Raw genomic sequence first — 71402 nt, 5'->3', positions numbered from 1 at the left:
TCCATATCATGCAGGCGAATCCGGGCCGGGCCCGCGAACCCACACGTCCATGGCCTAGTCGGCCAAGCTAGTAATTTAGAAAGAGTCCTAGTGTAGTAAGATTCATAATGAATCCAGGTTTAGGAAGTTACCTTATGTTTGTATTTCTTTTACTTAGGAAGTTTCTATGTTTGAGTATCTTTAATATTTGGGAATCCAAGTTTGAGTCTATCTAGGAAAGTCTAATACCTTATAAAAAGAAGTCCAGTCTTGTTTATTATTCATATTGAAGAGAAAAATCAATCAAGTTTATAGTTATTTCGAGCTATTTAATCTTTCTTTTATTGTTCTTCGTTTATTTTATTGTTTTCTTTTAATTCCGCTGCGTCTACATCAAGTAGTATTCAGAGCCATCAAAATTCTGGAATTTTTTTTCAAAAAAAAAATAAAAATAAAAATATATATATATATATATATATATATATGGATACATCTCCTCTTGAATGTTGGAAAATTTTTCCACGTTTATGTTGAGATCCCATTAGAGATACAACTCAATTTTATATTGATCGGAAAGATGAAAGAAAAATTCTCCAGTTTCTAAAATTCCACTCTTCGAAGGTCAATTCCATATAAATTTTTGGATTCAACACATGGAAGATTGGTTCCGCAATCAAGAAGTTCATGACAATGATAAGGTTTTTTTGGTGGAGCAACATATGTCCAAAAGAATCTATGAAGATTTCAATACAATGCAATGGAGACTCGTTAGCGAAGGAAAATCGATCGTAGATGATTGGAATAAAGTGAAAAGTATTTTTCGTTACGCTTTTCTTCCTTTACATGAATACTTATCTTATACGGCATCTCAAACCCAATCGACCAAATTATTATCTGAAACCCATTCGACTGCCATGGTCAATATTATTGAAGGAGAGGTTCTTGATAAAAAAAAATCATAGTTTTTCAATAATGGAGGAAGAAAATTTCGATGAGACAAATAAGGAAGAAGAGATCCAATTGGATAACACAATCTCCGACAATTTATTTGTTCCGTATATAATTCCGGGAGAAGAATTAGTTGTTTCGAATCATAAAAATTTTCCGAATCAATTATGTCCCACATCGCCGCTTTCTTTATCAAATCTCTTCCTACAAAATTTTCTTCAAACAATTAAAAAAAAAGAGGATTAATTTCCCAATTCTTACAATGAACTTATACTCAATGGTCAAAAACACATACCAATTGAACAACTTCCATCTAGGTTTCACATATCAATTGAAGAAAACAAACAGTGGGCTCCAGGTCTCAACAAAAAAAGAAAATGTTACAACACAGATGGAGGGAAAAAGTATAGAGTCGCAAAGCGAGTCGAGGTTGAAAAAAAAGAACAAATTGACGGAAAAATTGTTTTATCCATTAAACTGTTGTGGGAAATTCAATATGAGCTTGAACAACTAGATGAGAAAGCAAGTGGAGAGGTGTTTGAGGTGGAAAAACAGTATAACGTGATCTGGCAGCTTGTAAGGAGCTGGATCATCAACTTCGTTCATGACTTTTGGTTTAATGCTTTTTTGAGCCATCTAGCAGTTGGCGATCTCTTGAACAAAGATGAACAAAAGGTTTTCCATCACCTAAGTTCTTTAGATGTCGAAGATTTTAAAGATGTGAAATCTGCATATTGCAACTTCCATCAGGTTCTTTACTTTGAAGACAAAAGCCTCACAAAGACACTCTTCTTCTCTGATGAAGAACATACTAAGAAAAGTGGGGCCGAAATCAAGTGGAAGGAGGATATTGACATAGCTAATGGAGTTTATTTTGAGAAAACAGGAAACAAGCTACCCTTTGTCGAAGAGAGGTTCTTTACATGGTTCAGTGATACTCAATATAACGGATTTGTGCATTGCTTCATGATGAGGTTGCTGACATAATGACAGAGGAGTTATGGCATTGCTTCGTGATGAGGTTGCTGACACAATGAAGCTGATGAAGATTTCAAGGATGATGAAGATATAAGTATTATGAACAGTTTGGTTTCACAATATCAAGCTATAACAACTAATCGTTTTATTCATGCCACCAGAATGACTAAGTCAGGTCTTGGAAATAAACGTGTACCAATTCCAAGCTCTTGGTTTTTTTCATGGAACCATTTGGAAGTCGCCCATCACCTGCTCGATACACTATTCCTTCGAGGGGTTTATCCGACTATAGAAGAGGTAAATAAGACAATGATTCTGGCTACTTTATCTTTTGAAAATCGGGGCTCGACTTTACAATACAGGAGGCCACACATGTGCCTGTTCATTGACCCCTATATCATGTTCGATATTATGCTTCTTAGAGAAATCAAGGAGATAGAAATTTTGGCTTCATCGCATATGGCACAACGACAAACTTCGACCAAAACAATTAATTTGGACGATATATTGGTTGGAAACTAACTCAATTTCCAAGTTTTGATCACGTTAGAGTATATAAACTACATGAAGATGAACTTGGAAAAGTAAATTATGCGTGACATATCTACACTACATGGTTCCATATCGACATCTTAGTTAGCGTTGGTTATGCTTATACTTTGGCTACTGATGAAGTATTTTGGAAATTTGTTATAATAACTCTTACTTCACACTTGCTCATAGTACGTCACACTTTCTTGAAGATTAATTGGTTGAGCCTACCGTGGGAAGACGGCGAGATGAACATTATTTATTCATTAAGGTTAATTTTGCGAGAATCATTGACATATGAGTTTGAGTACGAGGTTGACGATTACTTGCACATTAGTATCCTTCCATTCCAGTGCAAACTTCGTTCGAAGTGGGAATTACGGATCGCCATGACAAAGTTCATCGTATGCGGGTGCATCAACTTGTTTTCTTCATCGACATCGGTTCGGGACGAACCTTCTGGGGAAAGGGGAGCTGATGCAGGCGCATCCAGGCCGGGCCCGCGAACCCACACGTCCATGGCCTAGTCGGCCAAGCTAGTAATTTAGAAAGAGTCCTAGTATAGTAAGATTCATAATGAATCCAGGTTTAGGAAGTTACCTTATGTTAGTATTTCTTTTACTTAGGAAGTTTCTATGTTTGAGTATCTTTAATATTTGGGAATCCAAGTTTGAGTCTATCTAGGAAAGTCTAATACCCTATAAAAAGAGGTCCAGTCTTGTTTATTATTCATATTGAAGAGAAAAACCTATCAAGTTTATAGTTATTTCGAGTTATTTAATCTTTCTTTTATTGTTCTTCGTTTATTTTATTGCTTTCTTTTAATTCCGCTGCGTCTACATCAGAATCCATATCAATTGAATACCCCCAAGTTCTGATTTCTGCAAGTCCACCAAATTCCTTACTAAACCCTTTGTAACGTAACTTCAATTGTTTTTTTTTCTTCCCAATACCCAATTTCACACAATCAATTGCGGACCATAACTGTAATTGATGGATCTTCAAAGCTTAAGAGGCTAATGATTTTGGGAATTTCACCATTCTCTGTCAATCCATGCTTGGTTCTTTGTTTCAATTGATGCTGTTACTCGGGAAATTTCATGTTCTGGACCTCTACGAGTAAGAAATGATCGAAACTATGATGACCTTGTAAGTTTTGAAGATTCTTGACTAGGTTTTTAAGTTCAGAGATATGATTAGAGAGTATAAAGATGTGGGTCATTAGGAAGTATATTTTACGCTTCAGTTTCGAGCTCTAACAGAGCTTTGATGGCGGATGAGTTTCTTGCATCTTCTGGTCTGTAATCAGACTTGGTTTGGAGATCTTGGAAGCTTTCTTCAGAGCGTTTAAAATTTATTTGTTGGTTCTCTTATCTTTGAGCTTCTAATAGATAGATTTGGGTCGTTGATCTTCTTAGATATTTGAGGATCCTCAAATTTAGAGTGGTAGTTTCGTCTGAGAAGAAGCATGTGAGTCGCACGCCTTTCGTGTAACGAGTATTTGACTGAAAATAGGTAATTGGGGGTCAACGCCTGAACGATTATCGTTTTAGGGGTGTAGTCTTAATATCGCTAAATAAATGAGGGTCAATAATTAAACCTCATGTTAATGAACAATCCCTATTTACAAAAAAGGGTAGGGCTTTTGTTGCTCTAAGATGGCAAGTGACAAATCAACGAATGAAATCTCTAATATTTTGGTTTTTTCAAATAGGTGCACAATTATTATATTGTGTCATATTTGGATCGGAGTTTTTTAAAATGTGGACAAAAAACTGTTCAGTAATCGAAATTTCAACTTCTCAGTGTTTGCTTCAAATTTTCTTTTTATTTGCTTTGAATTTCTTCAAGATTTCTTGTTGATTTCACTATTGAAACTTAGAGGGAGATAGATTTCTTGGAGATCAAATTGAAACTCAGAGAGAGTAAGATAGTGGGCAAGAAGGTCTACCAAGAGAAACCTTAATATCTTTTGGTCATTTGATTGGATTGATTGGTTGTATCATGATATAAAGGAGTTTGATGTTAATTTCCTGTGTTTTGATAGTGGGCAATTTTTATTGTTCAATTTACCCCTTGAGGTAACAGTTTAATTACATGTACCCCCTCTAACTAACAAATTCTGTTAAGATTTCGTAATTTTTTTTCATGTTTACCCCTAGTATTATTGTGTGGTTACAAATGAAACCTCAAACTGAATAATTGGCCTTAATATTTATCCTTACAGTTACAAATTAGCCCTAATATTTATCCATACAAACATAAATTAGCCCTAATCAGATTTGGAAAATTTCTACAATGACTGAAATATTTTCACTTTTAGACCGTCTGAAATTTCCACCTAAACTGAAATTCCATTCCTTGTGACAAACTATAGTATAAAATTATTTCCAATCTGATTGTGAATAGATATCATAGATACATATATTGAAAAGGTTGCATTCACCAAACTCCAGTTGTGTCGCTTCACTGTCTTAATTTTGTCTTACCATTACTAAAATTGAACCAAAGTAGGTACGAGTGGAGGGGGAAAGCAAAGCTTCTATGACAACATCGCGTTCTTGTCTCTTCAACGACTAGCTTCTGCAGTAGGTGACTCAGTCAACAAGCTACTTTCTCTATCGGTCAAAGCTCTATTCTGTTGTGCCCTAGAAACCTCATTTTGAAGAAAAAAAACAATAAAATCCATCTTTTACTCTTCAACTTTTCTGTTTAATCTTCGTTTTCCTCCATCAACTTCTTATGATCGGATTTTTCTTGGGCCCAGGTATGTTATTTGACACAGGCCCAGGTATGTTATTTGACACAGGCCCTGGGTGTTTTAGTTGACTAACTAAAGAATATTGAATTGTGCGGTGGTGTATATATAATATCTGATATCTAAACTAAATGGGCTTGAGTACTATCTTCGTTTGGTTCATTTTATTTTCGGGAAATGTTAAAGGTGGTTATTGAAGTGTTAAAATGCGCCTCCCACAAACAAAAATGTTTCCGGATGATGCTACTCGAACTCCCAAAGTACATACAAAGTCAATAAAATAGGCACTAGAAGAGTTTGGGTTTTATGTCATTTCACCTAAAGTAAAAGTGATTTACAAATTTTTTAACTTCTAGTGTCTATTTTCTTGACTTTGTCTGTACTTTGGGAGTTTGAGTAGTATTGGAGGAGCCTTTACCACTCGTATTATTTTTTGATGTTGTATTGTTCCGTTCATGCATGGGAACTTTTATTCGTTTTTTAGTCACAGTATTATTCACACACACTAACACAACCCCTTTTACTGTTTTACAAATAACTTACATATACGTTAATCACACACACCACTTGGCTGGCCTCTCTCTCTCCCTGTAACTCCTCTCTCAATCCTCCTACTTGAATCTATCTCACCCGAAACTCTAAGATCTCTTCTCTCTAATACCTCACCTCAAGAGAGCAACTGCACATGAGAAGAGACTCGCTTTCTCCGAAAAAAAAAAACGCCCTGAACAAGCTAACACCCAAACAAGTCCATTGGTGGCCTAGCTCATGGCATTAAGATTAGTTATCATTGTCTCCAAATTTTAGTTTCAAATCTGTTTATTATTGTTTCTTAAGTGGTTTTTATGAGAATTTATTAGCTTCTTTCATCAATACAAAATATCTACCATATGTTCGTTAGTTTGTAATGTATTTTTAATCCATAAGATATAGTGATCCTTGCACACTTGCAAATGGTTTGACAATGTGAAAGTGAGCTAAAATAATAAAGAAGAATAATCCATTTAAATATCTCATGTGCAATAAGACTGGGAAAGATTGGGTGTCTAAGTTACCGACCAACTATTACAACCAAAAACTCTACCATTTCCTATCACGTAATAACACCAAAAGGCTAAACATCAACAACATAATAATTTCAAAGAAAATGATCCACCACCTAAATCTCAAATAAATTGAGAAGGAATCCCATATGAACTATAGAGATTGATTTTGTCAACTTTTCTCAATTTACGTTCTAAACTGGGAGAAAATTAGGGTTGTTGATTTGGGTTTTCTTCCCAATTTTACCTCCCATTAGGTTGCTCTATTCAATTCCACAAGTCAAGCCAAATAAGGCAATTCAACATGGAACCAAAGGTGGGGATCGTGGGTCCCACTGACCTACCTAAAAAACAAGAGGACCCACCGAGTACGTACAGTAACTGTGCCTCCCTCCGCCAATCATAGGACACCATGCAGTCGTGGGAGTATACTATTGGAAGGAAATCCATCCCAGATTTCTTTGGATTTGCACTATTCAGTACCCCCAAATTTTACTCGTTTCACAGAACTACAAACATTTGGTATGCGCAGTTTAAAACTGGTAACTATAGTGGCGCATGTTAGCATTCAACACAAACACAAGCAGCGCGACGAATAATCCCAGGCAAGTCAACACCTCTTGACCATTCACCAACTTCTCCATCATAAACCAAAACCAATCCTTCCTTCATTCCTCTACCATTCCTTCCACTTCTCCTCAATAAATCATCAATACACCCCACTACTTGAATCAACACAACTTTATTATTACTATTTACACCCCACTCACCACCACCACCACTTCCTAACCCAACGCAACTAAACCTCACTGAACTGTCTAATCTTACTGGCGCTGGTAGTGGCGGATTTTTCATCCTACACCACTCTCCTCCACCACCACCTCGCCGCCGTCTTCCGTCGTACCTCCAGAACGAGAGCTCTAATGCATGACTAGCCAAAACGTAAATGTAACCACCGGCCGCACAACCCGCCACCAAGCAACCTCCGCCTGGTATTGTACGGCTTCTCATCCATACCCCACTTTGTACATCAAATAGATCCATTGAACTTGCATATAAATGTGCTTCCGAACCACCACCACCACCACTTCCACCGCCGCCGGTGTTACTGCCGATCTTTAATCCTCCGATAACGTAAAAAACACCATCAACCGCCGCACCAATACAACCGTACCGCCTCCGCGGTGCTTCGGACACGACTCTCCACGTGTCCGTCTCTGGTTCGTACTCTTCTACTGCCTCATTACGTGCTGCTCCACCAGAAATGTATATCTTTCCGGCAATAGTTGCAGCGGCGAATTTCTTCCTCGGGAAAAGCATTGGAGATCTCGAGGTTAAATTTCCCGTCCATGAATCGTATCTCAACGTTATATGACGATTGATAATATAAATCACTCTCCCAATCGAAGTTAATCTGGCGTGAGAAAACGAGCCCTCGAGTAATCCAGAAGTCGCGACGGTCTCGATTGGGCGAAACGGATTTGTTTCCCAAGCCGTTTCAGATTCGTCTCCGCCGATTGTGTGATTCGCAACGTAAACCCCAAAATCAGTGACGCTGAATGCAAAGATCGTTCGTCGTAGATGCCCTAGATTACGACGGAGATCGAAGAATGCTGAAGAATCAAGAAGATTTGACCATTTCCTGCAAACTAAAGAGACTGAAGATAAAGATGAAGGAGAAACCCTAGATAAGCATTCAAGGAGAAGATCATCAGGAAGTGAAGTAAAAGTGGTTTTACAATAGTTGTTTTGATTTTCAGAGCGGTTTCTGATTGAAACTCTATCAGAGTTTTTGATAAGATAAGTGGTTTCACGGGGAGTATCTTGTTGTGGATTAGGGTAACAAGATTTCATTATCCATGAGAAGCCTCGAGAGTTACAGCTCTCTCCCATCACTGACCTAAAATTCTAGTGAGAGAAAGAAGAAAGAAAGAGAGAGAGAGGTTTTATCAGGAGATTCAGCGGACTTGATAAACGAAGAGGAGTAAATTTAAATTTTGCAAAATTGAATGTCAGATCCGGTTCCCTTTCTTCCTCGTCAATTTTCTCTTTCAACGAGGGAATTGTATTTAATTGGTGTCCACATCGGATCGGAGGTTTTGATCGAGCGGTTGGTATTGTTTTGATGGGATTAATCATTAGTAGTTTGGAGATGATGAGATTTAAAGGTAAGAAAGTGGGATGAGTGAGTATATTATGGTGTACAGGGGATACAGGTTATCATAACTTGAGTGGAGATGGTGATTTTGAAGCATCTTTTACCGTCCATCATGATGACTGCTAGTTTCAAATAGCACGTGACGCTAGGATCCAAAGTGATACTTCGACATGTGATTTCGCTAACCGACAAAAGTAAAGGCTATCCCGCTAGTCTACTGTGAGCGTGGTGTGAACCTATTTTTTGGCCAGCGCTTTGGGGAAAGCTCTCTCTCTCCAAGTCAGCACTCTCATGAAGGTCGCCGGCCGGAAAATTTTCCGGCCGGCGACCTTCAAACTTAAAAAAAAAAAAAAAACATTTTTTTTTTCACTCACCTCTCTCTCTCTCTCCAATCAGCACTCTCATGAAGGTCGCCGGCCGGAAAATTTTCCGGCCGGCGACCTTCATACTTAAAAAAAAAAAAGAAAAAGCATCAGAGACTTGAAGATCAGGAAGGGGAGGAAGAGGTCTGAAATCACAATAGAAATAATGGGTTTAACCTAATTACCACTTCAATTAATACATCTACAAATAAAATTGAACATGGAGAATCACATTTTAGTGAAGATGATAATGATGATTAAACAAGTAGTATTTAACAAATTACAGGTAAAGAAAGAAGGCAATAAATACCTATTGAGAAGAGAAGCTGATTTTGCCCAGATGAACAAAATTGTAACGAGAAGAAGTAGAACATTAGCAACAAATGATAAGAAACTAGATCCACATCTTTCAAATAGTAACCACATTGTACTTGCAGTAATCAGCACAAACCCTCCGATTTTCCATCTTTTCCATAATAGCACATCAGCAACTATCAAAATCGACAAAAACTAACAATTTCAGATCAAATTCCTCACCAATTACCAAAGAAACCTAAGAGAAAAATCAAACTAGAAATGAAAAAAACTCCAATAGTTGAACAAATTCAATGGCTAGATATAGATTATATTCATCCAAAGAAAAGAAGTAATAACTTGCATAAATTTTAAAATTAGAGAGAGAAAGAAAGGGATGACCTGCGCCTCCGCCGAGAGATTGATGTACAGATCTGCGAGACGTTGATGGAGGAACAGTAGAAGAATCTGGATTTGACGAAGCCAAATCCATGGCGATTAGGGTTTTTCTGTTCTTTTTAGCAGGAAGCCGGCGACCGAACTGGTCTGTTGAAGAACAGGCCGATCTGGTCTGTTCTTCAACAGACCAGATTCCGGCGAAGGGAAACCCCCTTCGCCGGAATTTTTAGAGAGAGAGAGATGAGTTTTTTTTTTTTAAGTATGAAGGTCGCCGGCCGGAAAATTTTCCGGCCGGCGACCTTCATGAGAGTGCTGATTGGAGAGAGAGAGAGAGGTGAGTGAATTTTTTTTTTTTTTTTTTTAAGTTTGAAGGTCGCCGGCCGGAAAATTTTCCGGCCGGCGACCTTCATGAGAGTGCTGACTTGGAGAGAGAGAGAGAGGTGAGTTGGAGAGAGGTGACGTGGAGAGAGGTGACGTGGAGAGAAATGAGTGGTGGAGAGGGAAGTGAGGTGGAATTTAGGTTTTTGTTTTTAATTTTATTTTGAAAATATATTAATGGGAAGGGTAGTTATGACATTTCCATGAAAATAGGGGGTCATATTTGAATTTACAGAAATTTGGGGGCCATAAAGGAAGCTGGTCACAAAGTAGGGGGCCATATAGGAATTAACTCTATTTCATTCATGAGAAATTAAATCACCGATTACGTAGATATTGATTATTCATCTCGAATCAGCGACATATTTTTTTATTTTCCGACCGGAAAGAAAAAAGAAATTTTTTTTAGAAAGAGACAGAAGAAAGAGAAAAAATATTAAATTTTTTTTTTAAATTTGAAAGTCGCCGGCCGGAAAATTAGACGACGACTTTTGCCGAGAAGACGATGAGGTGGCAGAGAGAGGTGATGAGATGGAGGAGAGAGAAATGATGACTAGTTGACAGTGTTATAACGGAATCTTAATAAGGGAGTCATCTGAATATTTTTGATAAAGTAGGGGGCTAGGCAGGAAACCCGTCACAAAGTTGGGAGCTATTTAGGAAATAACCCTTAATTCTTTCACATCAATTCTCTTTCCCTCTCTAAAATTCACTATCTCTCTCATAGAGAATTAGGTTATAAGATATGCATGTAGCAACCTAAGGAATTTGAAAACAAAGTCCAACTAACCTATGTTTACAAATGAGGAACACATTATATGGATTGAAACAAGTCCTGAGAGTTTGGAATGAGAAAATAGCATAGTTCATAGTTCAAGTGGATCTTATGTTCCACCCGCTCATTCAACTTTCTTTATAAAAGTACGAGAAGAAAGACTAACAATTATACTAATCTATGTTGATGATTTAATCATCACAGAAGACGATAAAGAGGAGATCCATCAAACAAGAGAAAACTTATCAGTAAGATTTTAGATGAAGGAGCTTGAAAACTTGAAACACTTTATTGGCCTTGAGGTAGATCGAACTAACAATGACATATTTATCTATGAAACACAAGTACGCCAAAGATCTACTACAAAAACATGGAATGCAAGATTGCAAGTCATCTCAACACCAATGGAGCCTAATACTAAGTTATCTGCAAAACAAGGCAAAAATCTCAATGACACAACAATGCACCGACAATTAGTACGAAGTTTAATCTACCCGACACTGAAACGACTTGCTATATCATATGTTGTAGGAATCATAAGTCAGTTTATACAAGAGCCAAAGAAACCTGACTTGAAAACAGTGAAAAATATTTTGAGGTACCTGAAAGGAATTATCTCTTACTACAAGATATTTAGAGTCTAAGTTGTTCTTTTATTAGTATATTGTTGAAAATTATTTCTAGAATAATGGTTCTACAACTTTCCAGAGAAGCTTCTAAGAAGTATCTTACGTACTATAAAGGTATCTTAAGACTAATATAAATACTTATGTACCCCTTCTCATTTGGTCATCACAAGATCTAGCAACTCGAGAAGTTGTGTATAAGTGAGGGTATATAAGGAGTGTTTGAATTTAATTAAAATAGTGTTTGAGTTGTGAGTCATAAGTATGTAAGCAAATTGCTTGTAAATTATATTTGAGTATAATAAAATATGCATTTCAAAGATAAAGTTGTCACCCCAAAGACGTTATTTTTTAACATGCTATAGAAGGGGTGGTGTCTTTTTCGCGAAAAGGGTCCTCATCTTCATCGGAATATATATATATATATATATATATAGAGAGAGAGAGAGAGAGAGAGAAAGAGAGAGAGAGAAAAGAGGAGAGAGAGAGGGAGGAGGAGAGAGAAAGAGGAAGGAAGATAGGAAGAAATGAAGAAGAAGTTTTGTTGTCTCGAAAAATTCAACAAAATTCACAATTTCCAATTGAATTTTTTAACCCAAATTTTTGTTTTCTTATTTTCCCCATCATTAACTTATTAACAATGAAAAACTGGCCTTGATCTTCGAATTTCGCTCTCCCTATGTTAGTCCAGTCGGTTTTCTTGTCCGATCACCCAACATAAAAAGGTTGATTGACTAAATGAATTACATATTACGGAGTACTCAACAAAAAACTATAAATAAGAGTAAAGATAATCTATACTCATGGTTGTTTGCGTGTTGTCTCTTAAGATACAGTTATCGATGTGGCACCTAAGATCATCTCTAATGGGGCACTTTAAACTTTCATTTGCCTCTGAACATCTTCTCTAAAGTACATCTACTAAATACACATGTCGCTCTAAAATTTAATAAGAAAAAATAATTACTAAGCAAGGGGGTTTCATTGGTTTAAATGTCAGAGTGACAATTAGAGAGTCTCGAGAAGACATGTCTGTTTTGAGAGTCTAATAAACGCTCCCACATCATCATGAAGTGTCACATAGAACGCCCAATTGAAAAAGATTCTTTAATAAAACCTGTAAAAATACGAAGTGGTACTCCAAATTTTAAAGTTTAGCCGGGCAAGATACTCTAATTACTTTCAAACTTCCAAATTGTTGTGCTCTCCCCTGCCATTACAAATAAATATTCTGTAATATGTAGTGTTTATTTTCTAAAAAGAAGTTCACAACTCAAGAAATAAGAAAGTAAGAGTATCTATGCAACACAAATTAATTTTAGTACAATTTTGCTAAATTGGTTTCAGCATAATGTAAGGGAAAGATACACTAGATCAGTAGACCTCATATATTATTCCATTGTAAGACACACCACCTCTCACCTAATTAATACAAAAACTACAAAAAATTAACATAAAAAATGATTTTCTGCATAGTTATTTACATTCTTCTATTCACAATTTCCTTGTTTCTATTGAAGGACTCAACTCGTTCGAGCTGTAACTGCTTACGAAATTTGTTGATAAAAGATTCAGCTAGTTCATCTATATCATACTCCAACAGTGACAACCTTGTTAACCTTGTCGAAGATCTTTTTCTCTCGTCTTCATCAATTCTTTCTCCCTCAATGTAAATTGTACGATTTCCATTAGAAAATACTTTGTTAGATTCTTTGATCATAACTGTCCGATCACCCATGTATATGTATAGATCTCCTCTAAATATATAAATCAAGTTTGGCACTTTGTGATAAGATGTCACGGTTAGACTAATCAGACAGAGAGAGAGAGAGAGGGAGAGAGGGGATAGTTTGAAGAAGAGATTGCTTATGAAATCTAAGAAGAGAGGAATGGGGAAGAATTTATGGAAACTCATTTTAGAAGGCAAAGGAATATTAAAGAAAGATCAAAAAGGAGAAAAACGAGTAATGTGTGTAGTCAACATATTATATGATAAAGAGTGGGAAAAGATAAAGTCTAATGGAGGAACCATATGAATATATGTTGGTTCATAATTGGTCGAAATAAAAGACAATAAGGCAAACATTTATTAGGAACTGGACCACCATCTTGAGAAAAGACAAAGGGGATTGAATGCGTCAGTATTTTTTTAAATCTTTTCGGATTTCTCTCAAACAAATACTATGGAGGTATGCCGGTGGTGATAATATGAAAGTATGATGGTAGAAACGTGGTGGCGGTAGAAGTACGGTGGAGGTGGTGGAAGTATGGTAGAGGTGGTTGTGTTGCAGTGGAGATGAAGTATGGTGGTGGTGGATTTACAGTAATGGTGATGGAACTCTGATGGTTGTAGTGGTGGAGACACGGTGATGGTTGTAGTGGTGGCGGAGGCTTAGTGATGATGGTGGTGGTGGAGGTACTTCGTCGGTGATGGAGGTGTGATGGTGGTGGTGGAGGTACTTCGTCGGTGATGGAGGTGTGATGGTGGTGGTGGAAGTGCGGCGCGATGGTGGTTGAGGACTTGAGGTTGGTGGTGGTATACGTTGAACGTACGTAACTAAGTTTTGAAATAAAAAACAAAAAATTAAGACTTCGAAAGGAAGTTAAATTTTAACAAGTAAAGTGAGAAACTTTTGCTTTACCAAACTAACTTTATAATTATTTTACTTAAGTAAAAATTACTTATTTTTGTATTAGCAAACGACCCTTTAAAGTTGTTTGGACAACACTTCTTTTTTCTTGTAACTCTTCAAATATTTTTTGTTTAATGAAGATGATTAAATCACAAGAAAGTTCGACAGATAATCACGACCTACATTCATGCATGGATATACCTTTAAATATTTTAGACAATTATTTTATTGTGAATGGGTAAAATGAAAACCCTAAATTTTAAGAAAAAGATTGTCGTGAACTGCACTTCTTCGTACTCAAACCCTACAATTACCATTTGCAACAAAAAAACAACTCTACAATTATAATCAACAAAAATGTATACTCAAACCGCTTCCTGAGACTCCCACTTGAACCGCATGTGAGTGTTTCTCTCTCCTCTCACATGTTCAGTCACGTGGAAAAAGAAATTCAAGTTTCTCTCAAATGCGATTCAAGTGACAGTCTTAGGAGGCGGGTTGTGTAGCCTTGTTATTATAATCAATTGGCAGTCAAAACATCCTCAACCGGTGCATTATAACTTTTTGTGCTCTATTTAGGGTTTAAAAGCATGTGTATTTCACAAATTATATTATACACATATATACTAGTAAATGTGTTTTGAGTCAGCTAAGATGATATTAACAATGAAAAGTTCTGTCTCTATCTCCGGATTTTGCTCTGTTATGTTAATCTGGCCCACCTTTTTCTGGTGGGATTAACCAATATAAAATGAACTTCACCTCCTACAGGAATCGAACCTAGAATTCCAGATTTTTGGAGTTTATATGAACACCTTGAATCACTTGGACAACCAAAAATTGACTACTGAATTACATATTAATAAGCGAAAAATGAACTATTTATAAGTAAGATGAAGATGCTTTATTGATTAGGTTTTTTTTTTTTTTTTTGTTGAGAGGTTTATTGATTAGGTTGTTAAGGAATATAAAGTGAAAGATACACTAGAAATTTTTTGTCTATATTTTTTGTTGTTGAGATTTTTTATTTTTTGTTGGCTATATTGGTTCCAGCAAAATGTAAGGAAAAGAGCACACTAGACCTCATAAATTCCATCCTTAGATGGGAAATGACACCTTTTTTTTGAGACATACCAACTCTCACCTAATTAATACAATAGTTATTTCAACAAAAAATAAATAAATTAATACAATAGTTACAAAAGAATAAACATACAAAAATATCTTCTGCCTAGTTTCTTTTATATTCTTCTACCCATAATCTCTTTGTTTCTATTGAAGGACTCAACTCGCTCTAGCTGTAATTGCTTATGAAATTTGTTGATGAAAGATTCAGCTAGATCATCTATATCATACTCAAACACTGACAACCTTTTTATCCTTGTTGAAGATATTTTCTTCTCGTCTGCATCGTTTTTTTCTCTCTTAATGTAAATTGTGCGGTTTTCATTAGAAAATACTTTGTTAGACTCTTTGATCACAATGGTCTGATCACCCATGATATGTATAGATCTCTTTTAAATATATAAATCAAGTTGATACGATAGATGCCGCGGTTAGACTACAGAGAGAGAGAGAGGAGATAGTTTGAAGAAGAGATTGCTTATGAAATCTAAGAAGAGAGAATGGAAGGTATTTATGGAGACTCATTTGGGAAGACAAGGAACTACTAAAGAAAGATTAAAAAGGAGAAAAACGAGTAAAGTGTGTGTATTAACATATTATATAATAAACAGTGAAACTGGGTGGAAGAGTGGGAAAAGATAAAAGATTAGTGGAGGAATCATATGATTATATGTTGGTTTATAATTGGCTGAAATAAAAGGTTGGTTTATAATTGGCTGAAATAAAAGACAATAATGGAAACAAAACTATTGTTTATTAGATTATTTAGTAATTAGACTCCACTTATTTAGTTATACTAGGATTTCACCCCAAAATTTGTTAAGTTAGGGACGGACCAGTCACTTGACTTTTGTTTGACGAAAATACCCTCCGTTCACCCTACGTTGGTTATGGCATACGTCCAATTTCTCAACTACCCCATTAAAGGTGGGAACAGAAGTGCAGAATGATCGATTCACTACACCCTTCGAAACTCTAATGTATTTTTTTCTCGCTTTCAAGCTTTAATCGAAGTAGATTCAAAGGGCTTTCATGAATATTTGTTATTAGTTAGTGCTCATCACTGATTTCTCTCTCCATAACTGTTGGTGCATGATGAATACATAAAAGGACAATTCAAAGCTTCATGTGATTTCACCTTACATATTTGTCATAACATCTCCTGTAATAACAAGAAGAAAAAGAATTTTTGTCTCAACCCCCCACTGTAAAAGTAACATTTAGTGAAGGACCCCCATTATAGTAAAGTTCATGAAGACCAACAAAGACTTCACTGATTTGTTTGTTCACTTTTAGCACATCCTCCTATTGTTTTAGCAGAGAACTAACAATAGTGGGATGAAGAAATAGATCTAGCTACATCCCTCAAGCATAAGATCTCTTTACAAAAAGAGCCTTTGGTTTATTGACCGTTGGAGGAGAAAGGTATCTTTGGCACAAACATCCAACAGAGAATGGAGGGTATTTTTGTGAAACAAAAGTCACGTGAGTGGCACACCCCTTAAGTTAACGGGTTTTTGATAGGAAAATAGAAGCTAACTCCAGTCACTTAATCATTTTGAGGGTGAAACCTAACATAACTAAATAAGTGGAGTCTAACTACTAAATAACCCTTGTTTATTAGAAGGTTGACGGCCATCTTTAAAAACAAAAGCAAAAAAAGGGAGTCAAACCCATCCCTGATTTTAAAAAAATTTGTTTTTTTTTGACTGAAAATAATTATATTATTAATATTTATCGGATCAGATGCTGGTGTATCCGTATCCGATAAGAAATATCTGAATCCGTATCTGATAAGAAATATCTGAATCCGTATCCGAAATCTCAGAATTTTCATTAAAAATCAAACGGTTATTTCCCAAATGGGCCCCAACTTTGTGACCAGGTTCTTGCCTGACCCCCTACTTTAACAATAATTCCCGTATGGCCCCCTTTTTCGTTATCTTTAACATTCCGTTACTCTCTCTCCTCCATCTCATTTTCTCTCTCTGCCACATCATCATCTTCTCCGACAGGGTCGCCGGCCGGCCAAATTTTCGGCCGGCGACTTTCAAATTTTTTTTTTCTATCTCTTCTCTCTCTCTAAAAAAGGAATTTTTTTTTTTAAAATTTTCTCCTCTCTCTAACTCCTGGAGTTTAGAGAGAGAGAGAGGAGAGAATTTTAAAATTTTGTTTTTTTTAGAGAGAGGAAAAAAAATTTGAGGTCGTCGGCCGGCGACCCTGACGGAGAAGATGATGATGTGTCGTGCTAAGATGATGTGACAGAGAGAGAAAATGAGATAGAGGAGGGAGAGTAACGGAATGTGACGCAGCGGAAAACTGATAAAAAGCCTTAGAACTCCGTCTAAAGACTATTGAACCGAAATTGATAACAAGAATACTAAAATACTGAATTTTATTGATTGAATGAATGACTGAAACAACTTCTACGCCCTCATTATATAGACTTAGGGTTTCCTAATCTTGGTCAAACTCCAATAGAAACTCCTAAAAAAATAAAATACTAGAAATCCTAAACTGAAAACAATTACCAAAAATAGAAAAAAACTAGTAAAAGTCCGTTTTGAAGCCCTAAACGATGGAATTTGCCCCTCAAAGTGGGCCCGTTGTGGCGAAGCGACAACGAATGACCGGAACGCTATTTCGCACCATCCCTCAAAATTTCGTCCAATTCCGACACCCGTAACTTCGATTTTGGCCGTTTTAGTCTGTCACCCTTGTATTTGGCCGCTTCGATCTCATCCATGTATTTCTCAGCCAATTCCTCTACATCAGAATGTAAAGATAACGGAAAAGGGGTCCATACGGAAATTATTGCTAAAGTAGGGGGCCAGGCAGGTGATCACAAAGTTGGGGCCATTTGTGAAATAACCCAAAATCAAATATGGATGTGACATACTTATTTGTACTTTAGATGAGAATCTATTACCCAACGAATTACAAGAAATCAAGTATAAACCCTATCTAGAATCTGTCATGGTTCGCTTGTTTAGGAGTCGTACTAAAAAGGAAACCAGCCCGGTCTTATCGCGTCATCTTGACGCCACTATAAACGCGGGAAATAGAGATAATATGGGAAACTTGTTCTTGAAGTCTCGTATATATATATATATATATATCTCTTTTAACCACCGAGTTACCTGTTTTCACTTCCTGGGGTTTGTTTTGATCTTCTTCTATTTCCCCCAGACTGAATATTCTTGATCATCTTCTTAAATTCCAATAATCTAACTTCCACTTTCCCTTGTTTAATAATAATCCAAATGAGTACGAGATTTCTCGATAATAATCTAACGTCCACTGGTAATTTTTATCGTCCTTTCTTTTCTTGCCCTTTTTTTTATTTTCCTCTTTCAAACCCTAATTCTTGTACTGATTTTCTGCTTCAAAATTTATAGGTTTTTTTGAATCTAGAATGGGGGAATTCACTACTCATCTCAACACTTTTGGTTCCTATTCACTTTGGGGTAGTAACAACATGGTACCCTCGAGGTGATTCCTTAAACCCTAATTCTTCATCCTTTCTTATTAAAAAAAAAAATCCGTACTTTATCTGTTTCTTGCTTCAAATCTCATTTTTGTTTTCTTGTTTCAGGGATCATGCTTCTCAAATTTCTACGCTGAAGAACCGGTTGTCTCAGGTATTGGACTTTTTGATCACTTTATCACAATGGATAGATAGTTTGTTAGGGTTTCTCGTTATTGGACTTCTTAAAACCCTAGGAATATAAGAATATAAATCCGAGACCTGGGTATTCTAATTGGGACCAATTTAGTATAATCAAAGCAAACAAACCTCTTAACTATTAAATTAGTTCTATAAATAGACTAATTAATGTTTCATAATATTTTGGTTTGACAGTAATTACTAACTGTGATTCTAATATAAATTCAAACTGTAGGATGAAGCTGATATATCGGACATAGTAATTCCAGACCTTACGATAGATATCGACACTTGCGATTCGAGGAATCCACTTGCTGTTGTTGATTACATTGACGACTTATATGATCACTACCGAAGAACTGAGGTTTGTCTTTCAAACCTAAACCCTAATCAAAGAGCTCTGCTTCTATATAATTTGTATTTAGCTGAAACTATTCAAATTAGCTCGAATGCTTTCTGTCGATTTAGTATAAGAACTACAATCGGTTTTTATTTTCGGACTTGTTCATTTTGATTAACTTTCCTATTTGCTTCTAAATGAGTGAACATTCCGATTTTGCAGAATTCTAGTTGCGTCCCGCCAAATTATATGCTGCAGCAATCTGAAATCAATGAGGAAATGAGAGCATTTCTCGTTGAATGGTTAATCATGGTATGCGAATTTTTTTTTACTAATTTGCCGATTCTCAAGCTCTTTGAGTTTTTTTTTTATAGCAAATTGAATCTAACTAGGTTAACTTTAAACAGGTGCACCATGATTACGGACTCAATGCAGAGACATTATTTCTAATGGTTAACATCATAGACAGATTCTTAGCTCGTCAATTAATCAAGGGAGACAAACTTCAGTTGGTCGGGGTAACAGCGATGCTCTTAGCAACAAAATACGAAGAAGGCCCAGTCATCCCCATTGAGAGGTTAATCCAAATTTGCGGAAACACGTACACAAGAAAAGAATTTCTTGATATGGTACACCTATTTTTTCTCTATCTCTTTTGTCCATCCTTTGTCGCCCCTCTCTCGACAAGTAATTTATTCTATTTCTCTCGTAATATTTGCAGGAGAAGTTGATGGTTAAAACATTAAATTTCAACATGTCTGTTCCAACTCCATATGTATTCATGGCGAGGTTCCTCAAGGCTGCTCTATCTGATAAACAGGTTCGTACACATTCTTTATAACTCATCTCTTAAGTAAATTGTTACTACTATATACAATCGCAAATTTTATCTTTAGTGAGCTCATCTGATTAATTTACGTATTTCGTGTTTATTGAACAGCTCGAGCTTTTATCCTTCTTCATTATTGAGCAAAGTTTGATCAGTTATGAAATGCTCAAGTACCCACCATCCCTATTAGCTTCAGCAGCCATCTACACAGCTTCTTGTACTATCCATAAGTTTAGATTTTGGAGTTGGACCATCCAACGACATTCTGGATACTCCGAAGATCAGCTACAGTAAGTGATTACCTCTTTTTAATCTTCATCTGGTTGGTTGTTCTTGATAATGTTATTGTTTTACTCATTGATTTATTTGGTGTTTATGAAGGGAGTGTTCGAGATTGATGGTTAGTCTGCATCAACAAGCAAGAATGAAGAAGATACATCCCATATTTGATTCATATCGCATGAAGTATTCTTCCGTAGCAAATTACGAACCGGCTCTATTTCTCTTGGGTACCCAATATTAGTTCGAGAATCAACTTGAAGAACAAGAAATCATATCTTCTACCAAGACATTCACCAAGGAAGCAGAAGTCCTTTTGAAGGAAGCCATTCAGGAGCAGATGAAATGTTTTATACTTCAGGAACAAAGATAAAGAAATTAATCACTCTTAATACAAGGGAAAAGGATGATGATTAACCATTACTTCATTACACGAACACATTCTTCTGTGAATATTAGGCGGGTTGTTTTTTTCTTAACCGAAGCCTCCTTAACCACCGATTTTTTTGTTCTTTTCTAGATATGATTTTGATTATAAATGCGAGCGTATAGCTTGTATTTTCATTCTTTTGCAGTTTAGTGTTCTATTCATTACTAGTTGTGTACAAAAACTGAGGCTATGTGAATTAAATGATATTTTGAGTTCTCTATCTTTTTATTTCTAAAATATTCACATTGATGGTAGGAGTGAGTTCTTAACAAAAGTAATAAACAATTTTTTTTTCCCTTTCAAATTTTTATTAGAAGATGGTTACCAAATTGATGAAAGTTCACATGACACTTGTACTATCATTTAGTCTTGTATGAAAGTGGGTTTAGACTCATGACCATAATAAAGAGCTCTCCTTTATTAAAAAGTGCAAAAAAGCATGACAATTTTCATTTTTTCGTTATAAAAATAACACAAGAAGAAAACACCCATAAAACCGACAAAATAACAGTTTGAGATGAACCAATCCTTTATTAGGCAGAAATTAGTACAGTTGTCCAAAATTTAGATGAGCTATTTAAACAAAAGAAAGATATATTGATATGAAACACAATAATAAAAACCCTTCAACCAATTCAACTTTATTTCTCCTTCCTCCATCACTTTTCACCTTTTTATTTGATGCCTCCCCACTGGTTCCACCACTCTTTGGACTTCCTGTCGTAATTGCAATAAAAACACAATAATTAATAGAGCATGGATTCCTACCCTTAAAAAAAATTTCTTATTTACTTTTGTGACCGGTTTTTGTTTTGATGGAAATCTTACCTCAGGGATAAAACTTGAATTCACGAAAAATAAAGGGCCAAGACAGAAGTTACTCATGATATAAGGATCAAAAAGTAATTACCATTTTCACTAAAATCAACTCATGTTCCTTCTTAGGCTATCTTCTTTTAGATTATGCAGATAAAGGTAGATCCACAGACAGATAGTTGGTGTGCCCATGAGGTTAGTGGGTCCAGTGAGGGTGAGAAATTAAATTGGTATGAGAGGTGGCCCGACCTAGAGGAGAAAATGTCACTAAGGTGTGATTATCATTTTGACTTAACAAAAATGATGTTTGGCCAGCTGGCTGATGTGATCGTCACATTGACGAAACATCTTCTCGGTAAGATGCTTAGCCAGTCAAGTCCGACTACATCAGCCTTCGATTTGTGGTCGACTAACTTTTTACATGTCCAAGCATCATTATTGGTGGGACTTATATGGATCTGAGCCACTCGGAATTCATATTTATAATGGAAGAAAAACATATTTATAATAAAAGAAAAGATGAGTTATCATAGCCATAAGAAAAAGAAGTTTTTTTTTTTGTTGAACCATAAGAAAAAGAAGTTACCACTTGAGGTTGGTGTGGTAGTTGCACCCTTGGAACTGCTATCAAATTGTTCAAATACTTGAGCAGCTGGTGAGTTTGGAGCCAAATGCAAAAGTGCTGATGAACAATCAAATCAAACAAGCAAATGATCAATAACTAAACATTACTATGTATTTGAAAACTTAAGTAGTATTTGTTTTGTTATTTTCCAAATATGAGTCATCTTAATATAAATTGTTCCAGCCCAATTTATTTTAGTTAGATGGACAATAGTCATTTCATTTTTTTTTTCTATCCAGATAATGGGCTTATAAGTAAAATGTGTGACAATAGTTCCACACGGGAGAAGGGTTAAATTTACTACTGATTACCAAGTGGTTTTGAGTTGGATGACTACAAATTTACATGGTATCAAAGCAAGGACCACAAGTGATAGGTTTAAAAGTCACACGTGCTCCACGTCACCCGAAAAAAAAAACACGTGTTAGGCTAACCAGGCCACACGTGAGGGGGCATGTGAGAATAGTCCCACACGACAAATCAATCATTTAGATGAGTTGGACTCACACGACAAATCAACCATTCAGACGAGTCAAATCTGACTTAAAGAAAACCAAACACCACTCCGATGAACTTTGGAACAAAAAAGACACGATAAGTAAACATATAAAGACACCAAAAGCTAATTACCAGGGCACTCGGATATATTAGCTGGGACTTTACAAGTAGAAGGAAGACTCAAAGCAAGAGAGGAGTTGATCTTAAAACCAAGGCCAGGATCATTCCTGTCTTTAACAAGAACACAAAGACACTTCTTGCTTGTGTCAAGAACTTTTTTGAGACCACTACAACAATCTGGTGTTGGAGATTTTGCTGTTTCACTAACATATGGTAAGCAAGTTGCTAATCCAACTAATTGGTCTGCACACTCTTCTTTATCTTTGTCTACATCTGATATCACACTACCCACCATTACCACTACCACTAAAACTAGAACCCATTTCTTGATCATCTCTTTCTTAATAACACTTGCATTTGTCATGGTGAAGAGATTGAAAGAAATTAATTATTGGTAAAGAGAGAGTAAAGAGAGAAAAGTAGGGGAATAAAGCTAGAGAGAAAACTAGTGATACCTATAGTGGCTAGTTGTTGAAATGGGTTATGCTAGTTTGCCCTTTTATGCTTTGGTTTTCACAAGTTATTTTAGCAAAAAAAAAAGAAGAGACATTTAAAAGAGGAAAGGATAGTGTGGTTGGAGTAGTGGAGTGTTAATAATTGGGTTGGTTGTTTTCAAAAGGAAAATTAAAGCTAGGCCAAGCTGGTGCTTCTTTGGTTGTGCAAAAGTTTAGATCTCGTGATCTTAATTAGTTAATGTTACTCTTTATACCGCGTAATAGTATGAATGCTAATCTATTAACTGTGAAATAATTCACTTTAATCGGGTGATAATATATCTATGTTTTACTGGATAGATGTAAATATGTTCAGTAAATATAACGTAAATAACTCCTACTGATAATTCCAGATGTTATAAATAAGAAAGGTTGAGTTAACAAGGTGTACTTCATTTTTCTCCCTGATCCATTTTAAGTTATTTTCACCAAATATGACACATATGATTATACATGTAGTAGGTTCTATAATTTCGAGGTGCATTTAATTAAGGTTTTGGTTAATAACCGCATGAACCTAGTTTTGCTACTTTTAACTTTTAAAAGAGATTACAATGCGCAAATAGTGATTTTGCAGTAGACTTGCGACCCTAGCTAGTCGACCTACAACATATATCTTGACGAGCTTGTCCTTATGTGGTTGAGCGTTTGGGTCAGCCAACCTGCAAGTACCATGTAGTTTTATTTTGAGATTGGACTCCAAGAGTTATTACATTTGAATAACATTGATACATCGTAATTAATATGCAATATATCATGAATTTGGATAATTATATAACTGTCAATTAACACATCTTGAGCCCTAAAGGCCATATAAAGACTCTTAGGCCCATCGTAGGGGCTTGTAAGTCCATCTACTTACATCTACTTTATTTATTGTCTAAATTATAAAGGCTTAAGAGGGATGTCCAATCACTACAACCAAGGGTAGTAGATAAGTACTGTGTCGTTGTGCTCTTGCAATGACATGACATGGAGCGTAGGTTAGATTTCTGCTTGGGGTTTCGAGGCTTTTATAAAGAAGTTCATGAAACATAAGGTAGTTGATATATAAACTTAATCGATTATTATATAATTGGGAAAGATAGGATTATGAGTAGGTGAGAGTATTAATACAAGGGGTTGAGATCAAATTAATGACTTTTCAACTCCCCTGGGATTGTGAGAGCCCATGAATGAACCTAGTGTGTATTTTTGTGGGTTAATTCCATTTTGGACTCGTGATGATGACCAACTGTTCGTTAGAACTCCTTTATTTATCGCTAATGTACGTTCGTTAGTCTTTAATTTGAATCTAATTGAGTTAATGAGTTTTGCAGAAATAACCTCAAACATGTCATTGTGCAATATACAAGGACTTAAAAGGAAGATAAGTTATTTAATGGTGGACCCTACTTTATAGCCTAAGTGGGATGCAGTAGTTTCCTTTGAAAATGACCAAGATGCCACCATTACAATCCCGTGGTAATTGGATTTTGGCAAAAGGGACCCACCAAGTTAAATCAAAAGAAATTGTAGGGAATAAACCAAAATCTCTCAAAACAAGGAAACCCAAGTGAGATGAGTTCGAATTGGATCTCTTTGCTGGTAGGGGTGGGAATGGTGCGGGCTCGGGCAATTTTTTCACGGATTCGGACGGATCGGGCTCAGAATTTCTCTGTCCGTTCGGATCTTGCGAGCACTTTGGGCCGGACTAATTTGGTAAAGATAGTGTCCGCGGCCCGATTCTGCCTGCGAGCCCGCTCGGGCTTTGGCGGACGCGGGCGGTCGGGTTGCGGGCCATAAGAATAAAAAAATTAATAAAAGGACTATAATAAAATGAAATCATAACTCAAAAAAAAAATTGGAATAATCTCTAAGCTATTCATCCATTAATATCAGTACCAAGTTCACTGGAATTATTTACATTATAACAAATTTTTACCTTACAATCCTAAATCCATTCACAAATTTGAACATATAGCTACTGTTTTACAATGTGGAAAATTAGCAAAGCAAAAGATAATCAATTCATCTAAATGAAACTCTAGAATGCACATTTATTTCTATTAGAACAGATTCAAAAAAATGACACAACAAGATTATATCATTGAACTTTTCTGAAACAGAGTAGACTGTTTTACATCTTAAATTTACAAAAACAATACATCAAAGGGAAAGTTCTAGATCTGCTTTTACATCTCAGATTTAATAAGAAATACATCAAAGATAAAGTTTTTTATCCGTTTTTACATCTAGAATATGAAGAGAAGATGATGAAGGAGAGGGTATGAAGAGAAGATGAGGAGGTAGAGGGTGGTGGAGGCGTTAAAGGTTTATGGTTTTCACAGAGTAGAGAAGATGAGAATGGAAATGGAGGAGGCGGTTAAGTCTGTGTGAAATAGTGAGGGTATTTATATGATTGAAGGGTTAGGGTTTATGATAGGCAGACCTTTACGGGTTTTGACGGGTGGGCGGGTCGCGGGTAGTTAACGGGCGGATGTGATGGGCTGGGACTCGGGCAGAGGGTCCTGCCCGAGTCCCTCCCGCTCCGGCCCGAAAAAACGGGCCGGGTATGCCCGGATCGGGTTCTATTCGGATTTCGGGTACTAACGGTCCGGGCGGATTGGGCCGGATCTCGGGTTCCCGGACCGTTTTCCCACCCCTATTTGCTGGTAGTCATCTAATCAAAAGGAAAACACCACTATACAAGGAAACACCCGAGACTCATGTATGGAAGATTTGGCCGACCCTTTGGGGAAGAGAATTTTGAAAGAATATTTAGGGTTTTGACAAACCCGGACTCACATGATATAAAAAGAGGAGAGGCGGAATTAGAGAGACATCTTTTCTGGAGCCAAAAACAGTAGACAAATTGAAGAGAAAAGAGGAGTTGAGTTGGTGAATTGAAGAGGACAACAACTATATTCTTTTGGAGACAGACGAATTATGGGTGAAATCTTATTCTTTTTCATTGATTCAGTTACTTTGATTAATATTGTAATGTGTTGCTAAGTCCCTCACCTAAAGTGAAAGATGAAACCATGAATATGAATAAACAATATTTATCATAATGATTCTCTTGAGTATGTGCTTTATTGTGAATATATTAAACTCTTGTTATTCTTTCAAATGATATATTCTTCATTATTTATCCTTCTGATTTGATTTATCATATTTAGATTTTAATCTTTAATAGTTTATACTTATTAGTTTTTTTTTTTGATGAGAATTATACTTATTAGTTGATAAATGATAGTTGAGTTGTTATTGTTTTTATAACGGGCCGGTTTAATTCTTTAGACAACTATATGCTTTTAAAACAAACTAGGGTATATCCCGTGCCTTAGGGCACGGACACTTATATCAATCAAATGTTACGGAATTTATTATTATATTTTATTGAGAGATTTTTATTAGTTATTATTTTTTTGTATTATTTTTTTGTTTCTTTTATCTTAAATTAGTTATTATTTTTTTGAGAGAGAGAGAGAGATTTTAATTTCTTTTTTTAACCCTTGAAATTTATTTTTTTTCTTTTTTTCTTAAATTAGTTATTTTCTTACTAAGAAGGAAAGGATTATTGTTTTTTTAAATAGTAACTTTATTTCTACGAAAGACTATATTTTAAATTTTGAGAAGAGCTTCTAGACAATATCTTTTATTAGAAAAGGATGTTTGTCCCAGTCATCATTTTTCCTTCTGTTTTATATAGGCCAGCGCTTTGGGGAAAGCTAAATAGTTTCCGGGGTGTGAAATTTTAAAGGGAATATGCAAAATTTCGAAAAGTTTCCGGGGAAATATATTTTATGGGGAATATGGCTCAAAATAAAAAATTTTCCCCCTCACCTCCCTCCACCTCATATCACCTCCCTCCACCTCATCTTCTCTCTCTCTTCTCCGATAGGTCGCCGGCCGGAAAATTTTCCGGCCGGCGACCATGAAATTTTTTTTTTTTTTCTCTCACACCTCTCTCACTCTCTAAACTCCGGCGAAGGGGGTTTCCCTTCGCCGGAGTTCCGGTCTGTTCTTCAACAGACCGGATCTGGCCTGTTGAAGAACAGACCAGATCGGTCTGTTCTTCAACAGACCGGAACTCCGGCGAAGGGAAACCCCCTTCGCCGGAGTTTAGAGAGAGAGAGGTGTGAGAGAAAAAAATTTTTTTTTTTTTTTTTTTTCATGGTCGCCGGCCGGAAAATTTTCCGGCCGGCGACCTATCGGAGAAGAGAGAGAAGATGAGGTGGAGAGAGAAGATGAGGTGGAGGGAGAGAAGTGAGGTGGAGAGAGAGAGCTGAGGTGGAGAAGCTATTTTGTTTTCCCCCTAAATAAAATTGTCAAACAAAATTGACCAATTTTTGACCAAGTCTTCACACCCCGGAAACTATTTAGCTTTCCCCAAAGCGCTGGCCTTTATATAATAGATATATCTTTCGATATTTGGATGCAAGAGGTATACCAAATATGAGTTATAAAATAGATAGAGAATTATTAATGGTTAGATATCTTTTTATGAGTGTTCGTGGTGGATTCTAAACTCTAGGATTTTTCTCATATTAGCTTCCTTCCGATTGACTATTAGTTTCGTTATATTATTTTCTGTTCAAAACAAATCTCAAAGTTACCATTTTACTAGTTTTAGGTTGAGATAGATTTCCAACTTGTCTTCGTGGGATCGACCCGTACTTGCTAGGTCTACACTACATAGACACGTGCACTTGCGGAATTTTATTACAAAATACGAATTTATTTTAGCCTATTATTTAGGTTAATTTAAATACGCATCACCAACTCACCAAAATAACCCCTAAATATGACCAACTTATAATATAACCCCTTTTTGTTTTATTTTGTTAGTTTGATTCAGTCAACTTTAACAGTTGATTAGTTCTTTCCATATTTACCCATCTTTTCAATATTTTATTTTATTTACTTCTCTTTCTTTGTCGTCTGAGAAGGGTCTCCGGCTACTGGCGGACGACACCCTACAAACGACCCATCACCAGGAACAAAGAAAAAAACTTATTTATTTTTTGTTTCTTCTTCATTGCTTTTACTCTTCTTTCTTTACCGTCTTTTCTTCCAAAATACCTTTCTTCTTAATCCTTTTCTCCCCTATCCTCTCTCATCACTTCCCTTCTCTTTCTAGCAATCCTTGTTCCTATTCACATCAAACATTCTCTTCATCTCATATTTCCACTCTTCAATTTCGGCTCCAATCTTCGGCACGATCAAATCCGAGATCGATTCAACAACTTTGATATTCCGATCATATCATCGTTCACTTCTTTACTCTGTCGCTGATCGAATCGTTACACAAGATTTTGATAAAGTTCATCCAAATCAAGGTGTGTTTATTTACTTGCTCAATTTGGATCCTCAATTGAAATTTTATTCTTATAGTTATAGTCACTGGGATTTATCTTTAGCTTTTACAAAATATTCTAGAAGTACTTGGAATGGTAAATATTACAGTATCTTTTAGATCTATTTAGCTACTGTACGGGTTGATTGTGGTCGTGATTCATCTGGTGACAGAGTTCTTCCGAGAAGTGAAGTTAATAATTGGCTTTAATTTCACGGCTGCCCTAAACCTCAAAGGGCTTTAATTTCAGATCTATATTCATTTATTTGAGTGGTTAACATGTACTTTTAATTAGAGACAAGAGTTGACTTACAGGAGTTTGATTACAGAGAGAAGAGTTGTCTGAGAGAACAAGAGAGAGGGAAGAAGAGAGAAAAAGAAATTTAAATGATGGTCGTCGGTCGGGGACGGGCAGACTTCCATCGACTTGTAAAAATAAGTGATAAAGGATAGGGAGGGAAAGAGTTTTCAAGAGAGGGGTAAAAGATGAAAAGATAAATCTGCAGTCAATATTGAATGACAGAAAAAATCAAAAGAGAACCGAAGTAGAAATTGATCATCTTTAGGGGGCCATTGTGATGATTTGGTCATTTTTAGGGGGCCAAAATGGAATTATCTTTTTATGACACTAACTTATTGTTTGACTGGCCAATTTAAGTTGAATCTAGGTGATTTTGGTTGAGACAATTTAGAATTCTTTTAACAAAAAAAACGTGATAGGAAAATTTACCCATAATTACTTTTCCTAGATGGGAAAATGGCTGGTTGGGTCAATATATTTTATATAATAGCTAAAAAAGCAGTTTATTTTTTTCATATTGTTAAAATATATCATATTAATATGTACTAGGGTATATCTCGTGTCCTAGGCCACGGACAGTTGTATCAATCAAATGTGACGAAATTTTATTGTTATATTTTGGGTACCTTCATTTTTTTGTATTATTTTTTTTGTTTCCTTTTCCTTACATTAGTTATTATTTTATTGAGAGAGAGAAAGAGATTTTAATTTCTTTTTTTAACTCTCAAATTTTTTTCTTCTTAAATTAGTTATTTTATTTCTAAGAAGGATACGGTTATTATTTTTTAAATAGGTAACTTAATCTCTACGAAGGACTATATTTTAAATTTTGAAAAGGACTCCTAGACAATATCTCTTATTAAAAAAGGGTGTTTGTCCCAGTCAGCGTTTCCCCTTCTGTTTTATTATATAGATAATTGCTACCCACACTTAAAATAATATATATTACTTTTAGGGTCATTTTTACTTATTTTTGTTCCAGAACTACCCTCAACCCTAGTTGAACTAAATCTCCTTCTTCCCCATCGTTTTCTCTCTCTAACTTTTTATGCTGCTTTCTTACTTTCTTTTTCCAATCTAATTTCTACTTCACAAAGCCAATCTATTACTGTATTGAATCATGATCAAGTTGTGAAAACGAATTTCAATACTAAACTAATCAATCACATCTGCATTGATCCTTATAAATCTCTCAAAGCTTAGATGAAATTTCATTATGCTGATTTAACAGAGGATTCTTCTATTCGTCGATGGATCGACATCATCAATCCCGACGAGGTTTATACTCTTGTTGTTCAATATCATGTCGATTGTCGATGTAATATTAGACGTCCCTGATTTTACCTTACTCCAAACGAGATTTACAACCTTCTTGCTCAATCTCATGTCAATGTACCATTAGAGTTCCTGATTTCACCACTAATGTATTCGGTTCTTTCTCCTTGAAGTCCTTTGGTGGAAACAAAAGTTGGCTTTGCAAATCATTAATAATGGATTATGTGTGAATTTAGTATTATCTAACACCCTCGTGATGAATTTTTATGCTCGAATTGGTGATATGAAATCTGCTCAGAAGGTGTTCGATAAAATGTCTACAAAAATGCAGCTATAGGGAATTGAATCATGTCTAGAGATATGGAACCTTCTAAAAAAGCGTTCAATAAACCGTGGATGGCTGCATTATTTACCTTGATTTTGCATTGACTTATTATTCATTTGTTTCTTGCTTCTTGTTGTGTTTTTGTATATGATTCGTTGATCAAGTTTCTCTCCCTCTCTCTCCCTCTCTACATTATTTCATCTTGAAGTATTGAAGGTTTAATCTTAAAGTAGAAAATAATAAGATTTTGAAGGTTTGATCTTAAAGTCGACCACGCAATTTCTTCATGGGTTTAGATGATGAATGATGAAATCAATTCCAAACTCAAGATTTCGTAGACACATACTCTTAGTTTATACTTTCGATTTACAAATCGAGTTTGCAAGATATATTTGCAACTCAAGATTATATTCTGCGAAGCTTGCAAATCATGTTTGCAATCTATATTTTGCAAACACAGTTTGCAGAACAGACTGTTGCAAACACATGTTTTGCATAACAGATTGTTTGCACAGAACTTATTTGCAAACACTTGTTTGCAAAAAGATTGTTGCAAACACATATTTGCAGAAAAATGAAAGGGAAAAAACGGCTTTTCTAGGGTTCTTTTTTAGAAAAAAAATATTGAAAGTGGATCTCGTTAGAAAGGTAATGAAAAATTATTCCTAAATATATATTTTTTTATAGAAATCCGACATCCCAAATAAAAGTTATACCGATTTAAAGTTTAAAGAAAAATAAAAGAAATTAGTTACACAAAATGACAAAAAAGGTATTTTAGTATTTGTGTACCTTTTGACCTAAATAATAATTTTCAAATGTTTCATGCTTTTTTTACTTACTAGGTTTCCTCCCCGTCCTACGGACAGGGAAGATCCCTCTTGGCTAACGCCTTTGAGGAAGAGAAAAATAAATTTAAATTACAACATAAATTATATTAAAGATTGATAAAAAAAAAGACTTATCCCCAGGATAATCGACTGATCTGTTTTAATATAATAGATTTTCTATATTATTTTGACCTATATAGAAATTACCCCTTCCTAGATTAAGTCAACTACATACAATTTTTTTTAATAAATTTAGATCTTAGTAAATACAATATCCGACTCTAAGATAAATCAACAAATTATGTGCATTTAGAAATAGAGAAGTTATCCCTTATATGCTTTTACCTTACAAGTGACTCAGTCACAACAAGTGATTTCAACAAAATAAAATAAAATCAAATCAAATCAAGCAAGTAAATATAGGAATTATAGCTTTTGGGTCATTTTGGGAAATTTTGGTACGTAAGTTGCGAAAGAAACACGATTATGAAAGGGGTCGTGGACTATTGTTGACTGCTAAATTTATGTTAGATTCAACTTCAACAGTTAACTTGATTATGTAGATATAACGACGTTACCCAAAGTGAATTCGATGGACACTGAACCTCCACATAAATGAGTAATATCTATTCAAAAATGATGAGTAGGACGTTGGTCCTGATGATTTATGTCCATATGGTGTGACTGAAGGCTTAGAGCAAAACATTGATAATGGAGAGATGAGCTATATACGAAGAAGGATTGGCCTAGTAAGGAGGAATGTCTATTTTTCCTGACTAATATCTATTTCAAAATGACTAGTAAGACGTTGGTCCTGATGATTTATGTTCAGATGGTGTGACTGAAGGCTTAGAGCAAAATATTGATAATGGAGAGATGAGCTATATACGAGGAAGGAGTCGCCTAGTAAGGAGGAATGTCTATTTTTCTTTAGTAATATCTATTCCAAAATGATGAGTAGGACGTTGGTCCTGATGATTTATGTCCAGATGGTGTGACTGAAGGCTTAGAACAAAATATTGATAATGGAGAGATGAGCTATATACGAGGAAGGAGTGGCCTAGCAGGCCCGTGGATGGGCCAGTGCGGGCAGGGCGCCCGCACTGGGCCCCCCACTTCAAGCGTCCATTTTTAAAAACAGATTTGACTTGTATATAGTTAGAGATAGGTGGGAGTATATGAAATGTCTAACAGCCCTGCTGGTACGCTTCTTAAACTTTCAAGCAGGAGACCCAAGTTCGATTCCCACGTAACCAAACCTCCTCTTAGATTTTTTTGGCCAGCGCTTTGGGGAAAGCTAAATAGTTTCTGGGGTGTGAAATTTTAAAGGGAATATGTAAAATTTTAGAGATTTTCCGGGGAAATAAATTTGAAGGGGAAATAAATAAAAAACACTCCACCTCACCTCACTCTCTCTCCACCTCACCTCACTCTATCTCCACCTCACCTCACTCTCTCTCTCTCTCTAGAAACAGACCGGAACTCCGGCGAAGAGAAACCCCTTCGCCGGAGTTTCTAGAGAGAGAGAGAGAGAGTGAAATTTTTTTTTTATTTTTAATGGTCGCCGGCCGGAAAATTTTCGGCCGGCGACCTAATAGGAGAAGATAGAGGTGAGGTGGACAGAGAGTGAGGTGAGGTGGACAGAGAGTGAGGTGAGGTGGAGAGAGAGTGAGGTGAGGTGGAGAAGTATTTTGCTTTCCTCCTAAATAAAATTGTCAAACAAAATTGACCAATTTTTGACCAAGTCTTCACACCCCGGAAACTATTTAGCTTTCCCCAAAGCGCTGGCCATTTTTTTTTGTTTTGTAAAGTGAGGTACAATTATTAAATGGATCTTTATTTATGCTCCGTTACACTTTTTCCAAACTTTGGTAGCATTTTTTAATTTTTGAAGTGTTTTTAAGAATAAAAATTTAAGAAAATTCTATCAATATGAAATATATAGCGACAATCGTTATACAAAAGACATCATATTACAAAAATTGTTTGGATTCTAACTATACGTTGTAAAAATACATTATTTTCTTTCAAACAATTTAAGTTAGTCATGTTCATTAAGAATCTTTGTTCTGGTCCTGGTCATGTTTGATAAGTAACAAACTGAACAATCTATATGATTTTATATAAACATCCGAATATTCAATGAAACTTTAATTTTTCATTAGAATGAAGAAACATTTTTGTTGAAGTTATTGTGGATTTTCGGACTAAATTTTCTTATAAAATGAAATTTAAAAATGAAAAAAAATTCCTACGACTATTTTTCCCAAAATACATTTGGATTCTCATCTATACTATGAACTAGCATATTATCTTGCATTTTGTTTAATTTCTTTTGTAACATTTTATTGTACGAAAAATCCATAAAATATATTCGCACAGGGCCCTCCATATTCTTAACCACGGCCCTGTGACCTAGTAAGGAGGAATGCCTATTTTTCCTGGGTATCTCAGATATTATAGTTCACTGTGGCGGCTACAACTTTAGTACACTTTAGTTGAATGCATTGAAATGTCATTGGAATGCCATTGCAACAATTATGGGGCACTGTGGCAACAAATTATTATATTAATGCACTGCTTTGCGCAGATGCTCATATTTTTCAATTATTTTCATTGGATCATTTTGTTTGGTATCATATTTTTAAAAAATTCAAAGTTAAGTGACTTTTTATATAGAAGTGTTAAAATCGTATGAAGTTTATTTAAATGTAGCAGTAAACTTTTAACTAATCGAGTTAGAATTAACGATGTTAAAATTTAACTCATCAATATTAGTCCACGACTCATTTGCAAAATAATAAAAGTTCATACCCCTCTTGAAAAACCTAGTACTTATGTAAGACCATTTCGCAAAATAACCTGGTTGTGTTTGATAACCATCAGGGGAAAAGAAAGAAAATAGAGAAGTATTTACTCAGAGTAATATTTATCCCAAGAAACGTTTTCCCCCTAAATATTTTTATATTTTCTATTGTTTGGTTGTAGAGGAAAAAATAATTAATATTCCAATTTTTTTTAATTTTTAACTGTTTGGTTTTGTTTGTAAGGAGAAAAAAATATTCTTCAATCTCAAAGTGTATAAATTGGAATGGCTAGTTTCAGACCCTAAACTACAGCCTGGGTCTGTTCATTTTATGTCCAAAATTTATGTACTTATTCTGGTCTCATTTGAAGTGTTCATAGCTCTTTTCAAGTTGAAGATCATGGTTTCTAGTATACATATAAACTGACTTCTTATCACATATTAAAACCTCTATTATATTATTTTTTGTAGTCTTCCAAGCTATGAACCTGTTGGAATATTTGTTATACATATATGAATGGTCTCTTCCTGGACATATGGAGATGTCTGATAAACCTTAATTGATTACATTTAGCTTCAATTTCTGTTCAGGCATAACAATTGAAGGAGGTGTAGTCTCGGGCTCAGCTTTTCTTATCATATCTAAAGATTTATATTGCCAAATTAGTATTAGTAGCTGTATAAAAAGAGATTGAGGTATTATAAATTTTCAACCATTGAATGAATCACCAACTTGAACACCATGATATCCTACTTTTTTGTAAGCATCAGTTGATCAGTACCTTTATCTTCTTCTTCCATCTTGAAGTTGACACCATATTTTTCTTTATCTCTTTTCTCTCTTACTTGGGTTGGAAATCTAAACAAGTTAAATAAGTAAAGATAGTAGTGTTTTAGTAGTGAGTCTGATCCAATTTTTTTTTTATAGATAGAAAGAGATCAAATCATGATGATGAATCTTGAACTCTAGACTTTGAAGATAAAAGATTTTTACCTTTTCTCTCTTTATCTATGTACCTTTTGCTGATAACCTAACCATGTAGTTAGAGAGAGAGGTTAACAAAAGGAGAAGAGAGAGAGTGGGATACATAATAAAGACGGAAAATAGTAGACTTCCCGGCTAATAAGGGTAAAAGAGGTGTTCAAGTCAGATATTCCTACCCAAGAAATTCAAAGGAATATTCTCATATATATCTCCAAGATATGGATGCACTAGAATTATGATTATTTCTGTATTTACGTTTTTTATTTCTAACTATTGTAATTCTCTTCTAGTATAAATAAATATGGAGTCTCTTAACAAAAAAAATAAATAAATAAATATGGAGGTATATGGTTTTCCCAATCCAAAACCTAAATCTTTCATGGTATCTGAGCCTAGAAAACTCAAACGAGTACAGTTTCGATCATATTTTGCTTCCGCTTAACCGGCGGCGGTAGCCGCTTTAATGACTATCGTCCGCCGGAATCACTAATTTTTTTTTTATTAGTTTCAATTAAATCAGGTCAATATCCTAATTTTTTTTTATTAGTATTCTCATTATATTTGATTCAACAGATTGTAGTTTGGATGATAATTATATGGGAGTACTTGCTAGTAAATAGATCATAATCAACCTATGGAAAGATATTCAAGATGATCTTCATAGTGTTACTCGGTTCATGTTAATGGTTTCTTATTCAAGTTAGTTATGTGTTGGTGGAAAATCGGTATCATAAAAGAATCGTAAAAGGGGCAGTTTTGGCAGGAGCAGTTATTTCGTTTCTTCCCAGTTGGGAAATCTTCTCGGTCGTTGTTTATTACCTCAGTTTTGACGCTGATTATTTTTTGCCATGAACCTCTGAATCCGTTGTGATTATGTTCACTAAGTGCAATCTTGTTGCCATGGGCCTCTGAACCTAGCGTGGTTATGCTCACTAAGTGCAACCTTTTTATTTAATGACCTCTAAATCCGTTGTGATTATGTCATATTTGCTCGTTACCACTGTCCTAAATTACTTGGTTATTTGTGTTATCTACACCACACAAAAGCTTCTTAACAACCTATCCATTATAATGAAGTATATGTCAAAGAACCGTATCATGAAGTTTCTCCCCATGAAGTTATTTCCCAAATTGAACTTTTGGTTTGATCCTCCGTTCAATTTGCGGGAGGGTAATAAGGGTAAAAGAGGTGTTCAAGTCAGATATTCCTACCCAAGAAATTCAAAGGAATATTCTCATATATATCTCCAAGATGTGGATGCACTAGAATTATGATTATTTCTGTATTTACTTCTATCTATTGTAATTCTCTTCTAGTATAAATAAATATGGAGGTATATGGTTTTCCCAATCCAAAACCTAAATCTTTCACCGGCCACTCTCCCGGGTGAATCCCGGCCGGGTGAGGTGGCCGGGTCAGATTTAGAGAGAGAAAGTGAAAAACTCTCTCTCTAAATCTGGCCCGGCCATTTCACCTCGCCGGGATTCACCCGGGAAAGTGGCTGGGAAGTCTATCACGGCTGAATAAAGACAGAAAGAACGCAGTAGAGGTACAAAAAGATTTTTTTTGTTTTCACGGAAAAGGGAAAGATCTACTCTTGTATTTGGAGGGTCACAAATTACCTCTACTTTAGGGAAAATTGGGAAAACTAAGTCACGTGACTAATAATTTTCTTTTCCCCTTATTGGTTACCAAACACATGAAAAATATGATTTTTAGAGAAACTTTTTCTATTTTCTCTCGGAAAAATGTCTATCAAACACAACCCTAATTTTTTTTCTTTTTTGTTGCAAAAGGAACTAAAACTTATCTATCAATTAGAAAACAACTTATCCTGAAATGGAGATATTTATATGCAATGATGCCCAAAATTATTAAAAACAAACTCGCGAAAGGCAACCTCTAAAATGGTGTTCAACAACAAAAAAAAAAACCTCTAAAATGGTTGGTGGCCATGTGTCTATAGGACTAATAGGAGACAATACCCCACTTTCAACAAAAAAAAAAAAAAAAAAAAAGGAGACAATACCCCAGTCTATGTTAAAAAAATGTCCTCGTCCTCCCCCTCCTCTATTGTACAACTTATAAGTATCTAACCGGACGCAAGTAATATGTTAGATAAATTCTTCGTAGGAATGCAAAAGTCAACGACCCTCGACTCCAGTGATGAAAACATAGATTTTGAGCTGGTTGGAGAACTAGTTTCATAGAAACATGGCTGACCTCAACCTAATCCTTTTTTTTTTATTATGTTTGCACTCTGTCTTTAGAAATTTATTTTCTTAATGAAAGCAAATGAATGGTACAATTTTTAATTCTAAAAACTTGAGAAGACTTTTTAAATGATATCCAAATAATATCATTACAAGATTAATCAATCCTCACACGAAACTACCTAGCTTTATTCATACATTTAGATCTAGAATGGATAACTACAAACCCACATGTATTAGGAACCCAACCCTATAAACAATAATAACAAATTATGACATATGCCCAATTATTGTGTGGATTTCTTATCGTCTCATGTCTATTGGTGTTATTACCTTCCCAATGTGAACTAGATGACTTGGTAATTGGTTGAAAATCTTCATTTGCATTTCAACATCTTGAATGTCTTTTTCATTTCCTTCTTCATTGTCATCTTCCTCTGTCTTACTCAAGGGAGAATAGTCTTCTTTTTCTCCATGCTTTTTACTCAATACCACAAACATAATCATTGAAAAAACTATAATTAAGGAGAAAACCGAACTAAATTGGAGATTCACGAGCGATTTCGCTCGATGGAGTGCTTCATCGCTGTGACACCGAACTACTAAATGATCTTCTCCTACATTCAAGAAGCACCCTTTGGCAATAAAGCTTGGTGTATAGAACAGAATTCCCATGACAATTAACCATACACCTTGAAAGAAAATACTAGTAGACCTAACAAAGCTTACTAAGAAACTCCTAGGATAACCAATTCCCATAAGAATTGTAACTAAAGAAATGAAAATTACAATTTGTAGAAGATAGTGGTATTGACCTTCAACACCAACATGATCACTAGAATGAAGGTGGAAGATGAGAAATTGTTGACCAAAAGCAAACGCCAAGATAACGTACTCTATACCATCGTGGAAAGACGATTTTTTGGAACGAATACCATCTAAGATGATAGCGAAAACAGCATAGATAAGTAATGACATGGATATCATCGAGTGTTCGAAGTTATGTAGATGGTTTGATGGGATTGTACCATCTGGATCGAATGGTTGATGTCTCTTGGGGCCTATGAAAAGTTCCACGGCTATTGAAGCAGTACTACTTCCAATGATCATGTAAAGTTCTAAGTAGTTTGTAAATGGGCCTTTAAACCAAGGTGAAGATTTGTATGAATTAGGGTGTGAAGTATAAAGATTGATATGGTTGAATAGGTGCCAAAGGCCTAATAGTAAAAAACCCATACCTGCTGAAACATGACCTATCAGACTTCCCATGTATGGAGGTACCTTTGAGAGAGAGAGAGAGAGAGAGAGTTTAGATTGGAAGGAAGTGAGGGAAAGAGGCGTTTATGGTGAAATGAAACTTTGGAATCTTTACAAGAGTTTGGAGGGTTTGAACACTTTGGTTTGACAAAAATAAATAAATAAGACTCTTTCAAAAGAAAAAAAGGTTGGTTAGACTATGGAGGACAATGGGGTCATTTTGTGTTGATATGACATGTATACAAACCTATACACATCTTAAATTTCCATTTCTTTTAACTTTTGATAAATCATTATCCTTCAGAGTTTATTCATGACCAAATAGACCTTGAATCTCATCTCAAAATTTATAGCAAAGCCACCTAAGGGCTAACATATAAAGAGAAGGATTTTTGAGTCAACAGTCCAAAATCTGGGGGGTAAACCCAAAAAAATCCACTCTTGCCCAAAAATTAGTTGCAAGTTCAAATGTCAGTTTTTTTTTATTCCCCTCTTGCCCTTGGACGGGACATGCTGACGTTTTCCTGGAAAAAAAAAATGACTGGTAAATAAAATAATTTACCCGCACACGAAAAATTCAAAGTTTCAAAATTTTTGAAAATTTGAAACGAAATTTCAAATTCCCGCCCAGCAAACCATCTCTTCCCGGTAAATAAAATAATTTCACGTACAAAAAAAATTCCAATTTTCAAATTTTTTTTTGAAATTTTCAAACGAAATTTCAAATTCCCGGCCAAATTTTCAAATTTTTTTGAAAATTTTAAATTCCCGCCCAGCAAAAGTGTCTAGTACAGAAAAAAATTTTCAGTAAATAAAATAATTTCCCGGTCACAAATTTTTTTTTCGAAGTTTTGAAATTTTCAAACAAAATTTCAAATTCCCGCCCAAATTTTCAATTTTTTTTACGAAATTTCATATTCCCGCCCAGCAAAAATGTCTAGTACAGAAAAAAAAAATTCCAGTAAATAAAATAATTTCCCGAAAAAAATTTCGTTTCCCGGGAATTTTTCGGTGGCAGTTCCGTAATTTTCTGAACAGTACAGATTCTGATGGACGGGTTGTCAGATTATTTTTCAGAAAAAAAATCGTTTCCAGAGAATTTTCGATGACAATTTTGTAATTTTCAATGACAATTTTGTAATTTTCAATGACAATTTTGTAATTTTCGATGGCATAAACGGTAAATACTTTATTTTCTAAGGGCCCTTTACGTAATTTTGACCCCCAAACTGACACATTGGACCTCCCTTTCATTTTTAGACAATTTTGGGCCCCTTTTTGGACCAATGGCCCAACCCCTCTAAAGAGAATTGGAGGCAAACAATTACATCTATCATAATCAGTTGAATATTAATCTAAAATAAGTTGTAACATATGAGAACTTTGATGTCTTAAGATGTACGTCTAGTAGATCATAATTACCAACCACGATTAACTAACGGGAGATGCTAGAGTGCCCAAATTTTTGGGCATTTTAATGCCCAGCTGATGTGGAATTACTAAAAGACAAGGTTTTTTCAAAGTTTGACTACGGTGGGGACCGCTTTTGTTTCTAAATGAGGAAATATGTCACCCTCTAAGTACCAATTTCTAAGTCACTCTATCATTTCCCTTAACTAAATTTGTGTTTATGTAGATGGTGTTTCATTTGGACAATTTCTCAATTTGGGTAAAGCATATTTCTGTCAATTTTGAGTTTATCAACGGTATAGATTTGATCTCCACAAATATCTGTTGCCCAAAACCCGAACTCCCTCCTATTTTTCCCTAACTTCTAGCTAGCTCTCATTTCTTCCAAAGTTGATAGAATCCATTTGATAGGAATCCGCTTTCTTCCATTTATAACTTCTGGTTCAATTCCAAATCCTAGCCCAATCGTTATTGGTTTTTCAACATTTTTGAAGAAGCAACATAAAATCTCAGACTTTCAACAAAATAAAAAAAATAAAAATAAAACATAAAATCTTAGGTATACTTCGAAAATATGAAAGAAAACCTATTATTGTTCTCATTGTTTGTTCAACACAAGTTATAATATGATTGTCTATGGGTGTTTGGACTCGTTCAGTTTCGCGTAAAATAAGCTAAAAGTAACAAAAACTTTATGTGTGTTGGTTCTGATGATCTAGAAAATGGTTATCAGTTGACTGACGTCAATAAGTCAAGAAAAGATGTCAAACCCAACGGATCAACCCATCTGATCAAGACAACATGACCGCAGAACCCAAAGAGGTTTGCCACTTAAGTTCAAAATCGGGATGTCGGCATGATCATCCTAGGAGCCCTAGTCATGCCTCAAATACAATCAGGTTTGTCCTGAGATTCACGAGAAGACTAAGGAAGTCCACCTAAGCAAGGTTGATGCCTTAAGCTCTAAACATGGGAAGACAAAAACGCGCATCACTCTTACCGACTGAATCCCGAAACTTATTAAAGATGTCAATTAGTCAAGATCTTAAGTATTTAAGTGACTTGGGTTTCAAAAGTCTTCAAAGGAGGAAGCATCTACTAAATATTTAATAACTTGGCAAGATACCTATCAAGGTCCTATAACAAAAGAAATTCTAGATAGCATCTACTAAGTATTTAAGTGAAATCCTAAATCTCTTAACTGTCGAACAGTACTTCCAATGCCGAATGGTGGATCTAAACCACTTCATCCGCACCGTCTATCAATTGTTAGTCCAAAACAGCTTATAAAAGCCCCAAATCACCGGGAAGAAGGGAAGACCTCCAAAAATCATTCAATACTCAATTCTTTAACTGTAGAGGACAATTTGACTGTCTTGAGCGTCAGAGAGGTTTCCGAACTCTTTGCAGATTTTCAGGAGCATGAGTCAAAGAACCAAATTTATCATTTGAACGAGATCCAACATCGTGATCTCACGATTCTGACTGATTGACAAATTTTGACATCAACACGTTCGAAAAATTGCAATTTATTTTGAGCACGAAAGGCAATTTTCTCCAAAAAAAAAGTAAACGCCACTGACTTCTTGCGTTAGTATAATTGCTCTTAAAAAAACCAGGTAAATAAATTAATTTTTGAGTCTATAGACCAAAAATAGGGTCCTAATAGGAGATTTAATCCTCTATAATCTTAAAAAGGATTTAAAAACCAAATTAATCATCATAAAAGAGATCTAGTCCATTTGTATTCATCTCGAGAGAAATATCAAATCTCTATAATATTTAATCCTTATTAATACCTATTATAACCTTTCCATATATTTTGTAACCGTTTTTGCCAAAATAATCAAGTATATATCATTTCCTTAATTGTCTCCATCTTTCTCTCTCCAATCAGAATTATAATGAAAGAAATATTAACAAATCTAATATGTAACCGTAATATAGTATATCTCATTTTCAAGAACATTAACCTAGTTGTTTAACCACTATTAACATCAGAACTCTACATTCATCTCCATTAAACTTATCGAAGATCAATTCTTGAAGGTAATTATTTTTGCTAAAATCATAATGAGAACATTCATTTGTAAGATTTCGTTTTTGTTATCATGTATTTGATATTACTGTTTTGTATTTAGATTCATTTTTAAGATCTAATAATTAATTTTTTAAACTGTATCAAATTGTTATGTATTATTTCTGAAAAAACGATTCAATTGTAGATCTTTCTCATAATATATATTTTCATCTTTGATAGATCTGAAATGGAAGTCTAAACTTCTCTCTCTCTCTCTAAAATTTTAATATCAATAATGAAATCTTTGATCTTTATATCATATTTAATGTTTTATTGAATCTAGGTATGTTCTATATCTTTCAATTTTCGTGGTATGTATCTTAAGATTTTCGTTTAATCATTACTGAAGTTTTTTTCAGATCAGATTCATCTTCACTGACGGACTCAAATTTGCGGTATATTCAGATTCATTGTTTTCTCTGGATATAAAGTACATGTACTTTACACGTACTTTTTTCACAAAACAGTTGCCGTTTATAGTACAATAAATGTTCCAAAAATTATATGTAATTTATTGCACATTATACATATTTTTTCACATAACAGTGACCTTGTGATTCGAACTAACGTTATGTTTGTCTTCTAACACATTATGAAGTTTAACAAACAGTATGCATAATTTATTCCATTATACATGTCGTTTCTAGTAAATTGTTTGTTTTGTTAACAAATGTCTATGTTTTCTTTTTGCAGTTTTGTTGTTACTTATGGAATTTGCTACTGAAGTTGGTCATTTGTTTCCTGGTGGTGCAAAATCATTTGGATATGCTCTTCGACAATATAGTGTAAATGTTGTTTGTCCTGCTCAAGACTACATATGCTCTTCGACAATATAGTGTAAACGATTTTTTGGTAACAGAATGTAAACGATGTGTAATGTAAAAGAAATTATGTGTTATGTAATAGAAAGTATGTGTAATTTACTGAACAAGACCCAAATACATTTGATAAATTACGTTGTATACTTGACTAATGATGGTTTATTCGTCATAAATAATACATAATTTACGTATTTGTTTCATAATTTGTATTCGATTTGTATTTATGTATGAGTAAAAACGAAAACAAATGCTGCTTTAATGTTCCCAGAAAAATATACTATTTCCAAAACTGAAAGTTAAGTGAGAGAAAGTGATATATATGTTTTGTATATTAACCCCCAAATCACGCTAAATTGATCCTAGATTGATTCAGATAATAGGAAAGAGAAAATTTGATTTCCAAATCTGTTTAGAGGAGAGAGAAATTATGATTTGTTTCTATCTTTTTTTTTCTAATAAATCTCCATATTTTTGGCTAATAAATCTCCATATTAAATATGTAAAGAAGAGAGAGAAAATTGATTTGGGAAAGTTTAGATTTTGTTTCTAAACAGATTATAGAAGAGAGAGAAATTTTCGTGAGAATCTAACCGTTTTTCCCTAAATTTATCCTAAAATCAAGGTACATTAAACCGATTGAAATCCCAAATGAAGTAGGTTTAGAGAGAGAAAGTGTCTTTATGAAGATTGGTATCCAATCTGTTTCGGCTGAATAAAGATCCCCCACAAATCACGCCCACCGATTTTGGGAAAGTTTCCTAAAACCCTCGTAAATTCAAAAAATCCGGGGTTTTTTGATTTGGGATACATTTGGTATTACCCAATAAATTAGCCATACTTTATACCCTTCTTGTAAAAGGACCAAAAATCCATAATCTAAGAAGAATGGTCTATAGACCTATTATCAAATTAATTTTGGTCTATATACCCATGGACTCTAAATAAATATATGGAAGTGCTAGAATCACAACGAATTTGCTCAGCTGATGTGGCAGTTGTTATATTCATCTCTCAACGACTCAGATTTAGTCAAAATTTCAACCAGCACCTTGTACCACCTCCACCAACGACATGCCACCCCCCATCATTGACTCGTCATAACTTCATCTGGAACACCACCACATTTCCACCACTACCATCATTGTCATAACTCCCCCACAGTTTGGTCTGCATTGTTCCTTCACCACACCTCCACCAACACCATCCACCGCCACAATTCAACCAACTACACCACCAACACCCGTTTCATTCCACCACCACAATTACTACCACAATCATTAATTACCATCACAATAGCCACAAGCCCACTACCACCAACTCACGTCTACTACTACCTCCATCGCAGCTGCAAATAAAGTTTTAATTTCCCAAACCAGAGTGCAGTTATCCAACTTTGCTTTTGCCTGGGGCAGAAATATCATCACCCCTAATCTAGATTATACTACATAAACCAGAGCACCGCAAGATATATGTTGACAAGGAATCCAATCTTTATTATTGAAATGTAACTATATTTTTTTTTTGCAAAGAATCAGTTGTGTAGTTGCTTTCTGCCAACTAATAACTTAGACAAAATAGTATATTCATTTTATTTAGAATAATTGAATCAGAATATCATGTAATCTATTTTTCGGATTAAATTCTTTTAACTCCAAATAACAACTCTTTTTTTGTTAGGTGTTCTAATTTGGTCTTTAGTGTTATTTCTCGTTGTTTCCAGGGTATCTTAACACAACAAAATTAAATAGAAATCACCGATACATCATAATGCAAATGAATGATAGAAATAGCCGAAGCAGGTTGTCTCTTTTCTTAAGACAGTGCACACCCTGGTATTAGTACCGAAACCAGTACGGTGTTTGTCTCTCAGGAAACAACGGCTCTAGCTTTCAGTTTGACAATGAAGGTACTTCGAATCATGGGCGGACCTATGTGAGGGCAAGAAGGGGTCATTGCCTCTGGTCATTTTTGAAATTTTTTAACCAAAGAAAGGATAATTTTGTCATTTTGATTTTATTTTTTAGAAAGTCTGCTCCAGGGTTTACAACCCACCAGCCGATAAGAGAGAGACCGAGAGTATTTGCAGGGAAAGAAAAGATTGGGAGGGAGGGAGGAAGAGATTGGGAGCATTGATTATCTTATGTCTCCCAAAATTCTTCAATATTTCTAGTTTTGATTCAGCCATTTAGGTAGTAGTATCTGAAATTTGTTTTAGTTTCTTATGGTAGGTTGTTTTAGGGTTTCATTGTTTTTCTCTTTTTAAAGTTTTGATTGTTTAAGATTAGTTTAACCTTTGAAGAATCTTGAACCTATGCTATAGTTTCTCACCCTAAATTGTTTTAGGGTTTTTTTGTTTCCCTCTCTAAATTGTTCAGACAATGGGATTTGATAAATTTGTTTTAGTTTCTTTTTTGTAGATTGTTTTAGGGTTTTAGTGTTTTTCTCTTTTTTAAGTTTTGATTGTTTTAGATTAGTTTAACCTTTGAAGAATCTTGAACATATGCAAAATTCTAGATTCATAATTGTTATAGCCTATGTTTTCCATCCTAAATTGTTTTTGGGTTTTTTATTTCTCTATTCTAATTTGTTTGATAAAGAAAACTTATAAAGTCTATATTCATAATTGTTTCTCCCAATATTATTTTGGGATTTTTGTTTCTTTTTCTAAATTATTATACTTTGGTCTTGGAATAAAAATACTTATGGAAAACCTAGAGAACAGAGAGTTCATAATATAATATTAGATTTTGTTTTATAAAAAAGAAAATTGATTTTGACTCAAAATAGAATTTCATTTAAGTTTGTCTCTCCAAACCTTTTTTTTTTTATGAAATAATGTCTCTCCAAACCTTAAACCTAGGTAATGTATGTACTCGTTAGTCAAATAAACATTTTGATTCCAATTGAAAGTATGCTAATATTTAAGTTGAAGTGAAGAGTTCGCCTCCCCTGATTTGAAATCCTGGCTCCGCCTCTGGCTCACCTCAAGCCAATTGTTTATCGGCAGGGGCATAGAAGAGGGGTTGCAACCGGTGACGTCGCACCGACCCCCTTCTTTCTAGGGGCCCAATGTTTGTACTGTTATGATTTACCTATACCGTTTGTGTTGATTGACATAAAGAAAGCGCCAGTAGCTAAGTTGGTACTGATCTTTGTCAAGTGCCCAAGAGGTAATAATATTAGGGGTGAGCAAGAACCGAACCAATCGGCCAAACCAAACCAAGTCGAACCGCACCGATCGGTTTTTGGACCGAATCGATCATCGTTCGACTCGGTTCGGCCAAAAAACCGAACAACCCAAATCGACTTGGTTTGGCCTCGGCCTGGGTTTCTAGAAACCGCCCAAACCGAACCGACCGAACTCTTTGGAAAGAGGAAATAATAATTTTGTAAAGTTAATAAGGAAAACAATTAGAAAAATCATAATCAAGTCTTCCAAGTCTAAATTTGTCCTCCTTCCTAGTTGTTGTTGTTGGCTTCGTCAACCACAACCTATTCAACTTGATTGAAAGGATTTTAGAGGTAAGTCTTCACTAATGTTCTATGTACCACAACTCATTCTTAGTTAGTTACTTAAAAATATAGATTTTGCATTCGCACTTCTACTTCTTTTTTTGTTTGTAATGGTGGAAAAGTACGATGAATTTTTTATTTTTATTTTTCGTATATGTAATGGTGGAAAAGTACGATGGACTCTTAATTTTTATTTTCCGTATATCCAATGAAATGAATAACATTAGTTTGTCATTTTCTCTAAATTGTGTTCGGTAAACCGATCAACCGAACTAAACCGAGTCGAACCAAACCGAGCCGAACCATGTCGGCCGGCCGAATGATCGGCTCGACTTCGACCGATGATTTAGTCAAACCGCCACTTATTGGTTCGGCTTCGGCTCGAACCAAAACCGAAAAAAACCGACCGCTGCTCACCCCTAAGAGGTATTGTGTTCGACTCCTCTCAATCACAACGCATCATATTTTTAAAATGTCTTTATATGATTCAAATATCTAAGGGATCCCCAGTCCAACATATACAATCCATATTTTATGATCTAACAGATATTCTAAAGGCATCTCTAATCTCCTTCTTTTCTTGCTTCTTTATATTTATTCTAGGCTATAGCCCGTGCTCCGCCAAGGCATAATTTGTCTCTAGAAAATCAAAATAAAATTAATTTTTGTCCCTACCTTAACATGACCAACACAAATTTAAGATGAAAATTATGAGTAGTTATCTTAAGAATAAGTGGGGAATTATATCTTGAGAAGTAGTTAAATTAGTGGAAAAAGATCAAATGGCGAAAATTAAACTATGGATATTGACGGATGAGATTTATGATTACAAGTTATGACATGACAAAAAAACCTGTCATTTGTTATATAGATTTTTATTCCTCTTTGTCATTTGGGTTTCTTTTCCCTCTCATTCTCTTTATTTCTCTTTTTTTTTTTTTTTTTTTTTGTTGAGGATCTCTTTATTTCTCTTTGATCATCTCTTTATTTTTCTTTTCTTTCTCTCTTAGCTACTAAAATGTAATAGGGTCGTTTGCAAGGACGGAACCAAAATTTTTGTTAGAGGGGGCCGAACTATTTTAGTCATAATTAGTTTGAAAAATTTATATAAAAATTCCACTAAAAATTACCACCTAAATATCAATTAGGTCATAAGATTAACGAACACAAACAAAAAAATAACAAGGGACTAGGTAGATAAGATTGGACTTAGGTTTAAGTTTGCATTGGGTTGGAACAAGGGAGTTAATATACTTTGTGAGTTAAACTTCCAATACTTATGGTGGTATAAATATTAAGGGCCCCCTCCTGGGCCATATACAGATACGTTCCTAGTCGTATGTCTTTTTTTTCGAAGTGTGCATATTTTCTTTGTCTTCCAATTTAAGTACTTATGCAACTAATTTCTTATGCAAAAAAGATGTTTTACTTGTTGAATTGGATTTTCGAAATCATACTTATTTGTTATATGAATATTTCTTTAATTCATATAATTACGTCTTGTAAATATTCAATTAAATTGTGTTCTTGAATTTATTTAATTACATCAAATATACTTTAAATATTCTTATTGGGATTACGTAATCATAGCATGCGTTAATACTTTTCTGTAAATATATTTTTGTAATGACAACACTTTTTTCAGTTAAATTGTTTGAATATTTATTAGGTACGTTGCATATTAATATTTTTTCCGTTTTCGTTTCTATCAAGAGCCCATGTTATAATTTTACACCGGACCTCCAAAATCTCAGCCACACCACTGTTTTTCGGTTATATTCGGATTTTGTCCTTGAAATGAAAGACTTTTTATTTCATTAATGATGAAATCAAATGAAGTGCACAATTTACAATTCAAACACTTCTTAACCCATTACAATCATCCAATTTAGAATTCAACCACTACACGTTTATTCAGAAGACATAAAATGGATAATCACACGCCCACATGTAGTAGGAACCCAACCCATAAAACAATAGTACATATACTTAATTTTTTTTTTATCGTCCCACGTCCATAGGCTTCCTTACCTTCCCAGTGTCAATTAGATTATTTCGTAAGTCATCCAAAATCTTCATTTGCATTTCAACATCTTGAATGTGATCTTCATGTTCTTCTTCGCTGTCAACATCAGTCTTACACAACGAATAATAGTCTTCATTTTTTCCGTCCTTTCTACTTAAGATTATGTACATAATCATCGAGAAAACGACAACTAAGGAGAAAAACAAACTAAATTGGAGATTTACAAGCGATTTCGCACGATGGAGGGCTTCATGGGTGTCACACCGGACTACTAAGTGACCTTCTTCTAAGTTCAAGAAGCACCCTTTGGCAATAAACTTTGGTGTATAGAGCATAATTCCCAGGACAATAAACCATACACCTTGAAAGAAAATACTAGTAGACCTAATAAAGCTTACTAAGAAACTCGTAGGAAAACCAATTCCCATAAGAGTTGTAACTAAAGAAACGAGAACTACAAGTTGTAGAAGATAGTGGTATTGCCCTTCAACACCAACATGATCAGTAGAATGAAGGTAAAAGAGGAGAAATTGTTGACCGAAAGCAAACGCCCCGAGAACATACTCTAAGCCAACGCGGAAAGACGATTTTTTGGATCGAATTCGGTCTAAGATGATAGCGAAGACCGCGTAAATAATTAAAGACATGGCTATCATCGAGTGTTCGATGTTATGTAGATGGTTAGATGGGATCGTTCCATCTGGATCCAATGGTTGGTGTCTATCTGGGCTTATGAAAAGTTCCATGGCTATTGAAGCAGTACTCCCTCCAATGATTATGTAAAGTTCTAAGTAGTTTGTAAAAGGGGCTTTAAACCAAGGTGAAGATTTGTATGAATTGGGGTGTGAAGTATAGAGAGTGATGTGGTTGAATAGGTGCCAAAGGCCTATTATTAGAAAACCAAAACCTGGCAAAACATGGCCTATCAAAGTTCCCATATTTGCTTTTGAGGATGAGAGAGAGAGAGAGAGAGGGAGAGAGGTCTGCCTCTTTAGAGATGAAGAGAGTTAGAGAGGGAAGTGATGGCATTTATAGTGTATTGAAGAATTGGATTCTTCCACAAGTATAGGGTGATTAGAGTATTAGACAAGGACTACATGCATGTAGTCACAACAGCTCAGGGTTGGGGGAGGGACCAAAATGAAGAGATGAATAGACTTTTTGTTACAAAAATGATAAAGACATGCGAGTATGTGGGTGAAAAGACCAAAATGCCCGTTATCTTTTTAGGAGACGATAACTAAGGAGGACACAAAGGAGGTACTTTTGTCACCGGTCTTTCTTTTGGGTGGAACAGAAATATCATCACCCCGGTCTATAGATTTGAGAAAGTCTATGCATACATATACGAGAGCACTAGAAGATCTACGTCGACACATACTGTTTTCCGGTCTCCAAAAAAATGAAGAACTCACGAGGTCGAAAAAATGTTACCATGAAATTCCAATCTTATTATAAAAATGTTGTAAATTTGTTGGTCCAATAGAAACTCATCCAACCTATTGTGTTTTTCTTTATCCTATTGTGTTTTCCTTTATCTTATCAACTATTATCCTATTTAAAAATAATTTTCTCTCGACATAGTTAATTAATTAGTTGTATAGTTGCTTTCTACCAACTAATAACTTTGAGAAATATATTTTATTTGTTTATACTAATTGAATTATAAGATCATGTAATCTATTTTTCGATTAAAAAATCTGCACTCAAGTAACTACTCCTATATTTTTTCAGTGTTCCAATTTTGTCTTCCAGATCACTTTTTTTTTCGGAGAAGATAAAATAGTATCATTAATGAAAAAACAATGCAATGGCAGAAGCCTAGATGGCTAACCATCCAATACACAGACAAAAGACAAGAAAATATAGATACATTAGGCTTATAGCCTAGATAAAGCATCCCAATTCCTAATGTATTGGCTAAAAGGGGTCGACTTGCTCCATAGTTGATTGGTTGCCCAATAGTGAATTAGGCTCTTAGCTTGAATGATGATATTATCCCGTGTAGCTTCTCTGTCACTTTCTATCTCCATAACTCTATAATTACGCTCTAACCATATGACCCAAATGATTGCCGGAGGGGTACAAAGATGGAGGAAGGATTTTCTATCTGTTACTTTCTTTGGTTTCCATTCTATCAAGAAGTTGGAGATTGATTGAGTGCTACTGTTTGTATCATGAGAGGGGATTAAAGCTTGCCAAATCTTAGAAGTGAAGGTGCAATTAAGGAATAGGTGATCAGATGATTCACAATTGGACTTGCACAAAGAGCATCTGTTTGGAGTTATAAAGCCTCTTCGAATAATCTTGTCCATGGTTGGAGCAGCTTTATGGATGATAGCCCAGAGAAGAAAAGAGACTTTCGAAGGAATACATTTGTTCCAAATCCAACTTGCAACTGGCTGTTGTGAGGATGCAACTTGATGTTCTAGCTCTAAATATAAAGATTTGACTGAGAAACCATGGTTCGAAGGGAGCCACTTACGTGAGTCAATCGAGGAATTGAGGGAAGATGAAGCTTCCGTTGTGGACTCAAGGAGAGAAGTAAGGGGATTAATCTCTGATGTTCTAATTGGCCGAGAAAAATGAAGATTCCATGAATCATCGACGAAAGCGCCACCCAAATTATCCTCTATAGATGCAAATTTCTTCTTGGTAGCTCTCCATAGGGTAGGAAATCTAGACTTAAAAGACCCTCTGCCCGTCCAGTCGTCCAACCAAAAGCTAAGCTGACGACCTCTATTGATCTCTAGTTTGGTTTTCTTCATGATAATAGGGGTCAGGGAAGATATTCTTCTCCAAGGGCCAGCATTTTTGGATGTTATTTGGTCGCTTGGGAACCACGGAGCAGCACCTCCCTTATATTTTTCATCAATTATCTTCCTCCAAAAGCTATGAGGTTCTTGTCCATACCTCCAAACCCATTTGCCAATAAGTGCTTTGTTCATCAATGCCAAGTTTTTAATACCAAGTCCACCTGATTTCTTGCTGATGTTGATTTTAGACCAAGCTACCCAGTGATATTTTCTTTTATTTGCAGTTGTTCCCCATAAAAAGTTCCTGATAATAAGATCAACCTTCTTACTGATAGAGACTGGCATCAAGAATAACGAGAGATAGTATATCGGAATGGCTGTTAATGTACTTTTGATAAGAACCATTCGCCCTCCTTTAGATAAGTATTTGCATTTCCACGTAGCCAATCTCTTTTGAATTTTATCAATGACCGGATCCCAGAAAGACTTGCATTTGGGAGATTTCCCAAGAGGAAGACCCAAGTAAGAGAAAGGAAGGGTCTCTTGACGACAATGAATAATGCCTTTGATTTCTTCTAGCAATTCAGGATCCGTATTAACACCTATAACTGAAGTCTTGTCTCTGTTGATGCGGAGACCTGTTAAAGCTTCAAAGCGATGGAGAATTACATTTACAGCTCGGACTTGTTCAATATCAGCTTGTAGAAAAACTATAGTATCGTCAGCGAACTGTAAGTGGGTTATCTCAGTTCCGAGTTCTTTGACCCTTAGCCCATGAATCTTGTTCACAACCTGAGCTTCTTTCATTAACATAGAGAAGATTTCCCCAACTAGTATGAATATGAAAGGGGATAAGGGATCCCCTTGCCTCAGACCCTTGAAGTTTTGGAAGAAGCCATTCGATTTTCCATTGATTAGTATTGAAAAGTGTGCTAATTTCATACCTTGTTTGACCCATCTTCCAGATCACTTTGTTAGTTAAATTTAACAGTTAATTATAAATACGTATATAAGTTATATTTTAAGTATTACACTCTTCTCCCTTGTATATTTCTTTTAGAGAAAACTCGTCGCTTATGGTTGCGGACGGATGATTGGATTAAGAAAATAAAATGTTGCCCCTTTCTCCTCCAAGTCTCCAACTACCATCATCAGCACTGCACCTCCATCTCCAATAATGATAGCATGCCGGCAATCTATATCTGGTGTGAATAAGAGGTAGAGGGACTGAGTGCATCCAAGAGACCAAGACTTGTTTTTTTTAGTGCATCCAAGACTCGGAAAATTCCATTTTCACGTCTAGGTGGCCACATCTCTGGTGTGAATAAATAAAGAAAAAGTAAAAATTACAGAAATGTCATAGAATTAGAACAATAAAAAAAGAAAAAGAAAAAGAAAATGAAAATTTTGAAACAACCATGATAGGGAGACCGACAAACTTGGGGTGAAGTTGTCGTGAATCCCTATCCAATGGTTTGGATTCATCCCACTTTCATCAAGAGAGAGAAAGTGGCGTGAATCCAACAATTGGATGTAGATTCACGCCAATTTCACGCCCTAAATGTCGGTCCCCCAGTCATTTTCCAATTTTGAAAGCCTTGGTGGCCACTCGTGAGGTGAAAAGAACGGGGTGCAAATGAAGTGAGGGCCAAAAGGTTACTAACGCTAAAAGGAAATTGTATTGTTTCTTCGTTTTCCATAGCAGAAAATCATTTCGCAATTAGTTTAAAATATATGTGGTCCAATCTCTAGCTCGACTACTGATACGTGAACTCAAACCAAAGGATTACATCAGGCACATCATTTGGATCTTTTTTAAAATTTAAATCTGATCTTAGTATCTTTAATGGTCCCATATCTCTCTCTACTTTGAGGGAAAAATTAATCCTTTGTTAACAACTAACATAATTATGTCTATATTATATGTTGCTCAAGTGACGTAAGTACTAACGATTTTAAGTTTTATGAGTTTTTAACTTCTCTCAAACTTTGTTTGTCTCTTTTCTTTATTTTAACTAAGTTCCCACTGCGTCCTACGGACGCGGTAGATCCCTTTTGGCTGCGCCGTCTTGTCAAGAAAAAAGAGACTACAAAGTTAATTAGGCGAAAGATTTTATAGTACGTGGTCGCTATATTAGCCATTGGCACTAAAGAGATGGAAAAAGACAAAAATTGATGAAGAACGATTACATATCGAAATAAAAGAAAAAGACTAATTATATTGTAACAGTTGAATAGCCAATTTACATTAAGAGAAAACAATAATTATACATTAAACTACCAAGAGGAGAATACTAAGCTATTTACATTTAAAAAAAAAAGATTACATTTAAAAAAGAAAAATGATATTTCATTGAAGCCTGAACTATAAAATAGATGTGAGAGATTGTTTTATTTTATAGTGAAAAGATATCAGTCTCGCAAGAGTCCTATTTATATATTTTTCGAAGTAGTTACTTTGGGAAGTTTTTCATAAAAATAAACTGATCAAGAATGTGGAAGAGAGATTTTCTCCCCCACTAATATCTCTTCCTCCCACGATCTTCTCCCATAATTGTTGGGTATATAGTAAATGCCAACGATACCCTAATAATCTCTAATACAAATGAGGGTATAAAAGTCTAATGGTAGTTTATAGTAGTTAAAACTTAATTATTGCCAATAATATCCTTTTGGTTTGATTCGAATTACAAAAAAAGATTTCATATCGAACGCCGGATGCGATTTTTATTAAACTCCCAACAAAAATGGACGGTCAGACTTATCCCGTGAATAATTGACTGATCTGTTTTAATATATAGGACTAGGTTTCCTCCCCGTCCGTCGGACGTGAAAGATCCCTCTTGGCTAACGCCTTTGAGGAAGAGAAAAATAAATTTAAATTACAACATAAATTACATTAACTTCCCTTAATTTGTAAATCATATTTCAAAATCAATAGAGGAGAGATAACCGTGTGTTTATAGAGGAGAGAGTGAAAACTGTATTTATGGAAGAAATATCACTAACAGAAAAGATTCGATAAAAAAAATTGAAAGATTTTAATTTCAATTTTAAGTAAAATAGTTAGGAGGGAAATTGGGAAGATATAGGAGAGTGGGTTAGTTATTTAGATCTCTCATTTTCTACTATAAAGTTGGTAGTTTCTAAGATGTAATCCGTGGGAGAAAAAAATAGGGAGAGAAATATGTGGGTAGTTATTCTAACCAATTTTGACTGATTTACATAAATACCCATCTTTTTTTAGTGTATTTACATAAAAAGATTTTATATTATCCGTCGGATGTGTTCCCAATTAAATCTCTAAAATAAAATGGACGGTCAGACTTATCCCCTTGATAACCGACTGGTCTGTTTTAATATAATAGACGTTTAGTATTCATTTTTAAGATATTAGACCACCCAAACAAGTCCATAATTATTTTACTCCAAAATTCATTTATTTAACACACAAAGAAGAGTTATACAAATTGGTTCCACCCAGCTTAAAAAGAAAACATGAATAGTTTGTCCAGTGACAGACATGGAGATAGTGAGATTCATACAAGCTAGTCTAAGAGTATCTCCAGTACAAAATTCAAAAAAAAAAAAAAAAACTCTAAACAGTTTGTGTCAACTCTCAACTGAGATTCTTTTTTTTTTTTTGAGTAAAACCATAATTCGTCCATAAGTGATAACGATTACAAGATTACATGGTAGATAATTCGTATTCCTTTGAGAACTACATGAGAGTTACATAAGTAAAGTTCACAGAACTTTCGAATGTAAAGTGCCTCATGAAGGGAAAGGAATTGACAAGACACAGACTCAAAGAAAAGACTCTAAAGGTCGAAAAAGGAGATCCTGAAGATCGAGAATGAAAAGACCCTAAAGGTCGACAATACCGAATTTATAATATTAATAATATTGAAACTACTAATTTACATCACTCTCGACTTCCATTGTAGTGGTATATTGATCATCCTTGATAAAGCCACGAAGTGTTGAAGTAACCAGAGATCGTCAGTAACTGCTCCCTTTGAAGTGGACGGTGATGATTTCGCAAGTTTTTTTGTCTATGGCATCATTGGTCCGTTTACCATCAAGCGAAGCAATTCGAGACTTCGATCCAACACCTCCTCCTCAATCTTTATACATATCCTATATCCCATTTTTTCTTTTATTCCTCTGCTTCAGTTTTAATTTTTCTTCTCAACATATATAAATGAAACTAATACTAACCCTAATATCTGAAAAATTAGGGGAAGCTGAAAGGAAAAGGAATTACACACAGTGAATGAAAATAAAGATTTGTAGAGAGGATGTCAGTGAAAATTAGGATTTTTGAGTGGGGTATGAAATAGTAGATCTAAAAGATAAACCAAAAAAAAAAAATCTGGAGGAGGGATCCTCCTCCGGAAAACTACAAGATCTAGAACTCTCTCTGTAGGAGAATACTACGGTTATCTAGGAGTTTCTCTCTCTGAGTGTATCTAATTCAAGTCCTCCAATGCAAAACTCTACAAAACTCTAATAGTTACACATGTCACACATACATTTAGTATGAAAAGTATTTAAGAGACAAACACTTCTAATGGTCCTAAAATCAAATTTGATGACTTGGACACTTAAGACTCTCAAAAGAGATCTCAAAATAGAGTTTCTAATTGAGACATCTTAAAATTAATTGCTTCCACATCATCCTTAGATCTCAATTGAGTTTTGCATTCGAGAGGTTTTCTTTTAAAACTCTAAAATCCTAAATGTCATTTAAGATTTTAAGACGGAGTCTTTCATTGCAGATGCTCTAAGAGCATCATCTTCAATGCAAAACTTAGTAAAATCTGTATTCGTCTTATGTGTTAAGTTGCAATTGAGATTCTCATTCTGTCATAGGTGGCAAAAATAGAGTACCTCAATTTTTTTTCTCCAGTGCGAAACTCTAATGGTGCGTTTAGATGCAACATTATTCCTAAGCAAATTCGTACTAAAAATGAGATTTGGTAAGAATCAAGATTCTTTAGTTTGTTTGGCTACCAAAAATCCTAAGACTCTTGAATCCTAAGGAATTTTAAATCCAAAATTTATATTGGACAAAAATCTCACCATACCCACTAAAATTTGTTAGGATTATGGATTATTAAGTCAAAATTTCAAACTAAAAATTAAACAAAAGGAACGTTTCTTCAAAAACACATTTGTTTTTCTCGAAAACTCTTTTTTCTGCGATTTTTTTTTTCTAGAGATAGTTTTTTTTCACGAAAATCGTTTTTTTTTTTTTGCCGAAACACATTCGGAGAAAAATAATCTTTTGGGGAAAAAAGTGTTCAGAACAAAAAACGAATAGTTTTTCGACAAAACGGGTTCAAAAAATTAATTTTCAAGATGCATTTAAACATAAATAAATTCTAGAATAGTAAATTCTTGAATCCTTACTAGTTACTAAACGGACCAAAAAATTAATTTGGATTCATGAATCCGTAAATTTGTGATTCATTCATCCAAACACACCATAAATTTATTTTGTTTACTTAAGTGGTATGGTTATTTGTAAAGAAATAATTAATTATTTTAAAAAATCAACCAAGACTTAATTTTTATTGGTTTAAATTCAATTATTTATTAATTGAATAATTAGAAATATCTCAATAAACACTTTAGAAATAAAGAGTATTCATGAAATAAAGAATTAGAAAAAACTTTAAGACTAAGTGACATTCAGAATTTCTAAGATTGAGTTTTACACTGAGAGGTTCTAACCATTTCTAATTATAATTTAAAAGACATGGAGATGGTGCTTGTCTTTTAGTGTTTGGATCTTAGATGTTTAATATTGATACAAGGGATCTCCGACCCAATCGTTTGAAGTTGAAAATATTGGTGGAAGGTCCAAATCATGGATCCTAATAGCACCATAAGTCCACTACTAACACAAAATAGGCCTAATGTCTAAAAAAAAAAAAAAATTAAAAATATACCAAACAAATCATTTTTGTATATACTATTCTTGGAGGTTCAAGAAAAAAAATCATTTTTGCGTTACATCTTTATCTTATTGCACTAACAAAAAGTAACTAACTTATACATTTTACTTTGAAGTTCATGCAATTTGGTTTGTGTTGCGTACAAAACAAATCTATTATTACACAAATCTACACATTCACAAAACAATCAACACATTAGTGATACGTTTATATATTTGTACGAGACAAAAATAAATATTTAAAAAGCGATTACCTATTTTATATTAAGTTTAGACCTTAAATTAAATGTATTTTGAATTTTTTGCCAACGGACCCTTTAAGGTTACTCTATTTGGGCACATGTAATTTAATATCTTGGTAGGAAAAAGTTGTTGAAGATTTAAAGAGATAGGCCGTGATTTCGAGGAATAAAAAAAAATCTTCGGATAATAAAAATTTTCTAAGACTGAGAATAAACCTAATATTTTTAGAAGTGATGAAAAATACGTTCTAAGGCTCAAAATTAACAGATTTCTATGGTTTATAATGTATTAAGAGTTTCACGAGATTTATTAAGAGCTTTCAAGAGATTTTGTTTGATGATTTCAAGGATTCAGAATATTTTTTTCTTCTTTATCTCTCTAATTTTGTTTCTGATTTTAGAGAAGTAAGGATAGTATGGTTTGGAGGTCTGGGAAGATGAGTAAGAGAAGTGATCATGGAGAATACAAGACAAAAGGTTTGGCTATAAGTTATGGAAGAGATGAGATGGATGAGTTTCTCTCAAGAGAAGAGACAGGGGAGATGAAGAAGAAAGAGGGGAAAACAACTTAAAATAAAAATTAATTAAATTTTTAATTAAATAAAAGTTAATTTTGTAAATTGTAAACATTTTCTGTATTCTTCATAAAAAATATGCCCTCAAAATTTTATACAAAAACATGATTCCCTGAAGAAATTGTTAGCCTGAGATTTTTCTTTATTCTCCAAAGCCGCGACCAAGGATGAAACCGAGCAGTTGTTTAATTTCAAATTTTGATGAGCTAGGATGGTTAAAGGACTTCAAAAAACGAATCTTTCAAAGGAATTCTAGGGTAAAATTGTTGGGGTTCCTCCTAATAATAAAAGGACTCCTAGTTGGAATAGGATTTCCCTTATCCCTTGTTTGGGGAAAAATAGAAACTTCTATTTATTCAAGCCTAAAAAAGAATTCCTATTTCTATTGGTAAACCTTCTTATTTATCATTATAAAAGGGAATGAAAGGGAAGAGATTATTCACAACAACTTTCAGAACAAAGAGAAGTCGGAGAAAGAGAGATTTCTGAAGTGGTTCTTTCAAGAGAGATTGAAAGAGAAGAATATTGGTTTGAAGAAAAGAAGATTATTAATCTTGTGAAGCAATTTAGTTTGTGAAGAGTTGTTTCTTTGTTCAGTTTATCCACCATAGTATTGGTGAAGAGTTGTTATTCAGGAGTGTTTCTACACATCTTGAAAATTGGTTAATCCTCTATTTGTTTAGGGAAGAATTGTTATCCAAGATGTGTAGAATTGGTTTATCCACCATAGGTTTGGTGAAGAATTGTGTAACCCATTATTATTATTATAATGGAAGATTTCTGGACTAGGCCCCGTGGTTTTTTACCTTCTATCTTGGAGGGTTTTTTTGCCACGTTAAATAATCTTGGTGTCTCTGTTTTTTACTTTCACATCGTTTACCTTCATATTCCTGAACAAGTCAATTATGTTATTTTTTCCTAACAAAAATTATATTTGAGTGTTATACCCTAACAAAAATTAGGGTATAACACTTAAATCTCTATCGCAAACTCGATGGGAAAGTAGAGTACAAAGTGTTAAGGCAATTAGGTTTCAAGCTCCACAACTACGAGAAGCTTTAGAAGAATTGGTGGAAATAAGTGATGATTCAAAAACAGTTCATGATGCCGAAAATGTGAGAGGCGGTTTCAAAATAGATAGCACAAGCGGTTTCATCTTCATAGGCGGTTTCTTCATCAATTGGCTTGTGGCGGTTTGGTAGGTTTCCAAATTGAGGCAGCCAAATTGAAGAGTTGTTTTGAAGTTTGAATTGAGAGGCAGAGGCGGTTTGGCAATTGGCTATGGTCGGTGGATATCCAAAGTTGGATATAGGCGGTTTGGCAATTGACACCAAAATATAGAAACTAAAGTTTCTATTGTTGGGCTTGTTATGACGCTGGATATTCTATATAAATAGGAGGTTTGGGTGCTTGTAATTCATATCAACAAACACAACAACTCTTCTTTAGAGAGAGCTAGAGAGAGAGCAAGTGAGAGAGAAATTTTGTTCATAGTTTTGAGCGGTGTTTAATTTCTCGGTCGTCGAAGATTTAGTATAGAAGGTTAATTTCTATACGGTACCATCTTGGGACGAACTTGCGGGTTATGTTAGTCGTCTTCATCTATCCTTCAATAAAGATTTCTTGTTCGCCCGAGGACGTAGGCTTTAAAGCCGAACCTCGTTAATTTCTGTTTGCATATTTGATTTTGGCTTAGCTTTTAGATTAATCTTCATAATCGGATCAATTTCTAGGATAGGTTCGATAGCTTCCGCGACTTTTAGTAATAACAAAAAATATATTAAAACAAGACTTTGAAAGTTTTGAATTCCTTCTAAGCATGGTTATTTGGCATAATATATTGTTTGCGGTAAACTCTGTTAGCAAAACACTTCAAACTGAAAGATATAGATATTAATGTCGTAATAGAGAAATTGAATGGACTCATTCGTTATCTTGAAGATTATAGAGAAGTAGGATTTGAAAAAGGCATGGTTGAAGCTAAAGAGATTGCCATTAAAATGGGCGTCGAAGCAACATTCTGGGAAAAACGTATTATTCGAAGAAAGAAATAGTTTGACGAGAATTCGTGTGAAGATCCATCAATGTCACCTGAAGAAGCCTTTAGAGTTAATTACTTCATATACATATTAGATCAAGCTCCTTCTTCATTTAAGAGTAGATTCGAACAACTTCAGAAGTACAAAGAAATATTTGGTTTTCTGTTAGAGTTAAAAAAACTTAAACTCCCAAGATGATGGTGATTTGAGAGATTCATGTGTTCGCCTTGAAACCTTTTTCAAGCATAATGAATCATGTGACATAGACGGACTAGACTTATTTTCTGAACTGAAAGTGTTGAAGCGTCTTTTACCAAATGAGATCAAAAGACCAATTGAAGTGCTAGATTTTTGAAGATATGAAAGGTTGTTACCCGAACACATGGGTTTCTTATAGAATTATGTTAACAATACCAGTTATTGTTGCCTCTGCAGAAAGAAGTTTTTCTAAGTTGAAGTTGATTAAGTCTTATATTCGATCTACTATGTCACAAGAAAGGTTAAATGGGTTAGCTATATTATCTATTGAGAAGGATATGGCTGACAGTCTTGATTATTCGACGATTATTAATGACTTTGCATCGAAAAATTTAAGACGAACAAAATTTCAGTGATTGTAATTATCAAAAAAAACTATTTTGTTACATAAATATGATGAAACTATTTTGCGTTACTACGGTTTTTCGGTAATACATTTATATGTTTAACAATTTGTAGAAAGGGTCACATTTTCAGACCTCGCTTCGGGCCACCGAAAAGTTAGGACCGATCCTGGATCAAATGACCAACCATCACCTCAAACGGTGAGTTAGAGGGATCAAGAACAATGTTTATTTTGGCTTTCAAATTTTGATTTTTTTACTTGTTTTCTCTCGTGAAAGCAACCGACATGGATTGTTTTTTAAACAACTTGAATTATTTTTGTGTTTTTAAGCTTTAGATCTAGTTTTTAACTTAATATTCATCTGCCATGTTGTTTTATCAACTAAAAGTCTAATCTTCTTACTAAAAATTTTGCACTTTTACTTACACTAGAAAGTACACTCAAATCTGGTTTTTATGTTTTTGCTTTCTAAATCTAGTTATCTCCATTTTATGAACATTAGCTGACAAAGAAATTGTTTCTTCGTACATTTCTCATGTTGCCTTGCAGAAACTAGCCATACTCGTGCCTATGACACAGCGTGTTCGTTTAACACTCCACAGGTTTAATCTTTTTTCAAAAACACTTTGGCACTTTCCTAAAGTACCCTCTTTTAATTTTTTTTGTGTTATTTTATTTTTTTCTTTTTATTTCTTTTTCTCATCTTCTTCATCTCACTCCCCGACCATAGCCACCACCGTCCAATTCTCTCCTCTCTCCTGTATCCCCACTCTCTCTTTCTCACACACACACACTTGTTACTCTGCCCCGTGTTACGCCCAAGCTTCAGCATTTACCGATATTGTCTCCGCTTTGACCATCCCAGACCCAAGTCCACAGGTATTGGGTTTGTTTATGGCGAACGCTCCACGAGTTCATCCAAAACGTTTCGGTATTTAATAGCTTGATTGTACACTTATAATCCAGATTCTAGACACTCTCATAAGCAATTTGGGACTATCACACTCTCCCCACTCTCAGCAGAGAGACATTCACAATTCTGGCCTTATGTGACCCCCAAACCTTAAGAAAGTGAAAAAGAAAAGAAATAAAAAAAAACATAGAAAATAAAACAAAGATACTAAGAAGTCAAGCAGGAAACTGATCTCAAACTAGGGGACTATTTGAGAAAGGGTCCACGGGTTTTAGGCCTAAAATAAAATTCAAAAAGGGATTAAGGTTCAATCTTCCCAGAAAAAGGGATTTTAGTCCTTTTCTCTTTTGGAAAAAACATTGTTGATACATAATGTGTTATGTATGATAGATATTAAAAAAAATTAAATAAAGTATGAAACTTTAACAATAAATAACACGTTATTTATGGAACAAAACAAGAATCAATAAACAGAAAAGGTGCTTATAAAGGCACCCGACCAAAAGGCTGTTAGCATCCATCTCTGTTAGCACCAGGCGCAACCGCTCTTTTCTCTATTAGCATCGTCCAACTATGTAGGCACCGGTCAAGTAGAGTTAACCCTAACCCCTCCCTCCAAGAAGACGTTAAAGCCAGAACTAACTAGTAAAGGCAAGATTTTCTTCTCTTATGCTTCAGAAAATGGCGTTAAGATAGCTAGAACCATAAAAATCTAATTGGGGCAAATCTATGTGTATATTATAGATTGAATTTAGGGCTTAAAGTGTCTTATGCTTTGAATTTATACTGATAGACAAAATCCTAGAAGTTTCTCTTTCAATGGCGTCAAGATAGACATAACCCTGTAAATTTCTTCAGAACCCTATCAAGCTTGAGTATGGAATGGAGTTAGATGGTATGATTTTACAATACTTCATGGTTCTTCTCATACTTGTTGCTAGTTTAATTTTTTTTTTTAAGTAAATTATTGGGTTCAATTCTAGCAAGCTTGGGTATGATTCAGCACCTTCGATATCTTTATCTATCAAATAATTTAATTAATGGGTCTCTTCCTTTCTCCCTCTTCAATGCTTATAAATTGAATACTTTCTCTAATCATACCATCTCTTTATTGGATCTGTTCTTCACGAGTGGAGAACTGGGTGTGAACAGCATATCCCCATGAATGGAGAACAAATCTCCATTAATAATGGAGGTCTTTTCTCAAAGAAAATAAATTGACTATTTTTTTCTTGAAAATTGTTGGTTGAAGTGTTATTTTCGATTAAAGAAATTATGAGAATTTCTATTGGAGGTCATGTTAGAGAGAGAAAAATAAATAAGTATTACTAATATTTTGGATGAAGAAGAAGGTAGAAGAAGCAAGCGAAGGTGAACGTCACCCACATTAAAAACCGGTGCTTATAGAGAACTCGGGTCAATAGCCGTTGACTCGAGTCAATAAAATTTCCGGATGCTAACAGCCTTTTGGTCTGGTGCCTTTAGAAGCACCCAACAGAAAAACACTGTAACTTTGACATTTAGACATACTTTAACTATACTAAATGTGTTTTGTTGTAGAAATATACGTAATTTATATTAAATAACGTATATATTACGAAACAGATAGTAAGTTTGAAATCAATCGAAAAAATCTGAGAAAAAAAAGAAAGAGTTTTGGGGATTGGTTTTCAAAAGAGGATTTTTTTTCTTATATAAAATGTTAGAATGGGTATTATATATGATTAATTAAATAGAAACGATAGAGATCTATTTTTTCTATAGAGATTGATCAATTTGAACTAAATATCCATTATAATTATTATTTTGGCCTAAAATCTTATATTGATATTAGGGTTGACTAAATGTGTGTTTAGGTGTAGATTTTTAGACTAAAACCCCAAAAATTATTTGAGAAATAATTCTTGTTTTATTTTCAACTTTTTGTTCTTCCTCGCCGTTAGGATTGTTGAGATCTTTAATTTGATTTCTGAGCATTAAAAAAAATCACTTTGTAGTGTTTGTCTCGAGGAATTTATTCAAGTTTGTCCGACATTAATGTATTTATTCTCTAAGTCACACAAAATTTGTTAGGGTTAATAATCCAAGCTTCAACATAACTTTTTTTTGGTGGATTTACCCTTGAACTTTTTTTTTTTAATATTGACTACAATTGGTAGTACAAAGGCATTTATACATCGATACGATGTGATAAGTACGATAACTGTCGAGTTACTAGTGGCTTAAAGTCCGACGAAATTAAACGGCATAAAACCGAAAAAATTAAATGACATATAGACCACAAAAAATTAAAAGGCCTCCCCATGAACCATTTCACTTGAGAAATAATCATTGAAGGGGGGCCTTTTAACAAAAATAGGGAGGCCCTATAAAACTTCCCATTCAATATTCCTAGATTTGCACTTCTATGGGATCGAACCTAAGACCTCGACATCGCAGAGTAAATGCTCTTACCAACTGGACTACCCTTTGTTGGCCCCTTAAAATATTTTTGTATTGATATTCAAAAAGCTGAACCTGGACAAAGTGCGTGTATAATTTAAGTAGTTAAAATTTAAATTTTCTAAACTTTTAGACCCAGCAAAAGCTTGAGTTGACAAAATATGGATGCAAACATGAGAGAATTATTTTGTATAAAATCTTATTACATTTTATATTATAGCATGAAGGGTATACCAACAATACAATGCCCATTTTTATTTAAATGAAGCAACAAAGACGATCTTGCAAGAGTATGTCCCAACGATCCTACATGTAGTTAGGAGACGACAGTCTTCTTTCTTTTTCATTCTAAATAATTGATGACTCAAAGAATTTTTATGTACGTTTGACGAAGATTGCTTCGCCAGATCTGGAAACCCTAAATGTAGATGAAGCAACATCATCCGGAAAACCGGACGAGCAATTCTGTTTGGAAAATTGGACAAAGCAAACCTTGTCTTGACAACCATGTGAGGGTTTTGAGGAAGAGGCCCCCTCCGCCGAAATTTAGAGAGAGTGGAGAAATATAGTGAAGAAAGAGAGAGAAAAGCGAAAAGGGAGAGGGAACAAGAGAGAGACAAAAGAAAAGGGATAGAGAAAGGAGAATGGTGATGTCGCCCAGAACTGGTGTAAATGTGTCACCAGAGTTGATGGTGAGCTGGGAGGGGAAGATGGAGGAAGAAGAAGAAGCTAAAAAGAAAACGTTAAGAATGGGCGATGTTTGAAAGAAAGAAAAGCTTACAAATTCTTTTTGTTTCCACCCAATTGTTCTCGTACAAAACATTATACGAGAAACACAAACTTAGTTAAAATGGTAGGTTTTTCTCTTTGAATCTCAAACTAGGGTTTAACTTTCTCACTCCACCTGTTCCAATTTCTAAAAGTTTCATGATCAGCCTAAAAACACATTAACCACGACTCTAGTATAAACTACAACACTCAAAACTGACTCTCAAAATTCAATTTATTTGCCCCTCCTGCATCTTGGATCACTGCAACTTTTACAAATAAGAGAACCCTAATTTTTGAAATTATGAGAACAAAAATGTGGAATTTAAATTAACAACCTTCTGCTATCAAAAAAATAACCGATAACAATAGTATACCCATCCCTCTTATTGGGATTCGATGGATTTTATCAGCATTCTATTCGAACTGCCCCGCTTTCTGAAGAAATGAATTTGGGTTTTCTGTTAACTTGCTCCAAGCACTGGATAATGTCTCCGATCTGAAAACTATCACAATCACGAATCACGACACCACATTCGTTTCCCTTCCCGACAGCGTCAACATCTTGTTTCTCTCTCTTCAGTGACTCGCATGATCCTTCGAAAACCACTTCTCCACTTCTCAATAGCCTCAAAGTGGAAGTTTTGGTGACTCGGCCATCGATCACTCTGCAACCAGCAATCTTCACATCTTCTCCTTTTGATTTGCTCCTTCCTTTGAGTTCGAAAATGTTTAAAACTTGGGCCTCCCCAGCTACTTGTGTCTCGAAAGTTCCTGGGGCCTTTTCTACTATCAGATTGCCTAGGTCTTCCAAGAGATGGTAGATTACCCGATGAACCTTTATCTGTTAGTGTTGGAAACAGAAAGTAATAAGAAGAAATAAGTTTTCAATAGGGGGTTATCGTAATGCAGTTCAGTGACATGAAACAGGTACTCGGAGCAAAGACCGTTCAGCGATCTTTCGAATAGAAGAAAAGAACTATCTAAGATACAAGAATGTATGCAATAATTGAGTACCTTTATATTGGCTCGAGTAGCTGCCACGGTAACTGAACCTGGTGGTTTTGGTATACTGAACCCAACTATGCATGCGCAGCAAGCTTGAGCTAAATCAACGTCCGACTGAGAAATAGGGCCGACACCAACATGGACTATATTTACGAAAACCTGCCAATACATTATGAAACAGAAGATTTAACCAACACATAAAGTTCTCATTTCAGAAAAATAGTTGTCAATAAAGTTAACAAAAATAAAATCACATAATTACTTCCCCGATCCATCGTGGACGAGGCGAAGACAATTCCCACCCAAAGAACATCCCCGAGGAGAAAAAGTAGAGAAGAGAAAAGTAATGTAAAAGGAAAGAAAATCGTGTACCTGAGGACTGTTTAGACTCTTCAAAGCATCGGTGACAGCTTGCACTGTTCCCTGGACATCAGCCTTCACTATAATCGGCAACTCAACCCTTTTAGGCTTTTTAGGTTCATCTTCAGACTCCTCGTTCTCTTCGAGAAGAGTTTCAATCCTCCCTTCATCAATCCTCTGAAGCCTGTCCTTCTTTGTTTTCTTTTTCCTACCCATGCTAAGCATTCTAGCTCTATCCTCTGAATCCACAACGATAATATCATCACCAGCCATTGGAAGTCCTCTAAGCCCTTCTATCTCAATAGGCATCGCTGGTCTGGCCATATCCATCGCCTTTCCCACCATATTCCTAATAGCCCTTATTCTCCCCCATTCAGCACCAACAACCACATGTTGACCTGAGAGCAATGTCCCCGCTTTTACTATTGCAGTGGCCAAAGGACCTCGACCTCGGTCAAGTCTTGCCTCTACCACATAAGCTTGAGCAGACCCATCAATACGAGCTTTCAGATCCATCAGCTCCGCCTGAAGAAGTAGAGCTTCTTCCAGTTTATCCAAACCAATCTTAGTAACTGCAGAGACCTCAACCACTTGAACATCCCCACCCATCTCTTCTAAGGGCAAGCCCTCAGAACCTAGCTGCATCTTTACCCTTTCAGCATCTGCAGCTGGTTTATCACATTTGTTGATAGCAACCACAATCGGAACGTTAGCTGCTTTGGCATGGGCAATTGCTTCAAGTGTTTGGGGCATCACACCATCATCAGCTGCTACTACAAGAACAACAATATCTGTAACTGCAGCTCCTCTTGCCCTCATCGCACTAAATGCAGCATGCCCTGGGGTGTCAAGAAACGTGATTGATGCTCCAGATGGCATTTCAACAACGAAAGCACCAAGATGTTGGGTGATGCCTCCAGCTTCCTTGGCCGCAACAGATGTTTGACGAAGAGCATCTAATAGAGAAGTTTTACCATGATCAACATGACCCATGACTGTTACAACTGGTGGTCGTGGTTGGATATCTGCACCTTCATTGGAGTGTAGTCTTCTAACATTGACTCCTACTTCCTGCAGAGAAACTAAAACCTTAGTCGTTGTCCATCACATTATGAGTATTGCACGCGTTATTCATTGAAAAAAGATCATACCATAGCAACAAGCTCTGCAACGTCAATGCTGACAGGGTCAAACTCGGAATCAACCTTTTCCCCAACATTTATGAGGATATCTTGCAGAGAGGATATTGACTGACCGGTTCTTTTAGCAAGCTCAGATATAGTCATGCCCTCAAAAATGTCAACTATCCTATCAGGAACGGATGCAGTAGCCCTCTTGGGTTTAGGAGGTACATACGGAGCTTCAACAGGAGGTTGTGTTCGACTGTCCTTTTTCACAAACTTTTCTTTCTTGGGAGCCTTTAGTCCATAGACAGTATCGTTTTTTCTTTTTGCTGATACTTCGTGACTTGCGTGAAAGCCTCTGAAACAGACGACGACGAGAATCATAAAAAAGAATAAATGACAAATGAGATGTAATATATGTCACATCAGAGTCTGAAAATCAACTTCTCAAATAGAAGTGTCTCGGGAAGGGAAAAGATATCGATGTCGAAGTCCTCTGGAAGAACATGAAATGTGAAACAAGGTGATTGACAAACTACCTACAAAGGGCTACCTATGTTGCCAATCATATGCCGAAGTAGGTGCATGAACATAGTGGTTAAGAGAATCAATAAGAGACTAGGTACTTGAAAGTTCCTGATCTTAATAGAACCAGGGAGAAGGTTCCCGGTGCAAAGGTTTTACCTATTAGCCTATTATGATAATCGTCTACGTGCCTATACTCGCCAATCTCCATCCAAACTAGGTGGAGGAATTTCTTTGGGGGAACTGTGAAGAGGAATAGATAGAGGTGTAGTCGTGTAGTATTAACTAGGAAGTAGGTTGCATGTCAAGGGCAAACGGGGGAACTCAAAACCCACAAAACTAAAATGATGAATATGGCACTTCCGCTAGATGCCTCTGGCGCTTTGGCAAGGAAAAATAGTTTATGGAGATGAGTCATGGTGGGAAACTATAGAGAATTAGAAATAATAAAATTTTCAAGGAAGCCAACTTAACTAGCAGAGTTGAATAGAAGATATCAAAGGGACTATCTTTGCTTGGTCTAGGATTTTAAAAGATTTTAAGGATGTTTCTTTCTTTGACATGGTGGTTAACTGGGATACTTGGATGATGTAACAAGTAACCTAAGTTTTCCACCCTGTCTTTGCAATTGTATATTTCTTTCTCTTCAATATATTCATTCTTATCTTTCAAAAAAAAAACTATAGAGAATTAGACGGGGTTGAATCCTATAAGGAATTACTTCTTCTCATGAATATGTTTGGTGTGAAGTACAAAAATTTTAAAACGTTTTTAAGAGATAAAAGTCAATGACAAGTACGAAGTAAAAGCATAATATGAAACTTACCGAATGAAATGTAGTTTGCTTGAAACATTTTCAGACCAATGGATTGCTAGATTAACATAAAAAGGAGAAAACTCAGAAAACGAAAAAGAGATAGAAATTCATAACCTGAAGGATGTAAAAATTTGCTTAACTGGGTGAATAATCAATACCATAATAAACAAACTAACCTAGTAACCTACCAATTATTATGATTAGAAACTGTAAGGACCATAAACCTTATAAGGTAGATAGACCCTAACTTACCAGGTACAATTCTGCTGGACAAGGTAACTGACTGCACTCCTTCACCTAGAGTTGTTGAGCTCAGAGCTCTTATTATGCTGGCATGGATACCCTGGATGAAAAAAAGGTCATCCATGAAAAAAGTGTTCGACATGTGATGAGACTTAACAATCTAACCGTACTAATAGTTGTAAATTGACAAGTAACAGAATTTGAAGAAATACTGGTATATGAAATTTCACCTTTTTCCTCATCTCTCTCCACGCCATTCATATGCCACGAACTAGAAAATCAAATAAGAAACTATAACCAATGAGATGTAGTAAAAGGAGTAAAAAGTATGACGACGAAATCAGAGAAGGGTAACTTTAGTTAATAAGTAGAACATTTCTCATTTTCTCTAAATCCTGTGATCACTGTCTAGGAGCCATTGTGCTGAAGAAATTAATTTTGATACCATAAGAAACGATAAAAAAAATTATTGCGTAGACATTTCTTAGCTAGTCTAAGTAAACACACAGATGTTTCATACAGCATCAATACCAGCCAGTGCTACTGATGTACTCCTACTGAAGGAATCAAGTCGAAGTTTTGAAATAATGGGTTCCACTAAAAAAAAAAGGGTTTTTTTTTAGTCAGAACTAACAAAAAAACACCTTAAGTCCAATCTCTAAACCCAAATTCCCCCACCCAGTTCAAACATTGTGATTACAAAAAATCTTTGTTTGCTGATAATATAACTACTCCTCTATACTCAGCATTGATTTCCTGTTCTTCAAATCGAACTATTGAATTTGTTAAGTTTGTGGTCATCCAACTCAAAACCAATTGGCTATGAATGGGGAGGACCTTTACATCTTGGTTGCCAGATCGCCCTTCTCCCATGAGGGACTATTCTCACAAAATTGTCAACATTATCCAAATTTGAATACCCATTATAGAAGTTGAAGAAATAACCAATAAATAAACCTAGAAAGTAGTCACTTATCAGTAATAACCAGCTTCTATGCTATGCTGTCTTACAACTGTTCCTATGCCTGGTCGAACAGGAAAACCTAACGAGCAAATAATCCGTTAGCCCGATCCACTTGTTGCCCGCTTTATCAAACTAATGAAAAGATGAAGAAATACATGAAATTTCAGGCTTACCTCCTTGGTTTATTTAAAGTTTGAAGATAAAAAGAAGAAAGTATTGAATTTGAGATTAGATTCAATGCATTCATGTGCATTGTAAAGATGGAAAATAAGAAAGAAAACAATACAAATAGCAAACCAGATTGAACGAACCTCTCTCTAAAGAGTGAAAACTGCAATAGAAGAGGAGCTCGGAAATCCTAAATCTAAAACCCCTTTTGTTCAAAGGAGTTAAATCCTCTACACAGTTCAATTCAATTGAAAGAGGGTTCTTCTTCGAGTGTGCCTCCTCGGAGACGGCAATGGGATCAGATTGGTATGGTTGATGGTGAGACACAATCCCAAGTCTCTCAAATCTCTCAAGTTTATGCCGACTATTACTAGTGTGGGAGTTTGTAGACATTAAAGGCGTCACTAGTTAATTATTAGCCGTCCGACTTATCGGTTTATTATGGGGTTTAAACTTATTTTTGCCCCTAAACATGGCAAAAATAAGCACTTAATTTGCCATGTTGGGGTTGAAGTTTTTTTTTTGCAAGAGAGTTCAAGTTTTTTCAGAAAAAAAACAAAAGTAAAATGGAAGTGGAAGTTTGTCATCTTTAAAAAGCAGGTAATTTCCCATGTTTAGGGGCAAAAATAAACTGAACAAAATTTTACTCTAATGAACTCAAATTTGTATTCAGCTAAATCGAGCTATTGGGGATTTGTATTCTAATGAACTCAAATTTGTATTAACAGCATCTCTCTCTCTCACAATTTCCTTAATGAACTGAACTCAATTTGAACTCAAAATTTCGGATTTCAGTAATGCAAACAGCTAAATGGAGCTATTGGGGATTTATTTCTATTCTAATTTACTCACAACAAAAACCCTAGTTCGAATTTACCCAACCCATTACAAAAACCCTAAACCCTTAACAGTTCGAGTACGAAGAGAGAGAGAGAGAGAGAGAGAGTACCTGGAGACGAGAGAGAGTTGATTTAGTTCGAATGAAGCCCTAGATTTGATCGAACCTTACTCGATTTGCTGCTGGTGGGCGATGAAACCCTAGACTTAGCATCCGTCCTCTGCTAATTTGGGGATGTCAGGGAAAGGGAGAAGGATTTAAGGTATAAGCGGCCCTGCATTTTATTGAAGGCGCCCCTTTTTGGTGTGAACTTAAAATGTTTACTCGGCAAATGGGCTTATTGATAATTACACTTCTATAACTACCCATGATTTTCTATTAAATTTAACGGAAGTTGGTGGAAAATGTAATTATAAATAACACATGGGGATTTATGTAAAGCAAGGTTTATGTTAAGTCGTTTTTAAAATATGGAGATTTCACTAAGGGGGGGTAGTGGTTGGGGACTTTGGGGGACATTTTCATGTCCCCCAATGTCCGTGTTATTGGTTGGGGACATTTGAAATGTCCCCAAATGTCCGTGTTATTGGTTGGGGACATTTCAAATGTCTCCAAATGTCCGTGTTATTGGTTAGGGACATTTCAAATGTCCCCAAATGTCTATGTTATTCGTTCGGGACACGAAATTAGGGACATTTCAAGACAAATTGGTTTTGGGGACATTTGGAGACATTTTAGTGTAAATTTGGAGAGCTTTTGGAGAGAAAATGTCTCTCAAAATATGG

At 35.1% G+C, this 71402-nt stretch overlaps 6 protein-coding genes and 1 long non-coding RNA gene across 7 annotated transcripts; 2 read left to right on the top strand and 5 right to left on the bottom strand.

Annotated features, from left to right (window-relative positions):
* Positions 1-6177: 6177 nt before the first annotated feature.
* On the bottom strand, positions 6178-8680 carry LOC147545388 (Galactose oxidase/kelch repeat superfamily protein). The gene has a single exon (XM_086637046.1). The coding sequence runs from the start codon at positions 8128-8130 to the stop codon at positions 6799-6801; it is 1332 nt and encodes a 443-aa protein (XP_086493172.1). The 5' UTR covers positions 8131-8680; the 3' UTR covers positions 6178-6798.
* A 9390-nt stretch (positions 8681-18070) lies between these two features.
* On the top strand, positions 18071-20752 carry LOC147545387 (G2/mitotic-specific cyclin-2-like). Its single transcript, XM_086635000.1, has 9 exons — positions 18071-18290; positions 18386-18479; positions 18583-18628; positions 18890-19018; positions 19217-19306; positions 19402-19623; positions 19716-19814; positions 19935-20113; positions 20205-20752. The coding sequence occupies exons 1-9, from the start codon at positions 18251-18253 to the stop codon at positions 20344-20346; spliced, it is 1041 nt and encodes a 346-aa protein (XP_086491126.1). The 5' UTR covers positions 18071-18250; the 3' UTR covers positions 20347-20752.
* A 291-nt stretch (positions 20753-21043) lies between these two features.
* Positions 21044-23158, bottom strand: LOC147545386 (non-specific lipid transfer protein GPI-anchored 14-like). Its single transcript, XM_086637049.1, has 3 exons — positions 22604-23158; positions 21935-22030; positions 21044-21249 (listed from the first exon to the last, which is right to left on the bottom strand). Exons 1-3 carry the CDS (start codon positions 22953-22955, stop codon positions 21110-21112), a joined length of 588 nt encoding a protein of 195 aa, XP_086493175.1. The 5' UTR covers positions 22956-23158; the 3' UTR covers positions 21044-21109.
* A 14099-nt stretch (positions 23159-37257) lies between these two features.
* LOC147545385 (uncharacterized) lies at positions 37258-38579 on the bottom strand. The gene has a single exon (XM_086638109.1). It carries the CDS (start codon positions 38429-38431, stop codon positions 37466-37468), a length of 966 nt encoding a protein of 321 aa, XP_086494235.1. The 5' UTR covers positions 38432-38579; the 3' UTR covers positions 37258-37465.
* Positions 38580-41720: 3141 nt separating this feature from the next.
* LOC147545384 (uncharacterized) lies at positions 41721-42930 on the top strand. Its single transcript, XR_015223770.1, has 2 exons — positions 41721-41878; positions 42603-42930. It is a non-coding gene; the product is annotated as an uncharacterized LOC147545384 (long non-coding RNA).
* Positions 42931-48035: 5105 nt separating this feature from the next.
* LOC147545383 (uncharacterized) lies at positions 48036-49363 on the bottom strand. The gene has a single exon (XM_086635213.1). It carries the CDS (start codon positions 49205-49207, stop codon positions 48245-48247), a length of 963 nt encoding a protein of 320 aa, XP_086491339.1. The 5' UTR covers positions 49208-49363; the 3' UTR covers positions 48036-48244.
* A 15424-nt stretch (positions 49364-64787) lies between these two features.
* Positions 64788-70974, bottom strand: LOC147545382 (Translation initiation factor 2, small GTP-binding protein). The gene is made up of 8 exons (XM_086673734.1): positions 70729-70974; positions 68878-68918; positions 68657-68747; positions 68414-68459; positions 67090-67420; positions 65951-67009; positions 65588-65737; positions 64788-65414 (listed from the first exon to the last, which is right to left on the bottom strand). The coding sequence occupies exons 2-8, from the start codon at positions 68902-68904 to the stop codon at positions 64980-64982; spliced, it is 2139 nt and encodes a 712-aa protein (XP_086529860.1). The 5' UTR covers positions 68905-68918; positions 70729-70974; the 3' UTR covers positions 64788-64979.
* Between the last annotated feature and the right edge of the window lie 428 nt (positions 70975-71402).

Source organism: Eschscholzia californica, unplaced genomic scaffold, assembly GCF_041429995.1.
Source record: "Eschscholzia californica isolate CP2 unplaced genomic scaffold, dmEscCali1.0.p SCAF_4, whole genome shotgun sequence".
NCBI lineage: Eukaryota > Viridiplantae > Streptophyta > Magnoliopsida > Ranunculales > Papaveraceae > Eschscholzia > Eschscholzia californica.
The sequence above is the reverse complement of the archived record's forward strand: the minus strand, read 5'-3'. Positions and strand labels throughout refer to the sequence as shown.

What these genes read in the sequence shown, in the direction of transcription:
- LOC147545382 (XM_086673734.1), bottom strand. Translation starts at nt 68,904, where the DNA reads ATGGCGTGGAGAGAGATGAGGAAAAAG. An exon ending in GGAGAGAGATGAGGAAAAAG is followed by an intron (nt 68,748 to 68,877) that starts GTGAAATTTCAT and finishes TTTTTCATCCAG; the next exon opens with GGTATCCATGCCAGCATAAT. An exon ending in CTACTCGAGCCAATATAAAG is followed by an intron (nt 65,415 to 65,587) that starts GTACTCAATTAT and finishes CAACACTAACAG; the next exon opens with ATAAAGGTTCATCGGGTAAT.
- LOC147545386 (XM_086637049.1), bottom strand. Translation starts at nt 22,955, where the DNA reads ATGACAAATGCAAGTGTTATTAAGAAAGAGATGATCAAGAAATGGGTT. An exon ending in TAATATATCCGAGTGCCCTG is followed by an intron (nt 22,031 to 22,603) that starts GTAATTAGCTTT and finishes ATTGTTCATCAG; the next exon opens with CACTTTTGCATTTGGCTCCA. An exon ending in TACCACACCAACCTCAAGTG is followed by an intron (nt 21,250 to 21,934) that starts GTAACTTCTTTT and finishes CAATTACGACAG; the next exon opens with GAAGTCCAAAGAGTGGTGGA.
- LOC147545388 (XM_086637046.1), bottom strand. Translation starts at nt 8,130, where the DNA reads ATGGGAGAGAGCTGTAACTCTCGAGGCTTCTCATGGATAATGAAATCT.
- LOC147545383 (XM_086635213.1), bottom strand. Translation starts at nt 49,207, where the DNA reads ATGGGAACTTTGATAGGCCATGTTTTGCCAGGTTTTGGTTTTCTAATA.
- LOC147545387 (XM_086635000.1), top strand. Translation starts at nt 18,251, where the DNA reads ATGAGTACGAGATTTCTCGATAATAATCTAACGTCCACTG. An exon ending in TAATAATCTAACGTCCACTG is followed by an intron (nt 18,291 to 18,385) that starts GTAATTTTTATC and finishes CAAAATTTATAG; the next exon opens with GTTTTTTTGAATCTAGAATG. An exon ending in TGAAGAACCGGTTGTCTCAG is followed by an intron (nt 18,629 to 18,889) that starts GTATTGGACTTT and finishes TTCAAACTGTAG; the next exon opens with GATGAAGCTGATATATCGGA.
- LOC147545385 (XM_086638109.1), bottom strand. Translation starts at nt 38,431, where the DNA reads ATGGGAAGTCTGATAGGTCATGTTTCAGCAGGTATGGGTTTTTTACTA.